We start from the raw sequence: 72,089 nt of genomic DNA, 5'->3' as shown, positions 1-72,089 counted from the left end.
TATGCATAACTACAACAACGCTTATAAAGGAAAATACTTAATTGGGGCTGGCTTACAAGTTCAGACGTTTAGTCCATTATCATCATGCTGGGAAGCATCTTAGTGTGCAGGCAGACATGGAGCTGGTAAAGGAGCAGAGAATTCTACATCTGGGTCAACTAGCAGCAAGCAGGAAGAGAAAAGGATACTGGGCATTTGAACTCTCAAAGGCCACCCCTAATGACCCACTTCCTCTAACAAGCCTACACCTACTCCAACAAAGCCGCCACACCCTGGTGACCAAGCTCAAATCTAGGAGCCTATGGGGACCACTCCTAGTCAAACCACCACATGCTGTATGCCTTTACCCCGAGCTTTACCTTTTAGGCTTCACTTAGCGCAGGAACTTTAATGACCAGCCAGAGGGCCTCAGCAGCTCCCATCTAGGCTGCCATGGTCATAGCAGACAGTAGGTTTCAGTATTCTAACCATGGGAAAATACTGAGCCGTTGTTCTCTGAGTCACTATTAGTAAGGCATACAGTGATAACTTTTCCCCCAATCATTACAACAAATATTTGAAATTACCAACTTAAAAAGAAAAAGACTGTGTTAGCTCACAGTTTCAGCCCATAATCAGCGGTCTTGTTCCTTATACCCGAGGTAAAGCAGCCCATTGCATGGGAGGGCATGGCAGAAGGAAGGTTTCGCTTCCTGGCCAGCCAGAAAAGAAGAGTTTAGAACCCTATAATCCCCTCCAGGGACTCTCCCCTAGTGCTCCAAAGACTCCTCCAGGGACTCTCCCCTAGTGCTCCAAAGACTCCTCTAGGGACCCTCCCCTAGTGCTCCAAAGACTCCTCTAGGCCCAACCTCCTAAAGTTTCCACGCCCTCCTCAGCCCCACCCTGGAGCAGGTCTCAACACACAGATCTTTGGAAGACATTTTGGATCCAGACTATTGCAGATGTGTGGGCATTACCATATTTTTTCAGACCATAAGATTCACTTTTTTTTTACCCCCAAAAGGGTGTGCGTTGTGTGTGTGTGGGGGGGGGGGGAAATAGGGTGTGCCTTATGGTCTGATGGCTGTTTTTACTGTTTTTCTTATTTTACTGCTTTAAAAACTGGGTGTGTCTTATGGTCAGGTATGCCTTATAGTCCAAAAAATATGGTAAGTGTGGCTGGCCTGGTGTAAGACACACAGGATTCAGAGGCTGTATAATTTCTTCATGTCGTTGGATTTTACTTGGTGTCCATCTCTCTACCCCCACCCCCACCCCTGACTTTCTCCCTTTAGGCTCTCTGTTCCTTCTGACTAACACAGTTTTTTATGATAGAAAAAGAAAATTTGTTTTTTCATTCTTCCTAGGCTCATCGCTTGTGGCCCTTAGAACAGAAGACAGGTGAAAACACACTTTTATTTAATTATTTAACTAAAAGAGCCCTATTATATGATCACACCCAAGTCTCAACATTTTCTAAGTTTCATCTGAACAAACTAAAAGGAGATAAATGGATTCTCTGAGACTAGAAAGGTAAGAAAATATATCTCAACTCTCAGGCCTTTAACCTGCAGCTCAAAAGAAGCCCAATCTTCTGAGGGGCCTACAGGGAAGTGAGGGGTCTCATTAGAAGGAGCCACACCAGTACTGCTTATCCTACAATTGCACACTAACTCAGGAGATATCCTAACATGAAAGGCACTGGCTTTCATAAATGACCTTTGTGCAAATAGACTAATATCACAGGGTAGAAAAGAGGAGGAAGAAGGGCAGACATTTCAGAGGGATTTCTTCTCTTAGGGAGCCTTGATTCTGGGCTCTCAGGATTGCTTAGCACTTAACTGTTTGAAATGGCATCTTTTGCGGATACTTTTCTGTTGTTTTATTGTTTGCAGGTCTCTGACCTCTGCTTCCTTCCCTACCCTACACAAATGAGTATTGCTAACTTGAAAGAAAATCAGTGACTACTTCTACAAGAAAGCAGGGTGGGATTCGATATCAAAATGTCACTAATCACTTGTAAGCAGGCCTAGGATAACTGCTTACCTAATGAGCAGATGGCCTGGGTCCTGGCCCAGAGACCCAGACAATCTTTCCATTTCCCTTACAGCCACTGCTGACACAGGCTGCTGAACGTCTGTATTAAAAACATACACGATGGGGCTGGAGACAGGGCTCAGTGGTGAAGAACACTTGCTGCCCTAGCAACGGACCCAGGTTCAGTTCCCAAAACCCACATGGAGACTCACAACCATCTGTAACTCCAATTCCATTGGAATCCAACACCTTTTTTGCCTCTGGGAACACATACGCACATGGAGGAAAATACTCATACACACAAAAAAAGTTTAAATAAATAATGAACTTTAACACAGACAAAGAACATAACTTAGGGCAGTTTAAGACACCAGTCATTGGTCCTGAATATGGGAGATGGCTCAGTCTGTAAGTGCCTGCTGTTCAAACATAAGGACCAGAGTTTGGACCCCAAGCACTCATGAAAAGAAGCCAGGCAGTTTCCTCGTGCACATCTGGCTCCCTATTACAGTCATCCAGGGTAGGTCATTGGAGTTTTCTGGCCATCCATTCTAACAAATCTAGTGAGTCCCTTGTTCAGGGAAGTAGTCTTAAAGATCAGGTGGAAAGGGGTAGAGGAAAAAACAAAACAAAACAAAACAAAACAAGAAACACCCCGAAATTGGCCTGTGGCCTCCACATACACACCCATGAATGTACGTGTGTACATTCACACCCACAGAAATATACAAATAAAACTATAATGGCCATCCAGTGTGTTGATATTTGAAAAACAATTCAAATTAAATGAAAGGAATTCTGTTATCAGAATTCCAGGCTTTGTTCAAAAGGTATTTGGCATAGTGGCACATAACTATAATCCTAGTACTGTAAAGGCTGAGGAGGGAGGATTGCTACCTGGAGGACAGAGACATGGGTCTAACAAAAAGTGAGAAATAGAGGGAAGAAGGAGAGAGACGAATGGGGGTAAGAGTGAGAGAGGAAGGGAGAAAATATGCATGGGTACGTGAGTGAGCATGCGTGAATGCACGCATGTGTTTTGCACAGTGGTATAAATCTTTAAATCATTTCTTGCTCTTCTGATTTCTGTCCACTTGGGGAAACCCAAAGCTTCCAGTATCTTTGGACTTGGGAAGTGAGCCTGGAGCAGAATATAAGGAGTGCCACCCCTCCAGAATTTTCTGCATCTTAAAGTCCTGGGACTGGCTTAAAGGGAAAAAGGCAAGCTTGTGTTGGAGCTGTTCTAACCTCCATATAACTCTGAGGAGGAATGCCATGAAGTGAGGACAGAGTAAACAAACAAACAAACAAACAAACCATTTGACATAAGGAGAGCCCCTTCTGAGGGCTTAGCTCTGGCTAGCACCTAGCTGTATTTTACCCTACATTTAAAAGCCAAGAGCAAGAAAGTTGCAAGTAACTCATTGAACTCTATAAAATGTAAAACTTTACCACACTTCCTCAGCACCACAGCAATGTGAGGTTATTTTAGATATTGGTAAATGTGTAAGTAAGAACCAGTGGTGACACTGTGGGGATATGGCACACTGCCAGATAAGACACGCAAACTGGGGAATGGACATTGGCATATTTTTCCTGCTATTGAAGACTGACCCCAGACCTAACTCATGTGCACACATGTGGAGGCCAGAGGTTGATAGCCAGTTGTCTTTCCTCTGTACTCTCCACCTTATTTTTAGAGACAAGGCTCAAAGCTCACCATTTCAGCTAGACTGGCCATCTGGCAAGCTTCCTGGAACCTTCTGACCCTGCCCAGGAGTGCTAGAGTTACAGGTGTACATCATTTTGCCTGGCCTTTTTCTCAGATCCTTTACCTAAGGAGCCATCTCCTAATCCTTGAAATGGATATTCTTGACTCACCAACAACAAAAAGCAATTCTGAATTAAAGTCCACGAGCTGATCTAAGCTCCTGTGGCACTCTAGACACATAAAAATATGACCATGCAAACAGGGGACCCAGATAGCAAGTTTTAAGGCAGCAAACACATCTCCTGGAAAAAAACTGGAAACCTGACATCATGACCTTACATCTAACATGTAGGTTAAAGGTACCTTCATCCTGTTGGGCTGGATCTACCCCCACTCAGGTATTTGAAGAGCTAAATCATTTGCCTGCATGGAGTGCCTAGCTTCGTTTGGAGTGCCTTTCACTGCCAAGAGCAGAGACGATAGCCTGCTGTTAAGAAGGGAGAACACTTATATCTTTCTCTCTGTTATCCCATAGCCTGAGGTTAGTGTCCTCGGGCTACTCTGGGTGAAGGGATGATGTCAGGCCCACTCACCAATAGTGTCTCAATATGGTGGTCATGGCAGCAAGGAAAAGAAGAGGAGTTAAGGGTTTTTCTTTGAGCACTTAATAGGCACCAAAGATGTGCTGGTTGTGTTACGTGGTTCTCTTTTTTTCTAATTCCCCAGACAACCTTTTAAATATAGTTACTGCTATTTCCAAATACTATATGAATCTCAAGAGATTCCTGCTGTCCCAGCCCTTGCTCTTAAGTGGAGTGTCTTGTCCGCACAGCCGGTCTAGTCTGGATGTTCTGCTCATAGCGCTGGCTCAGTGGCCTCCAAGCATGAACTGAGCTCACCTGGGATCAGCAGAGCCTTGCTGGGAAAGCCAGGACTTTCCCCTGCTGTAACTAGGCAATCAGAGTAAAACCAAGGAAATGTGGTCCTAACATCTTCCACCAGTTCCAGACTCAGTAGAAATAGAACATGAGCTTTGGTTCCTCAGTCGCCATTCAGAGGGAGCAGACAGTAAGTGGTTCCCATGGGATGTTACCTTCTTATTAGAGACACAGCCTGACAATGCCCCTCCCCTTCTCCTCCCAAGGACTCCTTAGGGCTTCTCATCCTCCCTGAAGTCTCATGTGGCAAGGCAGACCCTGCCCACTTACCAGCCCTATCTCCTCAGTGCTCTCTGTGAAGTAATGCTGAAGCAGCCCTGGACACTGCTTCCTGCCTCCCACCTCACCCCACTTGTCCCTCTCCATGTTCTGAGCTTGTACAGTCCCAATGAAGCCTCAGTTTCCTTCAGAACCTAGATTGTTTACACTTGTACCTAGGATTTTACACAGCTATTGTTAATATTTTCTAAGTTCCTGTGGACTAGGTATTTGATGGATTAGGTCTCTGCTCTGAATTTGGCAAGTGTTAGGGCTACATGCTGGATCTGAGGTCCAAATGGAGCCTCTAACATGGTGTCAGTTGTGCTAAAGCTGGGGGCCTGTTACAGTATGAGTTTTGCCTACATGTTATTATATGTACTACATGCATGCAGTGCCTGCAGAGGCCAGAAGAGGTCATCAGATCCCCTGAAACTGGGCTTACAGGTGGTTGAGTCACCATGTGGATGCTGGTGGGACTCGAACTCAGGTCTTCCGTAAGAACAACAAGACTCTTAACCACTGAACCATCTTTCCACCCCTGATTCATATAGTGTGTGTGTGTGTGTGTGTGTGTGTGTGTGTGTGTGTGTGTGTGTGTGTGTGTATTCCTCCAGGTGAACTAGGGAACTCAGGCTAACTTCAGAGAATGCAAGAAGACTTCAGAAAGATTGACAGGCATATACCAATCTTGAAGTTACTCAAGAGTACCTAACTTCAAGACTCAGCCTTTTTTAGCATCACTCCATCATCACTGTAGATATCCTAAGAAAGCTCAGCCTCTCCAGACAATGGCAACTCATTCTTTGATGAGGCACAGGCACAGTCCTCATCTTAAAAGACTGGTACCCCATCCTTCTACCCCGTTTCATCTCCTTCAGTGGGTAACAGTGTCTGTAGGGAGCCTTTCCTCACATACCCCTAGTCTTTCCAGTATTGCTTGCCTCAGCTTGGCTTCATCTCCAAGCTGGCTTGATCTTACAAGAAACAAAATAGTTTCTAGTTGCTTTAGACCTCTAGAGATTTTAACCCACAGAAATGAGTACTTTCTACAGAGCTGGCAAAATGACCAAATATTTCTGCTGGCTCAACTTGTATTACCTCCTTATTCTTCCATAAACAAATCACTGTTCCTTAAAGCCGTACAGATGTTCTATGCCCATCCCAGCTCTGAATAATGACATGGAGACCTGGCTTTCTGATCTTCCCAGCCAGCTCTTATAACCTATGTGTAGTGGATGGAAACATGTTTTTGTTTTGATCCCAAGTATGGGATGGGGAAGAGACTTGTGAGAGAACAGGTGATGTTTATTGACTTAGAAGTGAAACCACCTCGTCTGTGGGGGGTGGGGGGGTGGGGAGGGGGGCCAGGAAGGGGCTTAGTTTTTGCCATCTGAAACACATCTTAGTACAGACTCTGAGAGGAGATACATATAGGAGCCCAAAACAGGAGGCGGGGCTTTTTGGGTCTCCGTGTTGTTTGGCTGTTCATCACTCCACTTTGAGATGCTCCTGGAGAGAACTGCTCCAATGAAGGCTTTGAGGCTCCGGGTTCTGCCTACTGCTCTGGACTTCGGTGGCTGATCCAGGTTCTGGCTGCTGGTCCAGGTTCCAGCAGCAACTTTGGTGGAATTGCTGGTCTGCTGAAAACCTGCCTACCATACCAGGGGAATCGCTCCCAGGAACTGAATTCAACAAGGTCTACTTCTCCTGTTCCCATTAACCTCTTTTCTTTCCCACCTAGGGTAGGTGGGCTGGAAGGGAGGTATAACCATTAAAGGACCTCAAATAAAGTAAACTTGGAAAAGGTGAAGCCCACACACCTATGCTAACCCATTTATATTAATCTATGTTTTGAAGCGTGGTTCTGTACTTCTGAGTTTCATATGCCCGGCTTCCTCTGCTTCTCTTAGGTGAATGCTTTCACCCCTCTTTCTTTTCCCAGACTACCTCTCCACAAATCCTGCCTATTCCCTCCTGCCTTTGCTATAGGCTGTTCAGCTCTTTATCCAACCAATCAGAAGGTGGTGGAGAACAGTGTTTACAAAACATTGAGACAGGTGACGCCTAAAGAAGCCAAAGGCCATCTGTACCATCCCAGCAAGAGAGAAGGATTTTAAAGAGATACATCTATGCTATCAAGACTTAAAAGAATTAAAATTTGCCTAGGTAACTCATGGGCTGAAGCCCTTGTACCAGCCGAAGGACAAACTCACCTCCCCACATAAGATTTTATGTAGTTCTGATAATGCAGTAGATGCCACCAGGATAGAAGCAATCAGAGGTAGCTTAGTAATGAGAGGACCCATATTGTGACCCAGACCCTTAGTTCCCCAGACCTGTGCCCGTTAAACCTACACCCAGATCACAACTGGGAAGATGAGCTGGGTGTGTGGGGAACGTGTCAATGGACCTCTTTATTTGTTGTTCTCAGTGTGGCCACACTAAGTAACCTAGCTCTGCTTTTCCAAATCAGTTGTCTTTTTAATTAGCATCTTGGGAGAGAAGTGAGTCTCCAGAGGCCAAGCTTTGACCCTATAGTCTCCACACTTAGTTCAGGAGCTGTTATGGAGTTTTTTTTCCTTGCTTGCACTCTGACCACCAGCTGGCAAAGCTTCCAGATCAGTTTTCTTCTTAATTTTTTCCAAAAGTCATATCCTTTTTGCCTCTCTCTCTCCTTGTCATTAGCTGCTCAAAATCCAACTACTTTTCTCTTTCTTCTTTTCCTTTGGCCTAGAATTCTTGATGCTGAAATGTTGGAAACTATAGTAAAAGCCATAGGCATGCTGCTGGGCTGAGAATGACAAACGGAAGCTGGCCTCAAGATCAAACCCTGCAGCCAGCGGCTGCTTGTAGAGGATGTGGAATCTGTTGAATTTCAAAGGGCCTGAGAGAGTTACAGGAATATTCTTAGGAAAGTCAATAATTGGGTCCTGTACATTATGAAGACAGTAATCCTTGTTAATTCATCTATTTTTGCCACAGATTTTATTTAAGGGAGATCAAAGTATAGATCAGAAATCAGAAAATAGTGTTTTCTGTTCTCCCTTGTGTTCATCACTACTTGATATATTTTTACTGTCTCTATTATTATTATTAGCCTACTCCTTCCTTTAGAACGCAAACTCTTGGAGAGCAAGGATAATACTGTGTTATTCTTGTATGATCAGGGCGTATCAAGGTGCCTAGTGTATATGAATGGTTAGTAAATATTGCAAAGAAGGTAAGGGCTGTCTGTCTCTCTTCACAGATGGCCGGCAGCCACTCTTTGCTACCTGTGCGGTTTGCCTTGGCTTGGCTGTTTGCCTTTCCCTCAGCACTTGGCAGACTCTCTACCATGTCCCTATACGTTCAGTGGTTCTCATGTCACGGCAGCCCCAAGCCTTGCTCTGTAGTGAAATCTACTTTCCTTGGATTGTATCCAAGACTCTCTCCAAGATTATCTCTTTGTACACTCACGTGAAAACTTCCATTAGTCTCACTGCCACAAAAAGAAAATCAGACGATTTTCTGTTAAAGAGTCATATTGTAAGAGACCATTTAATACAATAATTCTCCAGGGTGTTTGCAGTTTAAAACATGGAGCTGTTAGCCTATAATGGTATTTCAGGATTTAAGTGATGATGGATAGATGGATAGGTAGACAGACAGAAAGACACACAGACAGATTTCCATGGTGGGTGGGTGGGTGCTCCAACCTCTCTTCGTTCTCCAGGCCACATCATAAAGGTGCTTACTTACCTGCCAAGGCCGCGTTTAGGAGATTGAAAGTAACAGCTAAGAGAAACAAGAACCCAGAGGAGCTTAAACACAAAGAATGAAAGCCCTTGCTTTTCCTGCAAGGAAAATAACACAAACCAAACTGTTTAAGAGAGTAGAGACTAATTTATTTAGCTTACAGGACAATGACAAATGATTATTCTTTTAAAGAGAGATGGGTGGAAGACTGCGCGGCCAAGTGAGGTGTCAAATGCTTGTAAGTGCAGCACTCAGGATGCTGCAACAGAAGGACTGAGTCTAAGGCCAAGTGAGGCTATACACCCTGCCTCACAATTGTGAGCTGGAGACGCAGAGCATGTGCCTGGTGTGGAGGCAGCCCTGGGTTATACATTGAACACCACAAAACAAAGCGAAAGGTCGAAGTGTAAAAGACACATTGCTGCAAAACCTAACTAATGATCAGAGCAGGTTACCCTGAGGGTTCCTTTAAATGACCATCTCCTAAAGCACAGTTAGAACCAAAGCAAGCTGCATTTATAAGTAACTTTCTAGAAACCCAGCTATATTATGAAGTACTTTCTTCTGCTGCCTAAAGCACTCAGATACAAATTTCCACTGTATGCCGTGTCACTGGGATTTGTATTTTCTGGCTACTCTGCATTTTGTCATTTCTGTATGTCCCCTCTTCACACTTACCAGGATGATTCTGTTGCTGCTGCTGCTGCTGCTGCAGATGACATACTTCTGTGTCGAAAGAAGCTGACATGGAACAACATCACGTTTGCTGGTCTGTTCTTAGTGAACGCTGTGCTACCACTCAGAAGATCATGCTGAGTGTAACACAAATTCTACAGAGCCAGAATCAGGAGGGCGGGCTCCCCAGTGTCTCTCCAGTCCCCTGTCTGTGGACACAGGAAGTTCAGAGATCCTAAGTCATTCCGGTCCAGTAGGCTTAAAACAAAGCACTTCGTCTACCCAGTTTACTGTCTTGGAAAATCTATCACATTCAGTGTTCTCCTTGGCAGGAGCCCAGTTCTCTGTAAGGTGGCAAACAGAAGAAGCAAACCATTCTTGCAGAACCCTTTCGCGTTGCAAGAGAAAGCCTTCCATATAGTACAACATCAAACTTGAAAACTCTGTAGAAGCCTTTGGGGGCTCTGCTTTCTAGAAACATTAAAATATGGAAGTCTTCTCAATAATGACTTGTGAGACAAATTGTTCAAAACTGCTTTCTACAGTCTTCATATTGACGCTGCTTATCAGTGCAGGTAGCCTGCTAATCTCACCACCCTGGGGTATGATTTGTCTTCATTCTCAAGTCCTGGTTTATTGTCATAAATATTCAACCAATAGTATTGATTGACATACGCAAAACTGGTGTGAAACAAATATCCTCATTATATGGACAATGTAAGCCAAAGAAAATTAAATAGTAATGTTCTGGGAAAGCCTGCACACGTGACAAACCTAGCGGTTTCTGCATTCCCAACTCATGCTTTTGTTGCATGTAACATCATGCTGTTGTTGCTAACATGGCTGTCTGTTCTTGGTCACTGGGGCCTGAGAGCTCGTTACCAACAGGTTTAGAACACACCAGCTGTTGTGCACATACCAACCAAGGGTCTTTCCCCTTTGTGTTTTATACTCCTGCCAGAGTGGTCTTCCAAACTAAGATCCCCCCATGGTACTCAGCTTTGCCAGAGACTAACCTTCTGTCAAGGACTACAGTTCACATCTGTGAGCTGGCATGTATGGCTGGTCCTATACAAATCCTCCCATTCTCTGCCTGCCACATAATGAGGATCTAACCCCATATGGGATGCACCTCCCTTCAGTCACTCTGCTCTATTCCAGCCTGCTACCTAGGGAAGCCCCGCCCTTCTCACTGCTACATCACTTCCTCTGTGACTCCTTTCTTCCCTTTAAGCCTTTATTTCTAGATTGTCAAGATGAGGATCATGATTCTTATCTGGTTCTTTAAACTCAAGGGCCACATGAAATATGATTGAAAGTCCTCTGAAAAGTGTAAAATACTATACAAAGGTTAACTTATATTACTGAAAATGTATTTACACAATAAACCTTTTCTCTTTAGAAACTTAATTTTGTATTTGTGATGGTTATAACATTAACTTCTACAAATTACCCCTCCTTAGTCATCCTTTCAATGTAATCTAAGCTTAAAAGGTGCTGAGAACTCTGCTCAGTTCCAACACAGATACATTAAATAAAACTGGACACACACATAAATGACTAGAATATCTTTGTTCTGTATAATGTTCAGTTGTGAAACTTTTAATTTTCTTTGCTTTCTAAAATCCTAGTCTTGTTTCATATTTTTCATCAATAGGAGAGTCTCCTTAAGTAGCTTTTGGCTCTAACACTAAGTCTTTGTTGCTTTTTGGCTAGCCAACTTGTAGACTGATACACCTCCTCTTCTGGTGACAGTAAAAGGTTACATTTATTCAGTTCTTTTCACAGTACCAGAAACATCATCATCATCATCATCATCATCATCATCAGCAGCAGCAGCAGCAGCAGCAGCAACATTACTATTACTATTATTAGGGGCTCAGGTGCACCGCAATCCATGTATGGAGATCAGAAAATAAGCTATGGGAGTTGTTTTTCTTCTTCAACCATTTGGGTGCCAGAGATCAAACTCAGGCTGTCATCTCACCAGCCTCTCACAAACTCTTTTAAATGATCTCATGATTCTGAATTTCAAATCCTACCACAACTCTCATTTCCTTTCTGCCAAGTAGGGATGAGGATATGAAAACCTCTAAGCCTTCCACTGCAGGGCTCCACTTCGAGGCAGAGTTTAACCGCTGAATTGTTCTGCAGGACCGCAGAAATTTGAATGGCTCCCTATGGACCCACAATTAGCATAAAGATTGGGGAAGGTGCAGAAGGCGGCAAAGCTGTGAGAGCACATGTCAAATTGTGTCATGTGTGTCAAAAAAGATCACAACCACAAAACTGGAACCAAGGCACGGGGGCCCAGAAACGGCAGGTGCCGGGACGTGGAGGCAGGAAGAGGAGCCGCCGGTGGAGGTCAGATGGGGTCAAGGCAGTCTGCCACGCACTGCATTCTTTTGTGCATTTTGTTCTCTTTGTGGCAGAATGGAAAATTGTTTGTCTTACATGCTTCCCCTTACTACTGAACATACCTTTTAAGAAATCTAATAAGACTAAATGTGGCTTCCTGGGTTGGGTCATAGGGCAGTAAGAGAGCATTAGTGGACTACTGATGGCGTTGGACCATTCTTGTAGTTTAGTCAACAGTAATACACCAATATTAAATTTATTTTTAATTAATTGATTTTTGGAGAAAGAATCTTATGTAGTCCAAGCTGATGTTGAACTCCTGATCTTCCTACCTCCATCTCCCAAGTGCTGGATTACAGGTGTGCCACCGTGCTCAACTAATTAAAAAATTTTTTTGCAAATGTATGGTGATTATATTAACATTAGAGAAAACTGGGTAAAATGTATATAGAACTGTATGTATGCCAACTATTATGTTAAAATTGAAATTTTATGTGGCTGGAGAGATGGCTCTGTAGTAAAGAGCACTTATTGCTCTTGCAGAGGGCCTGGGTTTGGTTCCCAACCTCCATACAGTGAGTCACGAGCATCTGTAACTCCAGTTCCAAGAAATAGGACACCATCTTCTGACCTCAAGGACACCAAGCACAAACATAGTGCACATACATTCATCTAGGCAAGACATATAAAATAATTCTAAAAGAAATAAAATTTAAAACATAAATTTTTAAAATGGGTAGTGGCATACACCTTTAATCCCAGCACTCAGGAGGCAGAGGCAGGCAGATCATTGTGAGTTAGAGGCCAGCCAGGTCTACAGAATGAGTCCAGGACAGCTATGGCTACACAGAGAAACCCTGTCTTGAAAAACCAAAAAAATAAAAAATTAAAAAATTAACATTAAAAAAGCAACTTTATTTTCTAAAGGCGTTAATATAAGTACTTTGAGATTTACTAAGGTGTCTCAGTTAGGGTTTCTATTGCTAGGAGAAAACACCATGACCAAAATCAAGTTTGGGAGGAAAAGGTTTATTTGGCTTACAGTTCTACAGTATAGTTCATCACTGAAAGAAGTCAGAGCAGGAACTCAAACAGGGCAGAAAGCAGGAGGTAGCAGTTGGTGCAGAGGCCATGAAGGAGCACTGCTTATTGACCTGCTCCTCATGGGTTGCTCTACTTGCTTTCTTATAAAGCCCAGGACCACGCCCAGGGATGGCCCCACCACAGAAGCACAGTCAAGAAAATGGGAGTCAGGAAGAGTGTAGCACACGCCTTTAATCCCAGACCTTGGGAGGCACAGGCAGGTGGATCTCTGTGAGTTTGAGGCCAGCCTGATCTACATATCAAGTTCCAGAAGAACTGCCAGGACTACACAGAGAGAGCCTGTCTCCCTCCTCGCCCCACGCCCCAAAATGAAAATGCATCACAAGCTTGTCTTCATGGCCAACCTAGGTTCTTAATCGAGGTTCCTTTTCCAAATGACTACAACTTGTGTCAAGTGGACACAAAACTAGGCAGATCACAAGCCTACTCAATCAATGAATTGTACAATTAAAAGTATAGGTTTCCCCCCCAAAATTTATTGTATTTTTTTGTATTGTATTTTATTGTATTCTTTCCAGTAAAGGAAAGAAAAAAGCCCATTTGTATTCATAAACAAAACTCATGTAGATTTTTAACTTGATTTTAAAGTACTCAAACTATTTTTTAGGGAGAAAAATATTAGTTGGGAATTAGTTACAAAGGCTCATTTTGTCAGTAAGGTGTCAGAAATTTTGTATTCTCATCAAGAAAAACAAAAGTATGTTATAGATACCCAATGACATGATATTTGTCTAAATGTAGCATCTTTTTTTGGCCTCTGGAGAGCTCTACATCCCAGTGTCTCAGTCTGGAAGTGTTTTATAAACAGCAAAGAGAGTAGAAGAGTGACAAATTATTTAGCATCTAAACAGATCTATGACATTACTTCAGACAGGGCAACTCGGCACGACAAGCATTAGTTCTATAATTGCCCTCACAAAAGAAATGGGAACAGGACAGGAGAGCTGAGCCAGCAGTGAAGAGCTCTGCTGCTCCTGCAGGGACCTAGCTTAGGTTCTTAGCTCCCATACAGCAGCTCACAGCCCCCTGTGACTCCAGCTCCAGGGGCTCTAACTTTTGACACCCTCAATAGGTCTCCACAGGCTCCTGAACACATGTGGTACACATATGTTCATGCAGGCTCATACACAGACACATGAATGAAAGAAATAAATACATCGTTTTCAAAAATTAAAATGAAGAGAAACAGGGGTTGCCCAGAGTGTCTGGCCCTTTCCTCATATATGAAGAAATGACCACAGTTGTTGCCAATGTTGAGTCACCATCACCTTGATGGTCTTCCCAGAGTTTGAACAGCTATGTTTTCAATGAAATGCTACTGTTCTGGGAGTATTGCACTTGTCATGGGGGCATTAAAAGACTCTAACAACTTTCTTTTTAACCAATCAGACACCATTGGCTCTACCACCACTGTCAACTCCTTCTCAGGTAGCGGTGCCAAACCATTTGTGACTGAAGGCTCAAGCTTCACTGTGGTTCTGTTCAGTCAGATCCTGCAAATGAACCCTGACAAGAGACCGGATGTGGCTCAGCTGATACTAAGTGGCCTCTATATTTAACAACCAATGGCACAGGGCCTGGATGGACACTCTTAAAAGTTTAGGATTGCAGTCTAGCACTGGAGATGTTCTGGGAAGCTGTAATAAGACCTTCCAGTGGTGGGTTTGAACATGCAAGAGAGACAGGAGACAGAAAATAGAAGAGAGGCTATAAAGCACGGCTCCCACATTGGTTAAGAGCCCAGCCTATCTTAATTCCTGACACTACACTAAAGTAAAAAACCTGAAAACTGCAAAGACTGACTTACTAATTCACAAGCACCATTAAAAAAATTAGTCAGGGATAGTGGCACACACATTTAATCCCAGCATTCAAGAGGCAGAGGCAGGTGGATATCTGTGAATTCAAAGCCAACTAAGGCTACATTGTGAGATTCTGTCTCAAGAAGGGATGGAAGGGGAGGGGAGGGGAGGGAAGGGAAGAGAAGGGACTGGAAGGGAAGGGGAGGGGAGGGAAGAGAAGGGACTGGAAGGGAAGGGAAGGGAAGGGGAGGGGAGGGGAGGGGAGGGGAGGGGAGGGGAGGGAAGGGGAGGGGAGGGAAGGAAAGGGGAGGGGAGGGGAGGGGAGGGAAGGGGAGGGAAGGGAAGGGGAGGGGAGGGGAGGGGAGGGGAGGGGAGGGGAGGGAAGGGGAGGAGAGGGGAGGGGAGGAGAGGGGAAGGGAAGGGGAGGGGAGGGAAGGGAAGGAAGAGATTCTAACTACATTGCCCAGGCTGAACTTCAGCTCCTGGACTCGACCTCCTGACCCTCCTTTCTTATCTTCCTGAATAGCTGGGACTAGATACAGGATCCCACCTCTCCCTGGGACACTACCTATACTAATAAGTCCATGAAGTTTATATTTTAAATATTCTTTCTGATGCTCATTTTCCTATAAAGTAGCATAGATATTGATAATGGATCAATTTGGCTACCTTGAGCAAAATAACTGTCTACTAACCAATAGGACTACTCTCATGCCAGCACTTGGACATCCATCCCATGGACACCTTGAGACAAGTATGCAAAGACTGTAGCTGATTGATCTGGTTCGTGTGCCGGCCAGGGCTGTTTGAAACAGTTTATATCAGATTTTTTCTTTTTTATGACCTCAAGCCTCAGTGATCTCTAGATGGTCCTGCAATTATTCCCACCATGGCCAGATAGGGAGGGAGCTCTTCCTTTGGGGGCCTAGAGAAGAGACTACTTGACTGGTGCTAAGAGACAAATCTGTGATTGGCTCAGAGTGATGGGTATGATTTACTTAAAACTAGCAGTTGTTGTCCAATGTTGGTGGACACATTCCCAGACTATGTAAAAAAGATGTTCGGGCTCACTCAGTGCAATGTGTTGACTCCTCTGGTACTGCAGCATTAGGCCCCCCAAAAAACTGTTCTGAAGTGGTCTTGCCTGCTTTCAGTAGTGCCGGATAGAACAGTGACACAGAGAAGAAAGCAGCAGACACTGAAAAGCAGTGACCCAGCAGCAGTAGCAGGTACCCTGTGTTTAAGCTGGCTGAGGTGAACAGCTCCAGTGTGGTCCAGGTTATGACTGAGTTGCTTGCAGAGTTAGGTAGCCAGCTATGGGATGGCTGAAACAGCTGAGCAGTTCAAGAGTTACCAGGCAGAAAGAAGAAAGGCAGTGGAAGTAGAAAAAGAAAAGAGAACGTGGAGAGCCAAGACTGAAAACGTTATATGGAACCAGAGAAGAGCAAGGGCAGGCCCTGTCACCAGAAAAGTTCCAGAGAGTTGGAGAGTTGTTAAGCCTTCAGGGCCAAAGGTCTTACCCTGGGCCAAGAGCTGCTAAGGGTCGAGGAACTCCAGCTTCCTAGACTTACAAACACTGTAGGGTTAAGTTATGAGGACTGCAACGCTAGAGGGTGCCATCCACCACTCACCGCTACTTAGCACTGAGAGAAATGAAGACTGCAAGAGCATAGCTCCTCACCTGCTTCCACCCCGCTCCCCGCTCCCCGCCCCCGCCCCCGCCCCCCCTCACTCCGCACACTTCCCATCCATGCTGGATCCAAGATGGCGGCGCCGATCACACTTTCCCATCTAACTCTGTAGTCAAACAGACCTCAGCCAGCTGACTGGTGACAGGACTAAAGGAATGAAACACAGGGGTATAAATTTGGACCTCTCTGCTCTACACAGTAGCAAGAGGTGCATTATTCCATTCTGTTTGCATCTATCTCATTTTGAAATCACTTTGAATTGTTTTTTTATTTGAAGCAAAAGCGAAATAATCCAGTCGGGGTGCCTATCCAACAGGCCTCAGCAGAAAAGAACCCAAGCAAAACAAGCAAACAAAGAAACAAAACCAAAACAAAAACCCCTCAAAACAACAACAACCTGCTTAAGAGAAATGCTGAGTGGAATACACAGAAATAAGAGGGAGGGAGGGAGGAAGTGTTAGCTTGGTAACAAATGTTCACTAGGTAGTGGTCAGTCCTGATGAAATGACCCAATGTCATTTAGTAAATATAAGTAAGTGTCTGCCTGGAAGCTGCCTCTCGTGGCAAAGATCTTCCTGCCTTTGCTGTTAATGTTGATCATCTAACCACCCACAAAAACGGGCCACTATTCCAGCTCTCCAAAAACTCAAGGTATTGAGGAAGCCAGAGAACCGATAATGACTAGATCGAGCTTCCATTCTGTTAACAGGAGGGAGTATTACATAAGATAACTCATCAAAGAAGAGGTAACTTTACAAAAGCAAAACAAACAAACAAAACCAAACAAACAAAAACAAGCAAACAAAACCAACGCCCCCAAAACGCGCCTCACCATACGGGTATAGAGCTGGATAGATAGATGGGTTGTCCTATCAGACCTGTGGAGCCACGTCTTCAAACGGACGGTCTTCCTCCTACTCTGACTCCCAACAACTTTTTAAAATAATGTCGGCAGAAATGTTTGGTGAACCATACTTTCAAGTACCCTTACACAACGCAGGTTATCTGTGTTCATACTTCATACATTTTTTTCCAAAAGTCGAGAGCACCTGCGAAGAGAAACGGGACAGGAGGGCGTCGTGCAGGCGAACTTTAACAGCCACAAAAGGGCATAGCAACCAGAACGCCGCTAGGGTGGAGGCCCGCGCTGCGCAGGCGCAGGCAGCCCCCTCCCCACAGCCCCCGCGCGCTCGCGAAGACCGGAAGCGAAGTCTGGGGCCTAGGGAGCACGCGTGCGCTGTAGAGAAAGCGAGTACGGACTAGGCTCCCGGCAAGGGGCGCGGCTCACGCATGGCTTCCAATGTCTACTTGGTTCGCCAGCAGTTCAGCCGGCTGAGTCAGGTGCGGCCGGGGGAGGAGCCAGCCCTTCCCAGACTTTTCTTTACGGAATCGCCCGCTCACACTCCTCGGTGCGGCTCAACCGCCGCCCGGCCCCGCCCCATAGGCAGCCCCGCCCCCCTCGGCCCCGCCCCCAGCCCCGCCTTGGAGCCCGCCGGCCCCGCCTTCCCGTTCTCGCAGCCGTGGGGTGCTCCGGTATCGGCCCCGCTCCCCTTCTCTGCCCCGCGCGTCCTGAGTCTTTCCTCTTCTTTCCCTCAGAGGATGTCTGCCTTCCAGATCAACCTCAACCCGCTCAAGGAGCCGCTCGGCTTCATCAAAGTCCTCGAGTGGGTGAGTGCAGCCGGCGACGCCGACCTCGCCCGGCCCAGCACGGGGCGCCCTGCGGCGAGGCGGGGACCGGGTAGTGAGTGAGGCGCCCTCGCGCTCGAAGGCCGCGGGGCGGAGATGGCGGCCGGCGTCGAGTCGCCGGTGTGGGCGGCTTCTCCCGGCCGCCCTTTGCCGCTGAGGCATGGGAACGAGCTCGCTTTTTACTCAGGCTTCACCGCCATCCGCAAAGGAAGACAGGACTTCCTGCTGCGGTCCAACCGAAACCGGCAGCCCGGAGGCCCTCTCCCTCCGCCGGCGAGGCTGGACCTGCGTTGCGCCCTTCGCTGGCCGCGGATACGGGCTCGGGTTAAAAATAGTGTGGGTCAGGGCAGCGGAGGCGAGGCCTTTGCCTACACGCACCCAGGCTGGCCTGCCCACTTAGTACCTCGCCAGGAGTGGACGTCTAGATTGTTTTTAGTTACTTCTAGCAACATCCTGCTTGGAAAGTCAGCTTTCAGCCCTTTCCTGGCAAACAATCATTAACATCAAAGGAGACGTATTAGCTCGACCTTGGGTACTGGAAGTTACTTTATCAAGCACTGCGATTTTCCTTCAAGCTTCGCGGCCCACTGTATCTCGGTGTTGATTTTAAGAATATTAACTTAAGCACTTGACATTTATTTGCACAGTGTGCGGTCAGGTTGTGTTTCTGTAGCCAGTGACGCTTAATTCCTTCACGATTCATTTTGACGATGAAAAATAAGAACTCCGCAGTTTCCTGCACGTGTTTTAACGTAGAACTTAAGGCTGTCCGGTGACTGCTCTGATTTTTGTATTTACACTATATGCCTCCAGCTTTACAAAAACTGAAACGCTGCTGCCCGCTTCTTGCAAGTGGCAAAAGACATGTGACTCTCAGTACAAAAGTTTGTAAGAAACTTAATATTTTAATTCCAAAATTAAAAGTCATGGGAAAGAAATCAAAAGACCCTTACATTTAGTCTCACTGGAGGTCACAATTCAGCTTAATAATTTAGATTTTTCACTTAAATAAGGGCAGCCCATACATTTTTATTTAATATTTTAAATAGTATTTTTTTTATTTTGAAATTATCCTTAAGTTTCTTAAGGAAATATTACTTTCAGCTTGAAAACTTTTTATTGCACAGGCAGTAATTTTGTATTAAGACCATAGTGTTAAGGTGACGTGAATATTTACCTAACAAATATTTGAGTAGGTCTCATATACCAGCACTGTGCTAAACACCAGCATACAGACATGAATAAAGTGGCTTTTTCCTCATGATCATTCAGGAATGGAGTGGAGAATATAAAATTGCCATATGGTAAATTCTCTATTAAAAGTACTTGTAAGGTGTAGTAAAGGAAACAGGAGGGGATCGCTGGGGAAGACTTTGTAGATGGAAGAGCATCCGGAGGAGGAGGAGGACTCGCCCACTGGGTGTGAGTGTGTGAGTGTGTGAGTGCAGTAACACTAAGACATTATTTATTCTAGTATGTTCACACTTGTACTTATTAAGCAAATAGTTGATGGGTAAAACAGCTGGACTATAGTAAAAATCAGCAGTATTACCAAAGTGTATTCATTACCACACTAGCAGTTTACAAATAGAAGGGTTCACTTACAAATATGTTTGACAGCCGGGCAGTGGTGGCGCACACCTGTAATCCCAGCCCTTGGGAGGCAGAGGCAGGTGGAGCTCTGAGTTTGAGGCCAGCCTGGTCTACAAAGGGAGTGCAAGGACAACACAGAGAAACTCTGTCTCAGAAAGCAAAAAACAGACAGACAGACAAAACCAAAGAAAGTGTTTGATGAAGCAAGAAAAGTTAGTTTGTTTAGCAGAAGTGGGAAACACAAAGGTTTTTTGTTGCATGTCAAAATTTAATGGCTACCTCTAGAGAAAGTATTGAAACAAATGAGCTGCAAACTCAAACTAGTTTTTATTTTTCTTTGTAATACCACCAACTCTCTGATGGCCTCAAGTACTGCTCAGCCTTCACTGAATTGTTACCTCTAGACATCCACCCAATTAGCCTACATTAATATGGCTTCTGCTTTCCCTGAGACTGTTCTTGCTAAGGCCATTGGCAGTCTCCTAATTAATAACAACAGCAAGGGCATGCTTTGGCTCTTATTGCATCTAAGTTCTCCATGGCACCAGACATTATTGAGAATTCTTTACTTGAAATTTTAACAGTGGTGTCAAGATGTTTCTCTCCATCTTCCTAACATTCTTTTCTTCTCTACTGGTAGGATTTGATGACTCTCCTGTCTATTCTAGTATCTTATAGGTGTTAGGTCATATATGATACTGCCTATAGGACACTGCCACTTACACTGTGTGAAGAGATCACTAACATCATGTTCTTATTAACAGTCTAAATACTCTTAACTTCCTCTTAACGACTTCTATCTTGAACAATAAAGCCATTGCAAACCCAAGTCAGAAAAATGATAGTCATCATAAAAGTGCTATTTCGATATATAGTCTAATTTCTAGAAATCTCCATCCTCACTACAGTTAATTTTAGGAACATTTAATTTCTAAACCAGCAGGTCTCCTTCCACATTTGGCTGTTTTTGTACTGTTAACAACTAAAAATGATTCACTTGGAGTTTTAGCTTAACTGGACACTAATATACAACCTAATATTCTATATCTTGTACACAAAGGGCCAGCTTTTCAATATTAAGCACAGAAGGAGCAAGGGCTTCCTAGTGAGCGAGTCCTCTTCCGGATGCTCTTGCATCTACAAAGTCTTCCCCAGCGATCCCCTCCTGTTTCGTTTACTACACCTTACAAGTACTTTTAATAGAGAATTTACCATATTCTCCACTCCATTCCTGAATGATCATGAGGAAAAGTTCTCTTTATTCATGTCTGTATGCTGGTGTTTAGCACAGTGCTGGTATATGAGACCTACTCAAATATTTGTTAGGTAAATATTCACCTCACTTTAACACTATGGTCTTAATACAAAATTACTGCCTGTGCAATAGAAAGTTTTCAAGCTGAAAGTAATATTTCCTTAATTTCTAAGTACTATTACAGAATTTTGACCTTTGTGGATTCCTGGGGAGTCTTAGGAACAGGGTCTGCAGGCTGAAATTAATGTTTTGCTATAATCAAAACATTATAGGGGATCCAGAGAGATTGGGAAAATGGCTCAGTGGGTAAAGTGCTTGTTGCAGAAACCTGAGGACCCCAGTTTGGCTCCCCAAAGTCATCTGTAACCTCAGTACTGTCGGAGGGAGACAGGTGGGCCCCTGGGACTCCTTGGTATAGCAGAAATAATAAGTTCCAGGTTCAGTGGGGGGGGGGGGGGGAATGATGGTGAGCAATAGAGGAAGATACCTTACATTTGCCTCTGGCTCCACCATGGGTGTGCACAGGTTAGTGCAGTCTGTGTGTGTGTGTGCGCGCACACACACATGCATGCAGTTAAGGAAAGATAAAACCAGTAAGGCCTGCACCAGTTTTTCTGGTGAGGAAAAAACAAATTGAGCCTGTGTCAAATACTCTGAAACGTGGAGAAAACCAAGTTTTTACTTAAAAACACAACTCAAAATTTATAGGTGGCAACAAATCTTACTACTTCTCCATAATATAACATATTCATGTCAAGCCAGCCGGCCAGATCAACAACAAAGATGCTGTTTTACTCTAGAGATCACGAAAATAATTGAAAAGTCTTTAAATGTTTTCATGAGTATTTATCGTACGTGATCAGAGGATAACTTGTAGGAGTTGTTGTTCTTCTGCCATGTGGGGGCCTGGTGATCCAGTTCCAGTCATGAGGCTTAGTGGCCAGCATCTTAGGAGCTGATCCACTGGCCCTGAAAATGATTTTAAAGTAAAAGTATTTATATTTCTTGGAATGTATAGCTCTGTACTCAACAAAACGTATTTAAGAATAAAGATGACATAAATGCTTTTAGAATAATGATTTCTTATTCATTCTTAATCAGAAAAGACTTCTAGCTATTTCAGCTGTTTCAGGACTCTAAATCCGAAAGGGTTATAGAACTGTTGGCAGAAATGTGTGTGGTAGGTATACTGTAGAAGTGGAGAGTTCCTTGTTCATTTCATGGGAGTAACTTGAAATGTCAGCATTAAATCTTCAGTGTTTGACTCAGGAAAACAGTATATTTCATTTTTATAAGAATATTCACATGCAGTATATTTTGAGATCTATTTCTAAATATTTTGATTGAGTCCTTTCAAAATGAAGTATTAAACATGAAGATACTTACGTAGATAATTTTGGTTTCATGGTGACACTAAATAGCAGTGAGGTCCTACAACTAGAAATGCTTCATTGTAGCACTCATAAATTCATTGAATTCCAGTATTTCCCAGTAGAATTCTGAGAATGAGCAAGGTGTATGAATAGGTAGTGTGACTCTGGCTATAGAATCGATAATTTACTGAAAATACCAGATGTCCCCAAGTTTTTCGTTGTTTTTTTTTCCCCTGCATGAACTTTCATCAGTGTAAAAAAATTTTTTGCATTAAAACCCCTCTATGCATCCTTAATTTGGGTCTTTGTATGTTAGACCCATACAATGTATGGGTTATTGTATGTTAGAGCAAATTGACATTCATATATTTTATTTGATTTAGCTTGATTTTTGAGATAGGGTCTTGCAGCCCAGGCTGGCTTCAGACTTACTTTATATCCAGGGCTGCCCTTAAACTCCTGGTCGTCCTGCTTCCACCTGCTGAGTACTGGATATATATTATCCACACAGCCAGTTCATATTTTAAAATCCTTATTTAAATGATATTGCAGTAAAGTCCCCCCCCTCCAACTTCTAATTTGATAACGTAGAATATGTTTTTATCTTAACAGTGTGGCTTCCAGCTCTCTTTTGTACATGAATGCATTATCAATCTATACATCCTAACAGACATTTTCAGTTCACTGATCATTATGCAAAGGTTAATTTGGTTACAGCTATTTTATTCCATAAACTTGTTGAGACAAGGACACTCACGTTGGAATATATGAACACTAAAAATGAGAAAATAAGTGAGGTTATTGTTCTGTCTGTCCAGGTATAGGATTCAGAATAGCTAGTTTACCTCATTCACAGATGACCTTCTTAATACCCAGGCACAGCGGTAAGGCTTTAATTTATCTAAAACAGAGAGGGAGCCAGTCTGGAAAGTTCCTGCCCTGTTTTTTATTGTCATGTCTGTTCCATCTGATTGTTTCTCTCTGAGAATGTGGTTCTGATATTGCGCTATCTTCAGCTTTCCTGTATAAGCTCAGGAAACCCAGCTTTTAAGTGAGTCTAATGATGAATTTGCATTTTAGAAATAAATGTTGAAAGAATTATACAGATCTAGATATAGGCCATGTTTTACTGATGTGCAGCCAGTATATAACTTTCTGTTTTGATGGGGTCTGGTTGTTGTTGTTGTTACTGCTGCTGCTGCTGTTGTTATTGTTGTTGTCACTTGAAGCATGGTCCCGTTATACAGCACCAGATAGTTTGGAACGTGCTATGTAGATCAGAGTGGTCTCAGACTCAGAAATCTGCCCACTTCTGCATCCCAAGTGCTGGAATTAAAGGTATATGCCACTACTTCCAGCTGGTATGTAACTTCTAATCTTGATCAGACATTATATAGGATAAAAAATAGAGAAATGGTTGTATAGTTACTCTAAAATTAATTTGGGCATTTTAGTTATTATAAATGTTTGTCTGGTGCCTTTTTGGGGGCGGGTAAGATGGATACAAGAATTGCTAGTGTGAGAGCAACACTTGCTAGGAGCGTACAGTGCTCTCTAATTCCTGTATTAAGAAACTAAGGTGGCATTTGTTTTATTACTGTTAATACAGAATGGGTTTGTAGCATTCCAGGAGAATATCAGTTCTACCACAGTGATAAAGCTTTTTTTAAAAAATCAGGAATGGGTGCATTCTCAGTGGAATGTAGATACACAGCTAAGATACAAATACTAGTATGTCTCAGAAACAGTAGAAGTACAATGTGACAATTATTAACACTGCCTGGCAAAGAACATAGTTCAACTAAATCTACAAAGAAAAAGTTGTGGCTATATTAGCCATGCCATTTATGCTAAATTTGAGATGTATTTGTTTTGTTTCTTATAGACCTAAAAAGTATTGGAGGGCTCTCTTTAAGCCAGGGTTACATGATCAGATTGCTATTTCAGCCTAGTGTGACATCATTCTAAAACAGCTTTGTTCAAAAATTAAAACAAAACAAAAATATACAAGTCCCAGAGTAATTTAATGTTGTGTTAACCATAAAGGTAAAATTAATTTTAATATATTTTTCTTAACCCAATATATATCATCCTTTTCCTTTTCTTTTTGTCTCTTGAGACAGTGACCTTAAGGTTCCTGTGTAGCCAAGGCTGACCTTGACCTTCTGATTCCCCCCTTCACCTCCAGAATGCTGGAATAACAGGCGTGCACCACCACATCCAGTTTATGCAGTACTGGGGATTAAACCCAGGATTTAGGGCATGCTGGGCAGTTGCCTAAATTCCCAGCCCCAGTTTATGTATTTTTATTGTAAGTCTTACAAATCCATGGTGTATTTTACACTTACAGCATGTCACAGCTTAGAGGAGAGCACGCACTGCTCAGCAGCCGTCACTAGTAGCTGATGGCTGTTTAGTTGGATTCTGTAGCTTTAGAGCCCACACAATAGAAGATATGTGGTGACTGGAATGAGATTAGAAACAGGGATAGTTTGTTGAGTTAGTCCCAGTGAAAACTGGTTAAGTGCCTAAACAAAGAGAATTGTCAGTGTGGGACAAGCAGCTTTTAGAAAATGGTTCTAGTCTGGGTATGCTGGTGCCAGCCAGAACATAGCCGTGGGGACAGCAAGCCATACAGTTATGTGAGTGGAAGGCCAGCGTCATCTACAGAGTGAGGCTTTATCTTAAACAAACAAAAGCTTTTTCAAAAAAGTTTTCATATTCTATATAATCTTATGCAACATGATTTAAAAAAAACTCAGCATTAGGTTTCTGCAACCCATATTGATGTGGCGAGCTGTAGTTCCTGCATCTCCTCCCCCTCCTCCCCCTCCTCTTCCCCCTCCTCCTCCTCCTCCTCCTCCCCCTCCTCCTCCTCCTCCCCCCTCCTCCTCCTCCCCCTCTTCCCCCTCCTCCCCCTCCTCCCCTTCACCCTCCTCCCCCTCCCCCCTCCTCCTCCTCCTTCTTCAGGGTGAGTGGCTGGCTCAGCTATTTATAAGGGCCACTTGTTCTTGCAAAGGTGCTGGGCTTGATTGCCAGCACCCAGTGGCAACTCACAACCATCCCTAATTCCAGTTCCAGGCCCTCTTCAGAGCTCTGAGGACACCAGGGACTCATGTAGTTTACAAACACATGCAAGAAAAACTTAGACATGTGCACATAAATCTCTTTTTTAATGGTTTGAGTACACTGCAAGAAGGCAGAGAGCCCCGGATAGTAACTAGACTACACCTGCAACCACGTTCCTGTATCTTTTTTTATATGACTCTGAGTTGTGAGACTATACTACTATAGTCAGTTTTCCTATTGCTTTTCCTGCCCCCTCTTCTTTGATATAAGCAGTGTTTGCTGTGAACATTCATATTGTAAGTCTCAGTACTTGAGAAAGGATCTTCCCTTAGATCTTTGGATTAGTGAGGTTTTTTTTTTCTTAATGATTTATTATTTATTTTTGTGTATACAGTGCTCTCCTGCATGCACACTTGCACAACAGAAGAGAGCATCAGATCACGTTATAGATGGTTGTGAGCCACCATGTGGTTGCTGGGAATTGAACTCAGAACCTCTGGAAGAGCAGTCAGTGCTCTTACCTCTGAGCCACCTCTCCATCCGAGATTAGTGAGTCTTTTGTGACATTTTTATTACAAACATTTCACCTCTTTTTGTAGCTTGCTTTATATTCATAAGTTGACTCTTGCTTTTATTTTTTCTGTAGTTGAAATAATAGTACTTTTAAAAGAGAATCTTAAATTCTTCTACAGATTTTCTCTTTTAAAAGCTTTCTCGTTTAAATTTGTAGCTTACCTGACTCATTTATTGTATAACCCTTTACTAGTTACCTATTATTGTATAATAAATTACCCAAGCTTAGCAACTTAAAACAACAGACATTTATTATCTCGTAGTTTCTGTGTGGAAGGAATCTGGGCGTTTGGGTTCAGGGCCTCTCTTGAGGTTACTGTCAGCTATTGGCCAGGGTTCTACTAATCTTATAGCCTCTAGCTTACTCATGCCTGCCTGCAGGCCTCAATGGTTCTGTTTCCAAGCTCAGTCATGTGGTTATAGGCAGTCCTTGGTTTCATGACCTTTAAGTATCTAAAATTTGCCTGAGGGGTTTAAGATATAAAGGTAGAGCACTTGGCATAGCATGCCCAAGTCCTTGGGTTCAGTCCCTAGCATGTGGCATGGGGGACAGGGGAGGCATACATGCTGGATATAGTGGCGTATGCCTGTGCTTCTAGCACTCAAGGAGGATCACCATGAGCTCCAGGCCAACCTCAGCAAGAATAGTGAGACCCTTTCCCAAAAACAAAACCCACAAAAATTGTCTGAATACTCTGAATCTCCTCCCAACATGACAGTGAACTTCGTGAAGTAGTAAGAATGTTCAAGAGAATACAAAAGAGACAGAAATTGGGGTAGCAGGGTTGTTTGCTTGTTTTAGGCAGTCTTGAAGTATCTCAACTCACTGTGTAGCCAGAGGTGCCCTTGAATTTATGATCCTCCTGCCTCCACTTCCCAAGTGCAGGAGTCACAGATATGCCTATTTCATCCGGTCTTGGGGAGCAAGCCCAGGGTTTCTTGCATGATAGGCAAACAAGCTACCAGTTGAGCTTCAGAGGCCAGAAGTAGCAGTTTTATTATAATGCAATCTTTGAAGGAGCCTGTTTCGTTTGCCATATTGGGTGCTCTGTATAGATAAATCTTAAGGGAAATTAAGCTCTTCTTCTTGAGGAAATTGTGCCAAAGTATCTAAGCATGCCTTATGGTCACCACAGTTCTTGCTCAGTGATGTGCAGTGGCAAACTCTGTCAGGTAAAAATGTTCAAGACTCCAGTCTGTTTCTGGTCTCTTTAATTTGGTCTATTGGTTCAATTTGTTTAAGTCATTTTTCTTTTTTCTAACCTTAAATGTGAGTTTATTCCCACGACTTATTTCTTGCTTTTCTCCTATTCTATATATTCATGATTATTCTGAAAGGATATCCAGATCTATCGGTACCAGCGAAATCTTAACAGAAGATCTAAAACTGTATGTAGATATTACTTTAGGCTCTTCATGTCTTACCAGATTCTTATGTATTTCTTACTTGGAGAACCTTTGATTGTTATGATACTGATTATGGCCTATAAGATTCAATACGCTGGAATGAGAAACAGTATCTAGCTTTCCATTATTATAATGAAATAATTGAGAGTAATCACCTAAAACAAGAGAAGGTTTAGATTCACAGTTCCATTGGTTTGGGCCCATGGTTGGCTGGTGTGGTCACTTTTGGGGTTGTGATACGTAGTGCATGGTTCAGCAACTCTCCTTCAGGACAACCCAGAAGCAGAAAGAGACAGATAGGGTCAGGTTCCCAATATTTCTTTGAACTTTCAGTGAAGCTCCACTTCCTAAAGGTTTTACCACTTTCCCATCATGCAGCATATAGTGGCATCTAGGGAGCATGCGTTCAAACTATAGCATCACATATTCAACACTGTAGGCTTTGATAGGGATTGTACATAGAAATTTTTGTGCTGCTTGATGTGTGTAACTTTTAGTAAAGAGACCCCACATCTCTTTAGTTCTGTCTTCTGTGAAGGACAGACAGTAAGTCTTAAATGTGATGAGGAAGAAGTAGGACAGTATACACAGTTAGTAAAGAAGAGCGGTATGTGGAGTGGTAAGGAGGGACCCTCTGCTAAGATTACATTGGCATAGTACGGAGCTGTGAGAGTGAGGGCGTGAGCATGTGTTGCAGCCAGAATGAACAGCCAATGAAGACCCTGAAGGAGTTGTTCAGCGACGAGCCAGCAGATGTGTAATGTAAAGGAAAAGGTAGCATCGTATGTGAGTTAAAGGCATTAGGGAAGTAAAAGACACTCAGGAACTCAGAAGCTATTTAAGGGCTTTGAGCAGAGGGTGTGTATTCTGCCTTATATATGTATTTGAAGTGCACATGCTGTTACATTAGTAGTGCACTGAAGATGAGGCAAAGAGGGAATCAGGAACACTCTCAAGGCTAATAGTGCAGAATCCAGCCAAGAAGTTGTGATGGTCGTTTAGATAAGGGGGTGGTGATAAGTAGATTCCATGAACCTTTGGCATTTACTCAAGTATTGGATTTTCAGATATTATAGCACCCAAAACAAGGTACTTTTTGTTGCAGAAAAATATTTAGAAGACAAAAAGAAGTTAAATTTTGTATTTTAATGACCACTATTAAAATTTTTATGTATAGCTCTTCTTGACTTTATCCCCTTTGTGTATAGGTGTGGATACATCTATGGTGCATTGTATGAACGTATTCTATATAATGAGCATGTATTACTGAATAATCACCAATATTTTAGTAGCTAAATGATTATTTTGTTGTATAAATGAAGTCTAGTTTGTGTGAATCTCTAGCAATACTTAGGATGCTTCTGGGTTTTTTGCTATAAGTAGAATTTAAGGAAGCCTTATTACATTTTTAAGTATGCACCATCAAGAAAGCAGTTTTCCAACTACTTTTTTAAACCTGAAATACATGATTGTGATGTTTCACAAGTTTATGAGGTAGAATCTCTTTCTATATGACCTCTTGTTTTCAACAGTTCACTGGTTACTTGCACTCAAACAAAAACAAAACAAAAGAAAAAACCTTCAGTTTACTCCCATTTAAGATAGAGATAAATGAGTGTTATTTGAATTTCTTTTATTGTTGCTTTGGTTTGGTTTGGTTTGCTTGTTTTGAGACAGGGCCTCTCTTATTCCTGGGTGTTCTGGAACTCTGACTCTATGTAGACCAGGCTGGCCTTGAACTCAAAGCAATCTACCTGTCTCTGCCACCACACCCAGCAAGTCTTCTCTGAAATTCATATTGTATGGGCTAGTCTATATTATACTTGAGGGAAAAAAATCTAATTTGTTGACATTTGCACGTGTTTTAATGTTGCATGCATGGTTAGTAATTTCTAGAATACTTGTTTTTAATGATCAGTGTACTTAAGCTGTAATGACTTTTTTTTTTTTGTCTCATTTTATGTAGTTTGCTTCCATCTTTGCTTTTGCTACCTGTGGCGGGTATAAGGGCAAAACAGAAATGCAAGTGAGTTGTCCTAAAATTGGTGACAATAAGACGGTTACAGCTACTTTTGGTTATCCATTCAGGTGAGTTATTTTGTAATGGTGTAACAGCTGTTTTTAATTTATATTTAGCCATCATTAGTTGTAGGATCTCTAACAACTGATGTGGACTCAGGCAGAGTCCTGTCATTTCAGCAGTGGCAGCACCTGGGAAGCTAATGCAGGAGGAGCGTTCCAAGATGATGTGGGGTGGCAAGACCCTGCCTCACAGGCGTGGGCCTAGAAAGTTTCCCAAACGTAGTCACTGAAGGCGGTAGAGTGTTTTGGACTTGCATGCTTGTTTATGATATTTACTCAGACTATGGTACAGACCAATGCCTATCTGCAAACTTTTCCTGGTCTCTGATGAAGTAAATATGCAAAGGGGAGGTGTATTCATTACTTTCTTGTTGCTGACCAAATATCTGACAGAAATAAGAGGGAAGAATTGTTTTTGCTCACAGTTTCAGAGGCTGTACCATGCTAAGTTGGCCCTGTGCACTTGGGCAGAAAATGATAACAGTGAGACTGTGACAAAGAGTTATTCATCTCATGGGGAAGCAAGCATGCTTCCAAGTGCCCTACTTCTTTTAGGAAGCCCATGCTACGTGCCGTAATAGTGTCACCAGACATCCAAGCATTCTTCACATGAGCCTATGTGAGAAATTTCATATTAAAATCATGGCAGAGAGGCCAGCAATGATGGCACATGCCTTTAATTCCAGCACTCAAGAGGCAGAAGCAGGTGGTCTCAATGAGTTTGAGGATTGCCTGGGTCTATGTAAGAAGTTCCAGGACAAGGGTGGCTACATTTAAGTTTTTTTTAATTTTAAAAGATAAATAAATTATCATCATCATCATCATCATTATTATTATTATTATACCACCAAATGATAGCAGACAGAAAGCATTTAGAAAGTTATAGTTCCATGACATTGTCTTGACATTTTGTCATAACACAGTAGATCAGAGTTAGGGAAAAATAGTGACTCCTCTGTTAGTGAAATAGTCGGCTACCAAGAAGCAGACATAGTTCATGAAGATAGACATCTCTCATGTTTCTGCATTTACTGAACTAATAGTGTTTTTATGTCATTTTAAGACGTACATAAGGAATACCTATGTTTCTCAAGTATAAAACCATATTTATTTTACTTTTAAAGAAAAATAAAATGTAGCAACTAACTTCTGTGTGACTTCGGTGTTCACTGAAAAGCTTATTGTAAATATGTGTCTAAAGTGTGAATCTTCTGCTTGGCTTGCTTTATTTGACCTCCCAAAGACTTGATTTTCTGTCCAATAAATTGGAAATATAATATTTTAAGAATTTTTTGATAAGTAAGGTTTTAGGGTTTCACTATTCAGCCATGTTTGGTCAGGAACTTGCTTTGTAGACCAGTTGGCCCAGGAACTCATAGAGTACCTCTGCTTCCTGAGTGCTAGGACGAAAGGCCTCTCTGCAAATAAAAGAGTACATTAAAGATCTGTATGTCCGGAGAACTTACCAATCATCAAAGAGTGTCCATCTCTTATCCGTTCATTTTGTTACAGTAACCATCATCTCTAATGACCATTGGTTTTATAATTTATAAATGGGGAAAATGTAAGGCACTGTGAATTTTCATTTAGCCGCTAATTAATCAAGGGTTAAAATATGAATGACTCAGCAGTTAAGAGCACTGGCTGCTCTTTAGAAGGACCTAGGTTCAAATCCCAGCACCCACATATGGCTCACTATTGTCTGAACTTTAGTTCCAGAGGATCTGATGCCCTCCTCTGGCCTCTGCAACCATGAAGCACACAGGGGGTACACAGACACACATGCTGGCAAAACATCCACATATATAAAACTAAAATTAAAACTGGGTCTCCAGGTAGGTACAAAGTACCTTTTTTTAAAAAAGAAAAATATCACCATAATTGGTTCTCCTAGAACTAATGACACAAACCTCTGCCTCCTGGAATAGAAATGTGGGTTGTAAAATATTTTTATAATTACTTCTAATGTGATAAATTTTTATTACAGGAAGATAGTACCTAAATGTTAAAACTGTTTAATTCTATTTATATTCAACCTGTCATAAACCTATTACTGAATAAGTTTATGGGTATATGAAGTATGAAATTTTTGGTTTAGTTAAATATTTAAATCTTCCTTTTTTAAATAGAAAATGCTTTTAGTGTATTTGGAGAATACATTTTGAAATGTCAACATTCTGCTTAAGTATTTCACTCTTAGGAGAACCCAGTGGTTCATGTATTTATTTGAGGTTTTTTTTTAATAGGTTGAATCAGGCATCATTTCATAATTCTCAAAAAGACAATGTGTGTAATACGACCTGGAGCGGCCAGTTCCTCATAGGTGACTACTCTTCTTCTGCACAGTTCTATGTGACATTTGCAGTCTTTGTGTTCTTGTACTGCATCGCTGCCCTTCTGCTCTATGTTGGTTACACAAACCTCTACCGGGAGAGTCGTAAACTTCCCATGATTGTAAGTCACCGTGTTATATCTATACAAAATAATGTGTACACATATAAGTTACATTGCAAAGCAAATATAGGTTCTTACTAGAAATCCAAATTATTGACTTGTGTGTGAATCACATGAGGAGAGCTTTCGTCAGTTATTAAGTTTAATCCAATTTTCATAGCATGTTTATGCTTCAGAGAATTGCTCTTTTTTTTTAACCTGGAAACCCCTCAAATATTTGATAAACCATTAAGTTTTAAGTAGCAAAAGGTTAAGAAATATCTTTAATTTGAAGAATTGCAGCTTGCACTTCTACTTCTCCCCCCTTTTCTCTTTCCTCCAAACTCTCTTTACGCCACTACCGTTTCTTAGGGAGCTGAATTGTCTTTATCAGCAGAGTGTGGCCCAAAGATCACATCTGACTGTTTTTAAATAGAATGTTCTTTAGAATGTGGCTGTACCTGACCCTTTATATTATGCATTGTGTATGGCTGCTTTTATGCTAAACTCTGACCCAGGTGATTTTTATATTCATTATCACTGGTATTAGTAAGTTACATTAGAACCTTTACATTTGAATGTAGCAAAGGATTTGGATTTGAAGTCCTGATAGTTTTCTAAGAGCTTCAGCGTCTACTGAGCTAGAAATAAAATAATCTCTGAGATTAAGGGAATAGATTGTCCCGGCTTATCAATGGCAAGTCCAGAGGTAAGCCACGGTTTCTGGTAGACCTCCACTGTAAAGGAATGGCTTTAAGGTCAGTGGTGCTATGAAGATTTCTGTGATAGTAGGCATTTGTGTCTATGAAAAAAGTGCTGGAGTCTTCAAAGAAGTTGTGAATTTACCTTAAATAGAAGGCTATTTTAATATAAAGGGATTATTGAGATAAGATATATTTACAAACTTATTTTTCATTTTTGCTGCTTGGATCATAATGTAATTGGTAAGTAAAGAACAAAATAGTTCTTTATCTTGCAGGTTTCCTATTATGCCTGGAAAAATATAAGAAAGCTAGATGTTTTTATGACATATTTCTTGGCTATTAATTACTTTTTGAAAGTTTATTCATTACAAATTAGGAATCTATAGATTTGGACATTTCAGGCTTTGCTTAAAAAGTGACTAGATTGGTCACATAATATTTTTTAAATTCTATATTATTAAATTTTTGCATTTTGTCATTATACCAGTAAATTACTTTTTACTAAATAAAAATGAACCCTTTCTTTCATTTTATGTAATAATTTTTAAAGTATTACACTTAAGTATTAAGATCTAATTTGCAGAGAGCTTTCTATGTGATGAAAACAATCTAGTTGTATATCATTCAGCGAGTTGCAAGTAATTTTCTGTATTAGAGTGATGTTATTAGTCACATAGATAGTCCAGAGTTAATCTCATCAGTGGTTTTTTGCTAATATAATATAGGAGGAGTTTATTTTTTTTTCTTTTGTGTTTTGAGACACAGCCTCACGTAGCTTAGGGTAGCCTGCTAAGTAGTCAAAGATGACCTTGAACCTCTTGATCCTTCTGCTTCTGTGCTTCAGTTAAGAATATAGGTCTGCACTACCATACCCAGCGAAAGGGACGCTTCTTATTTTAAAAAGTAAAATTCAGGAGCTGGAGAGATGGTTTAAGAGCACACACTGTTCTTCTAGAGGAACTGAGTTCAGTTCCCAACACCCATGTTAGGAGGCTCACCACTGTCTATAACTCCAGCTCCAAGGGGATCTGTACTTTCTAATGGCCTCCCCTCCACTCCCTAGACAAACAGACAGACAGACAGACAGACAGACAGACAGACACACACACACACACACACACACACACACACACACACACGCACACACACACGGAGCGGGGGTGGGGGGAATTTAAAATAATAAAAGTAAATTTTTAAAGTAAAATTAAATTTTGAGTTATTTAAATTTAATCATAAATAGAAAAAGGAATTGTATATTTTAAATTTAACACTGACTTTTAGATACTGTTGATGAACAAAGATAAGTTTGTTGTTGATTTTTAGCATTAGTCTCAATTCTATACTAAAGTATTTTAAATCAGGAATATCAGAAATGAAACAGCAAAAAGGAATTTCCAAATTCTAAAATCTTTTACAAATCATATTTTAACTTACTAGTTGGAACCCAGAAGCTCCAGGTGGCTGCACTGTAGGCCTCTAGGGAGACCCATTCACTTAGACTGCTGTGTGACTAGTGTCTAGGAGAACAACTATAATTTCTGGAGACCACAAGAATCCTTCACTTTTCATCCATCAGAGGTTTATTTTGTGAACTATGTTTAGAAAAGTTCCTACTTTTGAAATATGTGGTTGTTGTGCCTTAATCTAATAATGATCAGCATTAGATTTAAAGAGCATAACCAGTGGGCTGGGAAGATGCCTCGGTTACTAAAGTTCTCGCTCCGCAAGCATTGAGGATCTGAGTTCACATAGAAATACAAATTGTAACCCCGCGCTACAGGGGTGTGGAGACAGGTGGATCACTAGAGCTCACTGACAGGCAGTTTAGCCAAATCAGCTCCAGGCTCAGGGAGAAACCCTGCCTCAAAAAGTAGAGATCAGCTCTTCATTCAGTTCATTCAGTTCTCACCAAATTGACATTCAGTTCTGGCCTCTACACATATGTGTTACACAAAGGCATTTCTATACACATAAACAAAAATAAGCATAACCAGGAAAAACACCAAACATGTTTTAGCCAAGAATTCAAAAGGAGGAAAATACCTAAAAATTAAGAAATTTGACATATTTTTGTCAAAGCTATAAATTTAGCATTGAGGAAATATGTCTACTCTGACATTTATTGGGTTTCCAAGACAGGATGTACTTAGGAAATGTCTGTTTGGAGTGAAAGTAGATCAGAATATAGGAGTGAAGAGGGAAGGGTTCCTATAATTCAGAGAACATTGGCTACAATATTTCTTTTCTCTGATCTATACCTTCTAAAAGGACCAGAGCTAATGGAGAGCTCAAATGCAAATACCCTGTTTGTATAATTAGTCCTTGGTTTTGTCCTCTAAGCACAAATGGTTATTCACTGTATGACTAAAAGGTGGCTGGTAAGATAATTAAAATCTTTAAAAATTTTTTTTAACATTTCTCTTTGTGTGTTTGTGTGTGTGTGTGCCCACACATGCAATGGAGCACATGTGGCAGTCAGAGGACAACTTGCAGGAGTTTGTTCTCTCCTCCTGCTTTTCGGGTTTCATGATCCTAACTCAGCCTTCGTGACAAGTGCCTTTATCTGTTGAGCCATCTCACTGTTCCAAGATAACTGAAGTTTAATTCCACTGTTTTTTGGTTTTTGTTTTGTTTTGTTTTGTTTTTTAATTCTTTGATGATAATCCCTAGAACTCCTTTCTGGATTTGGATTACCTTTGGTTTTGGACTGACTGGGTTTGAGTTGACTTTGCTGTTAACATACACAAGCTCATGCTTTGATGTGCCCCATGTTTGGAGGAACATCAAAGCCATGAGCTAGGTGTCATTCCCATTTTGTTCATTAATTCATAGGATGGCCAAGCAAGGTGGGCTTAAACTTCATATAACACAGATTCATAGTCAGAGTATTTAGGTCTTTGTAACCAGTTTAGTGAACAATTCTTTAGCTCCCCAGCAGAAAAGATTGGGTAAGGAGAGTTTTGTTTTTGTTGTTGTTGTTGTTGTTGTTGTTTTTGTTTTATCTTGTTATTTTTATAATTTCCAATATTAAATATTAAAACTTTTATTTATATTTTTAGGTAACAATTAAATAACAATTCAGTAGAAAACATCTGAAGTTTGGAGGTTACTGTTTCATCTTTTTATTAATACAATGAACATTCTTTTTAATTTTTTTTTATTTTTTGAAATTATAATTACATCATTTCCCCTCTTCCCTTTCCTAACTCCAACCTTTCCCATGTATCCAGCCCTTCCTCTCTCTCAAATTCATGGCCTCTTTTTCTTTGGTTTTTATTTAGTTTTTAATATATAAATAGGACCTGCTCAGTTCATAGAATGTTGCTTGTATGTAGTTGATTTCAGGACTGACCACTTAGTATTGGTGATGGAATGAAGTATGTCTCTCATGAGTAGTATATGGCTAAGATTATGGTGACAATTTATAAAACTTTACCATTTTACACAAAAAGTGGGCTTTGGGGCTAGAGAGATGCTTCAGTGGATAAAGAGCAAGAGGATCTGAGTTCAGATCTCCAGCACTCACGTAAAATTTGTACATGGTCATGTGTGCCTCTAATTTCAGCGTTGGGTGCGTAGGTAGATGGATCCTAGAGGCTAGCTGCCGAGACAGCCTGTTCAGATGGTGAATGCTAGGTCCAGTAAGAGAGCCTGTCTCAAAAAATAAGGTTGGAAACAGTAGAGGAAGACAGTTGACTTACTCCTCTATTCTCCGTATGTGTACATTTAGGCCTGCACATTCACACACTAAAATAAAAGTAAAAACAAACACCCAGCCATTCTCACATGGAGGCAAGAGGATTGCTGTGAGTTTAAGGCTAACAAAACCTTGTCTCAAAAATAACAAAAATTTAAGTTATGGCCCTCTGAGGTCTTGTGTCTCTGGCATGGCCCTAGAAACAGTAAACACCAATGGTGATTAGACTGAATGTGACCTTGTATACAAAGTATATCATGAAGACCATTTCTATCATGGGATTAAGCTAATCCTGATTTCTTTATTGCTGATATGAAATGTACTACTTTTAAATTGATTGCTTACTAACCACTCATTTTTGCCCTAGGACTTTATTGTTACTGTTGTTGCCACTTTTTTGTGGTTGGTGAGTGCCTCTGCCTGGGCTAAAGCTCTTACAGATATTAAAATAGCTACCGGACACAGTATTATTAAGGAACTTGATCCTTGTCAGAGCCCAGGAGTAACATGTCAGTTTGTCTCTGTGACGAGTATGGGATCCCTAAATGTATCTGTGGTAAGTATCTGACACTTGCACGGTTTGCTTCATTTACCAGAGCAACATTTAAGAAAACAGTAACTTTCAATAATCTCTGGTTAACTCAATTGATTCTTATTTTACTGAGCTATTTGGGTTCTAATTAAGATTAGATAGATAGAAGATAGATAGATAGATAGATAGATAGATAGATAGATAGATAGATAGATAGATAGATATAGACAGACGGATATTAACTATTTATCAAAAATACGACCTGTAACCAAGATTTAAAGACTAAACGGCAGTAATAATGATGCGCTGTATTATCTGAAGTTGCTCAGCTCTTCTGAGAGGAACATGAAAGGCTGGAGTGTTGGCTTCATCACACAGCTGAGAAAGTGTGTGTAGCTCGTGCCTTATATTCCTCTGAGGAGACACAACTTTGGAACCAGATCTGACTTTGAGCCTGTTCTCTTAAGTTCAGTTTACTTAGAGAACATAAGACTAATACTTTTAAAGTTTTCTTAAATCTGTAAAGTCTAATGTATATAATTCATTAGATATTTTTCCATTGTTCCATCAAACTGAAGTTTATTATCAGTAATGTTGAGTATATTCTATTTTGAAAGGCTTTTTCCAGAAAATAATTTTACATAAGGGGAAGTCAGTACTGTCTTATAAAACAGTTTACCCACATTCTTGTTTTTCCATTAATTTATTTACTTATTTACTTTACATCTCAGTCGCAGCTTCCCCTCCCGCCAACCCTCCTAGTCCCGCTCTGTCTCCTTATCCACATTCTTGTTTATAACCCTGTAATGTAAAAGTCAGTACTTGGAGCTTATATTGACAGAGGGCTTTGAGTGGAACAGTTTCAGAAAAACTTTGTGTGCACTTACACAAAGAAATGTAAAGCATTTGCTTTTGGATACTCTTACTTCCTAACTCACATCAGGGACTGATGGGAGGATTTTGTTAAATAAAGTAAGTAGATTCAGTCTGTTCATCTCTGACACTATGTGTTTGTGGTAAGAAAATTCATGTGTGTTGATCAGTGCAAATTTAGCAGTTTAGCATGTTATTCATTACACATCCAAAATTTATACAATGGACTGTATGTATAGTCTTTGGGGATTTTTAAAATTCTACTTTGTAGGGTGAAAGCAGGAGGGAGGAACGGGAGAATACAAGTGATGGCAATTGAGTTGTAATCTGGATAAATTAATAAAATTTAAAAAAATAAATTCTACTTTGAATGTAGATTTGTATGTACATTACACTTTTGTATTTGTTTTCTTCTTTCATAGATCTTTGGCTTTCTGAATATGATACTTTGGGGAGGAAATGCTTGGTTTGTGTACAAGGAGACCAGCTTACATAGTCCATCAAATACATCAGCTTCCCACAGCCAAGGAGGTGCCCCACCCCCTTCTGGAATATAACTAAAGGAGAACACACTGTATGACATGTGTGCTGTACTACACCTTGTTGCCAACACCTTGAGAAGCATTGTTGTTTCTAATAAAAAGTAATGGCTTTTTCAGTAAATTGGTGGGTTTAAAAATTTGCTGCTTTTCTACATAAAACGTGCCTTTTCTAGAAATTTAAGATGTAAATGTATTTTACATGTAAGTTTGAAAATTCAGGAGCCTGTTATGAGATGATACTTATTTTTAAGTGAATAGTAATTTCACTAAGTTGCCTTCTAAAGTGTTTACACCGTCAACTTTAACACAAGCCTTCATTCAGAGAACAGTTATGTCATATCATAATATAGGAAAAATGTGTTTTGAAGTATACACTACTGTTAGTTAGTACACATCATATCCCTTAGGCTTGGCTTGTTTAAGAAAACCTTGATTGCAGAAATCACATTTAGGGAAAAAATTAGTGCAATTTTATATCTGAATATTGTTCATGTTAAAAATTTTTGAATTGCAAAAACTGGGTATGTATTTTTCCTTTTTCTAAATGACCTGCTGTACTATTAGGTGTACTAAAATTAGAAGCAAGGACTTGAAAATCGTAACATGTGCAGAGTTTACTTTGCACCTGTCACATGAGGTGTGTTTATTATTTCTCGTAGCTTCGTAGGCTGGTAAAGAGTGTGGGTTCCCATGATGGTTTTATAGACGTGGGCACTCTCAATGATACTGGTTTGCTATCCTTTGTTCATGCCAAGAGAGAAAAATCTACTTTTTTTTTCAGACCCTATTTAGAGGGTTACTAAAAATTAAGGTTGCCTTTTACTTTTGAAATATTTGACATTTAGTCAGTGGAGTTGCTTCTCCTGAGTTTAACATTGACATTGTGAAAACAAATGCAGTTCAGATTTCTTATTTCTTAATATTCATCCTTATTTCATAAAAGGATGATTAAGGAATTATGCTCAAAAAGGAACCCAAGTAAGCTGTGTTGTGTGTGTGTGCTGTCTTCACACGCACATTTGGGTGTGTTCAGAATGCAGTGCTTTCTATTCCTCAGCTTTGTGTTGTACAGGGATCTAAACTTTCTATTCTTAGAAGATGATGTTTGTATGTAAAGCACATCTTGTATATTGCCTTATTTTTGTTTCTTTATTCATAGCAAAGTGTCTGTGTGAGAATGTACGTTTAATACAGCAAACAATAAAGAAGTTAAAATAAAGAATGCACCGGTTGTTATATTACAGTGAATGCTTCATCCTAAAGATATGATCATTGCAAAATGGAACTGCCTTTCAAAGCAGGAGATAGAACTTCAATAGTATTTTTAAGTGCCAATAGAGCAGACTAAAATGCTTCAGACATTTTATTCTCATTTGAAAATTATTTATAACTCTTAGATTGTTTTCCTGGTAAACATTTTCTAATTGGTCACTCAGATAACACAGATTACTGGTTGAGAAGACAGAAATTCCAGGGCTGGTTCTGTAGCTCAGTTGGTGGACTGCTTGTCTAGCGTACACAAGGCCCTGGGGTCACTCCCAGCACTGCGTAAGCCAGCTGGTGCAGCTCATGTCTCTGACCTCAGCACTCCAAGGTCATCCTTGTTTACTTGGGGACTTCAAGGCCAGCCTGGGATAAATGAGTCAGGTGCACTCTTTCCCTTTCTTCTCCCTCTTTGCCTCCCCCGCCCCTCCCCCTCTTTCCTCCTCCTCTTCCTTCTCACCTTCCCACCCTGCATGGATTTGAACGTGGCCTAGGCCAGTTCAGTAGCTGGCTGACACGGTGAGGCTTCCATTTGTATCTGAAAACACAGAAATAAGAGTACTGACATTGGGCTGGAGAGATATTGGTAATGTTTATGAAAAAAAAGTCTTGAAATTAGAGTAAACTTAGAAAGGACTCCTATTACCTCCCCACTCTGCTGCACTTTAGTGAACATTATACAATTTTTTCTAGGGCAAAAGCTTTAACTTCCCAGAAGATAGGCTGCAGAGAGCTATTTAGAAACATTCATTATTAATTTTTTTTAAAAAACAGCTTATGTGGATGTTTTCAACCTATAAAAGGTAAGGATGACATTAAATGACATTTGTGTTTGGGGGCATAATTATGAGTTTTTATGTATGTATAAAATCATTTCAGAGGAGTTGCTTTATATACACCTGATTTTTAAAAGAAAATATAAAAGAACAGCTTTTTCCTTGCTGAGATACAGTTGATACAGATAGCTCAGAAGTGAATATTATCAATACTTGATACTCTGGGGTCTGAGTTTGAAGTATTGTCTGTTTTTGTTTGTTTGGTTGGTTGGTTTGGTTTGGTTTGGTTGGTTTTTCTCTATGATAGCCTTGGCTGTCCTGGACGCTTTGTATTGTCTGTTTTTAAGTCTGCTGGTTGCTGTTGAGGTTGGCCACCCTCTCCTGTAGCTTCTTGTTTCTCCTCCTGTCTTCCCTTTTCATACTGTTAGCTGAGTTTTCTTTTGTGAAGTGGTTTCCCGTGGGTATAAGGAGTCCCCTGCACCACCTTAGTAGTAAGGATCCCCTTGGCATTTGCATCGTTGCAGTTTTCTTCTTCCCATCTATGGCTTTTTTTTTTTTAACTGAATTTTGTCATATAACTTTGCTCATTTCAATGGTCTGTAACTATCTTCCTCGTGGTTTTTAGTTTTCCATGGTGGTTTTGGCTATGATGTGGTCATGTAGTCTTTTATACATTTTATGATCCTCTTGTCAAGTTTCTAAAGACTTTTGTGAGGTTTCATTTGTAAAGAATTGCATTGAATTTATAGATCAATTAATTTATGGAGAATTGTCACATAGTGCCACAATTTTATATTTAGAAATATGGTATATGTATATATATATATATATATATATATATATATATATATATATATATATATATATGCTTTCTAATAAAGTTTTATAATTTTCCACATACAGATTAAGCTGCATGTGGTGGCGCACATCTTTAATCCCAGCACTCAGGGAGGTAGAGGCAGGCAGATTTCCGAGTTTGAGGCCAGTCTGGTCTACAAAGAGTACAGGACAGCCAAGACTACACAGAGAAACCCTGTCTCAAAACATACACACACACACACACACACACACACACACACACACACACACACACAGATATACTTAGCCTCAAGAGTTTTCATACTGTTTACAGAGTTACATTAGATTATATTTTTAATTCAGTTGTAATTGTTTATTTCAATTACAAACATCACATATGTGGATTTTTACCTACTGACATTAATAGAAGTTGACAGGTTTTCAAACCTTGAACTTTTAATATGTAAATTATTCTGGTATTTAATGTGTGTCATCTACAAAAATGGATGGGTTTTATTATGTTTGGAAGTTAGACTAAACTTTCTAATTATTCACTTATATGTAATTGTCAAGAAAATATTTTAAAAGTAGAAAATATATATTTCCTTGACACTGGTAACTGCTGCAGTACAGCACTTCTAACCACAGACTTGCACTGTTGTGTATTGGTGGCTATAGTAGCATTAACCTCTGGGCAGTCTCAAGTGTCCCTTTGTACAGTTGACTTCTCTGTGGGAAATACTAGTTGAATTAAACTGATGACAGTAAGAATGGCCGTATGTGTAAAAGTAACTTGTATTTGCCTCAGGTCATTGTTATCTGGGAGGCTTACTGCCTCTGTCTGATAATCTAGGCCTAGTCTTGGAAGCTTCTAGCCTCCAGACAATCAAATCTAGGCCTATAATGCTTTCAGCCTCTGAGACTTACTGCTGAATGAGCTCACCCTCTCTAGTTCTTTCTTAGCTCTGACTAGCTGGTTCAGTTCAGCTGTTCTGGGTCAAACACCTCCCCCAGCTCACTGATTCAATCTGGATTCTCCCAGCTTCTGACTGAATTGCTCTGCTTGGTCTCAAACTAACTGTAGCAATCTGTTCAAATCTTCTGGCTCCTTATCCTCTGGCTCATTCTGTCTTTACCTGTGTCTGGCTTGTTCTCACTTCAACCTGTCTCTATAACTCTCCCAGTAAAACTGCCTCTGAATTCCACAAACCTGAAATGCCACAAACTCAACTCCATTGCACTGCCTCTCAACTCACTGACTCATCCGAAATGCCTAAAAAGAACTCAGAGGTCTTCATGCCTCTGTCTCCTAGGTCCTGGGATTAAAGGCATGTCTGTGTTCCAGCTAACTCATACAGACCTAGGATGGCTTTGGATGTGATATCTTGCCAGAGCAGCCATGCTACTAGATTGAAATTTCTCTACATCTTGCTCCTTTTTGAGTTGCAATTTGTTTGAGTTTGCTTGAAAAGAATGGCCTTTAGAGCTGGGTGGTGGTGGCAACACTGGGGAGCCAAAGGCATGTCCGAGAGTTCTATGTCTGGTTTACAGAGCGAGTCCAGGACAGCCAGGGCTACACAGAGAAACCCTGTCTTGAAAAACTTTTCTTTTTTTAAATGTAGAATCAAAGGAGTGTGGTTGGATCCTTTAAGCTAGTTTTATTTAGGTATAGTTGACATAAGTCACATGTGGGTTATACAATTTAATATTGAAATGCATCTGGTGAAGCTCACCACATCTAGAAAATGGGGATAATATCAGTTACTGCCCAGAGTGTCCTCTACCCCTATGACCTACTCACTACAGCAACTACTGTCACTGGTTATTTTCTAGAATTTTATATAAATGAGTTCATAACTATAATTTTTTTCTGAGTGTTCTCTGGGTGAATTACCACAATTTGCTTATATATTCCTCAGTAGGTAAATAAGCTGCTTGGAGCTTTGGGCTAGTAACAGTTTATGAACACTCACAAGTCCTTATGCTGGGTGCAGTGGTACACACCTACAATCTCAGTACTTGGGAAGCTGAGGCAAAAGGATTTTGAGTTTGAAGAAAGGCTGAACTATATATTGAAACCCTATATCAAAGGGGATTGGAACCCAAAAATGACACACACACACACACACACACACACACACACACACACACACACACAAAAGTGTTAGTCCTGGCACACACCTGTAGACTCCACACTCAGGAGGCAGAGGTAAGCAGATCTCGCAGAATCCAAGGCCAGCCTGGTCTACACAGGGAGTTCAAGATCAACCACGGTAACATAGTGTGCTAGCTAGTTTTACATCAACTTGACACAAGCTAGAGTCATCAGGAGGAAGCCTCAGTTGAGAAAATGCCTAGATAATATGGGGCTGAGTTAGTGAACCCACTGTGGGTGGTGCCACCCCATGGCTGGTGGTCCTGGGTCCTATAAGAAAGCAGGCTGAGCAAGCCAGTGAGCAGCACTCCTCCGTGGCCTCTGCATCAGCTCCTGCCTCCAGGATCCTACCCTGCTTGAGTTCCTGTCCTGACTTCCTTCAATGATCAGTTATATGGAAGTTTAAGCCAAATAAACCCTCTCCTCTCCAAGTTGTTTTTGGTCATGGAGTTTTATAGCAATACAAACCGTTACAGTGAGACCCTCACTCAACAATTAAAAAAAAATGTGCACATACTATTAAAGTAAATACCTGGCCATGGTGTATGCCTGTCATTCTATGACTTGAAAGGTAGAGGTAAGAGGAGCAGGGCTTCAAAGGCCAGCCACAGTTAGAAGGATACCACCCTCCCCGTCATACACACAGAAGCTGGGCTGGAGAGGTGACTCAGCAGTATGAACACTTGTTTTCAGTGTCTGTGTCAGCCATCCAGCTCCTGCTTCAGGGATCCAATGCCTGGTCTGCCCATGGGCAATATGCATATGCATGTGGACACATACATACCCGTCAAGGTTTTGTCTACATATTTTAAAGGGAAGCACTACTAGTAGAAAGCTGGATTAGATGGCAGTAATATTTTAACTCAAGAAGCTGCCATAGTAGTGGTGTACCAACAGTGCATGAGACTCCAGCTTCTTTTCATCTTCATCAATAGGTAGCATGGTCAGAATTTGGAATTAAGCTGTTTGGGGCTGCGTAGTAGTGCCACTGTGTTTCTAATTCTAAAAATAAACCTGCTATTGTAATTTTAGTCATTTTGTCTTTCAAAGACAAATGTTTTGTGCTGGAGATTTTTAATTTGATTGTATTTTCTCTTACGCGTTTACTTTTTTGATGTGTCTAAAAATAATAATAATAAAAATAAAAAATAAAAAATAAACTTTTTATAATAATCCAAGCTCCCAAATGTCTTTTGGAGTTCCCTAAGTTGATGTTTCATGGTTTGAGATTTACATCCAAGGATCTGCATTTTAACATGTTCCACAGGCAGTTTGTATGCTTTCAAACTTGAGAATCAGCAGTGCCTGTTGACAGAAGGTACCGTGTAGCTCCTTTCCTTTGAGGAGTACCTTAAAAGTTAGCATGCTCTCTATTACGTAACCAAAAGAAATCTTAAGCTGCTTGGCATGTAAACAACCTCAAGGCATTCTGAACATTTTTACACTGCTTTCTGAAGTAATTTAATTGCCTCCACTTAAGTCATGTTGCTGTGCAGTGCAGTGACTATCAGAACTGGAAAGGAGGCTCTCTGACCTTAAGATCTCAAGACATGGTGAGCATCTTAACCACAGTACAGGTCTCTCGACCTGGGTAGTCCCTATGTTACCCTTCATTTGCCCACTTCTAGACTGCTTTACCCAACTGCTGCTGAATTTTTTTTCAGCTGATGTTTCCCAGTGCGACCATTCCTTGGTTGTTGTTGATTTCCTTACATCCTCTCCGCCTCTCGTAGTCCTCTCTACCCGGGAGATACGTGAGAAAGCTGGGCAGAATGCCATGCCTATCTGGCAAAAGCCCAGCCATCCACCACTCTACCAGCTCTGCTCTACGTTTAGGCTGCTGAGCGCTGCTGTGCGGTTGGTGCACCTACAGGTGTCTGTGACTCTGCTGGGCCTGCTTAGAAGTCCTTTGACAGCTCTTACCCATTCTTCACCATGGGCAGTAGTTTCCTGAACCTGCTGGAACAACTTACAAACCGAAGCCAAGAAAGGAGTGTATGTTTCCCTCTGAATTCACAGTCCCTACAGAGAGTTAGAGAGCAGTCCATGCTCTCTTTCAGGAGTACTGGCTTCCAAGGCTAGCATCTACTCCACCCTATTCTCTGCCACTCCTCACATCACCTTATGTATCTGTATAAAATCACCTTTTTTTCGTCATGGGCTTTGGGGGGGTTGTTGGGACAAGGTCTACCTATATCGACCAGGCTGGCCTGAAATTTACTGTGTAGGTCGGGCTGGCTTTCAGCGTGCTATTCCTTGGGTGCTGAGATTATAGGCCCAGTATACTATGACCAGCTTACCTTGGCCTTTTTCTTTCTTCTTCTTCTTCTTTTTTTTTAACTAACATAATGATGTCATTTTCCTCTGTTCCCTTTCTTTTAAAGGGCTGGAGAGATGGCTCAGAAGTTAAAGGCACCATCTGCTCCTGCAGAGGTTCTGAGTTCAATTCCCAGCAACCACATGGTGACTCACAACCATCTATAATGTGATTGGATGCCCTCTTCTGGCCCGCAGGTGTACATGCAGGCAGAGCACTGTAGATGTTATAATAAATAAATATTAAAAAAAAATAAAGGCACTTGTGATGACATCACAGACTATTGTATAATCCAGAATAAGATCAGAGTTCTTCATCACAGCTGCAGAGTTTATTTCCACCTAAGACAGATTTGAAAGTCTCGCGGTAAATATTTGGTATTTCAGGGGCAACCAAGTGTCCTAACTGTACTATTCAAAATAATTTTGTTTCAGAGTATCTATGAGAATGTATGATGGGGATGCAGAGGACTCAGCCTTAAGAGTCTCGCTGCTCTTACAGAGGACCCAGCTCCAGGGGATTCAACACCCTCCCCCGGCCTCTTGGGCACACACACATGTAGATAAGATCTTTAAAAATGTATGAAAACACACGTGTGTAGTTCTCAGACTGGCATTGCCAGTGCCTGAAGTGGGTGTCAGTTCTGAATGGTTTGTCACGTCTTCCCTTGTAGTTTTCACTGCCTTAGCACATGAGTGACTGTTGGCTTCTGAAGTTTATCCTTAAAAAATCATTTTATTTGCTACTTTTAAAACTGTGTGTTGGTGGATTTAGCTGTGTTGTTGTTCCTCACAGATGGTGTTTCATTATAAATATGTTGTCATTCATAGATCTATCCGATTGACGATGTCTGAGTTGTTGCCATGAGCAACATGAAGCAATACAGTGGATTTCTGCGCTGTAGAAACTGGGGGCTGCCAAACAGGTGCCAAGAATAGTTATGCCAGGGCGCTCCCCTTGCTTGGATGAGGGGAGTCATTATTTCCTGGTTTAATTTTTGCTAACTTGGTGAATATGAAATTTCACACTAGTTTTAATTTTCTTGATTATGAGTGAGTGAATGAGCTTAAACATTTCTCGCCTACTCCGTTTTCTTTTCCAGGCTGGAGTTTGAGCACAGGGTTTTTTGCATGCTAGGGAACTGATCTGTCACCTCCTGCACCCCTGCCTTACACATCATGTTCATATTCTTTCTGTAGAATCACTGATTTTGTTGGTTTCCTGTGTAAGTGGGCAGTGAATTCAGTAAGTAGTTCTTCCAGAACACTCTGGATGCTGTTCCTTTGTATCTCTGATATCTGCCCCCAGGCCCATGCCATGAGCCAAGAAGTGCTTGCTCTTTCTTATCACTCTGGGATAATTTGTTTATGATTGGGATGTTTTTGTTCCTTGTTCCTAATGGGATTTGCTAGTCTTCTATTGCCGCCTTACCTTAAATTCTAGCTGTAGGAAAGTTCCTTCTGGGTTACTGATTCAGTCTTGCTTGTGATTGTACGACTGTTCATATTTTTATTCTTAAGCCAAACTTTCCAGAATTTTCCACATCATGAGTATTAAAATTATTAGCATGAAGGTCTTGCCTCTCAGTTATATTCTAATATCTGCAACTATGTTCTTTTTAATTTCTATCATTTTGAGCCCTTTTTTATGAAATTTTTTTCAGAGGTTTGCCAGTCTTGACCCTTTTCTTTAATTCCTATTGTCATCTTCATAGTTTTTTCTGGTATAGTAATTGCTTTTTTTCCTCCCCCTGATTTGAAATGATACCTCATGAATTTTCAGTCTATATATACATATATATATATATATATATAAATTATATATATATATATAATTTTTACATTCCACAGTTCAAGTTGATCCCATGAGTTTAGTACAGTGTCTTATCATAGTTAACCATTGTTAACCATGTGAGTGCTGGAAGCTGACCCCATCTCTTCTGTGAAAGCAGCAAGTGTTCTAAACTACTGAGCCAACTCTCAGCCACACATCTCTTATCACAGTTCCATCCAATGTTTCCAAACATATGCATATATATATATATATATATATATATATATATATATATATATATATATATAAAATCTGCAGTAACACTGTTGTAATCTCTGCAATGTCCAGTCTCCTGAAATTCCCTGAGTTGGCCTAGTTGTGTTATGCCAAAAATTTCGAGAGACTGCCCGAACAGACCACCCAAGAGCCGAGCCCAAATGCAACGGTAAGCAAGTCTTTAATGCAGGTTCAATCCGGGCCACCCTCCAGTACACTGACACAGCAGATGCAGGGAAGCAGCCTTGAAGTTCAATTGAAAGGGGTTTTTATAGGTTTCAGACAAAGAAATGGGTCTTACAGTATATGACTGGATGACATTTGGACAGAAAAGCTGCAAGCAGGGAGTCACAAGCCTTAGCGTTTTATGGTTGGGTAATAGGTGTAGGGGCAAGTTGGCCTATAGAAAAGATTGGTTGAAGCAGTCATGGAGGCATTAGGAACTTTGTCCTGGCTTCTCCTAATTGGTTGTTGCTATGTGCCAGACCACCTGCTGGTCAGCTTGACCAGCAGAGAGTATATTTCAACTTTCCCAAGGTGAGCTGATTGTGTTGCTAGGGAGTATTTTTCTGTTTAGACTAGTTTGTGTTTTTTCTGGAATCTGGGTTCAGCCCTTGGCTAGGTTTAACCCAAAGTGGAGTTTCTTTTTCAAAATGGAATTTGTCTGGTCCTTTCAGTTGTGCGCCAGAAGTTTAACCACCATTACAGTCCATATGACATAACCACCAACCAATAACAGAGCACACATAAGACAGACCATGGTCTAGGTGCACATACACAATCCAGGTTTGTGTATCTTCTGATGTTTGCATACTAAGGAGATTGCCTTCCAGTGCATTCCTCCGACTGTATCCCTGGTACTCAGTGACTCATGCCTTGGATTTCATGTGATTGAATGAGAATGTTCAAGATGAGATTTTCGAGGCTTGGACACTTCTCAACCTCACTCTTGCTCCAGACCGGCTCTCTTAGTCACACGCTTTTCAGCCCTGCAAGCTTGCTATCTGACTGGTTTGCCAGGCTAACCAGAGAATTCTGCCATCAGAAGCACTGTGTCATCCCCCCTTGCGTTTTTTCCTTTTGTTTGAGGTCACCCTGGCCTGTAGTGTGGTGAGTGATGTGGTTTGTAGCCTAAGCATTTTGAGTAGTATATTGAGGTTCCTGATTTTGCACCTTGCTTCAGTAAGCTTCCTCTGAGTCCACTCCTCCAGGTGGAGGAAGAGGCACAGCCTGGCACAGCCAGAAGTGTCAGGTGTGCATATGGCCTCCACCCATGTGAGTCAGTAAGTGCAGGGTTTCTTTACGGCATATGGCTGGGATAGATGAGCTTGCAAGGTCGTCCCTGCCCTCGTCCTCTGCTAGGAAGAGTCCACTTTAGAAGAGGAGGATTGACGGCTTCTGCAACTTCAATTTGAAATTTATGAGACTAAAGAAAATTCAGACGTCATTTCCCAAGATCCCTAGCCAGGTGTGGTACTTTAAATGAGATGAGCCCCATAGACTCATATACTTGAATGTCTGGTCCCCAGTTAGTGCAACAGTTTGGGGAAGAATGAAGAGGTGGCCTTGTCGAAGGGGGGGTGTCACTTGGTGGGTGGGCTTTGAGGTTTCAAAAGCCCATGCCAGGCCCAGTCGCTTGTCTCTGTTTTCAGTTTGTGGATCAGGGTGTAAGCTCTTAGCTACTGCTCTAGCACCGCATGCCTGCTGACTTGTTCCTGATCATAATGGTCACAGACTCACCCTGAAATGGTAAACAAGCCCCCACGTAAGTGTTTGTTTTCTAAGCTGCCTTAATCATTGTATCTCTTCACAGTTTGAGATCCCCAGGAAAAGACCACAACTTCACTCAGGGTTTCTCTCCATCACTCCACCTTCAGAGATTTCTTGTATTCATATACAATGACTTTCCTCCCTTTTTAAAAGATAGTTTATGTATTTGCATTGGTGTTGTAGCTGCATGTATGTCTCTGAGATGCGGTCAGATCCTCTGGAATTGGAGTTAAGACAGTTGTGAGCTGCCATGTGGGTGCCGGGAATTGAACTCAGGACCTCTGGTAGAGCAGCCAGTGCTAACCACTCAGCCATCTCTCCGGCCCCCGCTTTCCCCCTTTTATGGCAGAAGATGAAAGGAAAAGTGTAGCTTCTCCAAATTTTGGGAACAGAAGTCCTCTCATTTTCTTCCTTCCTTCCTTTCTTTTTCTTCTCTCTCTCTCTCTCTCTCTCTCTCTCTCTCTCTCTCTCTCTCTCTCCCTCTCTCTTTCTCTCTCTCTCTTTTTTTTTTTTTTAGACAGGGTTCTCTGTATAGCTTGGCAGGCCTGGACTTGCTTGTAGACAAGGCTGGCCTTGAACTCACAGCAATCCAGAGTGCTGGGATTACAAGCTTGAACCATCAACCCCGGCTTCCTCTCATTTTCTTAGTTGCGGAGCTGTATCTACTCAGCAAGTAGATGGAAGACTGGCTAAGGACCATGTCTACTCTTAGTCTTTGTTTTCTTCCTACTTAACACAAAGTTACTATGAAGACTGTCCAAGTGTGGAAATAGTGTTGACACAAAATTTCCTTTTTCCAGGATTTCAAATCGCAAACTAAAGTCTATATGTAGTTTCACTTAGAATAAAAGTTGTCTTCTTGCACCTAGTTTTATGGAATACCTGAGAAGAAATAAGTGGAAATCAAAGGGCAGAATGTTAATGTTGAAATATTCAGTGCCCTTACTATGGATAGGATCTATAGTAAGCTTGAGAGAGAGCAACATCACAGTATTTCCAAAACAGATGTACACTGCACTCCCAACCCGGCATATTTAGGCCAGATGGCACATGCTGAGTCAGCACAACATGCCTCTCTCTACAGCTATCTCTGGGACAGAGAGCTTGAAGAAGCCGGCTGTGCAAGGACTTGATGGCTCTCAATGATGAGACCTAGCTCCTCCGTCCTCTTTGTTAAACATCCTATGCTGAGCTAATTCATGTAGAACTTCCTGCTACCCCCAAAATTTATAAAAAGTCAGACCTTCTGTGGAACCATAGTGGCTCAGGATTACCAAAGGAAAGGTTGAAGGAGCCTCAACCCAGGATATCTCAAACATGAGGATGGCAGGAGTTGGCTACCTCCCCACTCCCAGCCTGAGGCCATGAAGTCAGCTTCCCCCCACCTCAACCCTAATAAGAATTTATTACCCTGACAATTATCAGGCTTGGCTCCTTGTTTGACCTTAAAAGCTCCTCCCCTCCCTCACCTTGTTGACCAAGATCCTGCATTGCACTCAGTAGCTATCACCCAACTAAGCTCCCTCCCTCCAGTCTAACCCAGAAGTGCATGGGGCTTGGCCACCACAGGGGGAAAGTGGAAATGGGGGCAGCAACCTTTCCGTTGGGTCAGAGACTCCTGAGTCGGGACACAGGGGAATGTCCTCTGAAGAGGCTCCGTGCCCTACCCTATCCTGTCCTTCTCATGCCCTCTTTATCTTCGCATCTCTCACCCTCTGAATGAAGAATCTCTCCTGGTTTTAAAGGGAAGCCACTACCTCCCTTCAAGGCCCCATTGAGTTTAGATCTCCTGATATAGTATCTTGCTCTCCCTGCCAGCTCGAGGCCCAGTCCTGGCCTTGAGCCTTTTCATACCAATGAACTTCATTGAAGGGAACTGTGCTGGACTCCTTTGCAAGTCAGCAGCCGCCACTTTACTTTTGTTATATTTAACAATCCCCCTCCACACACATATACACCACATTCCCCTATAAACTTTTAAATTAGCAAGGAAGGCTTTTTTTAAAAACCAATAACAGAAAGATCCTCTTGTGATTTAGACAGCACTTAATTGTATCATGTTAGCCAAATGCCTTACTGTCTTTAAAAATATAAATGAAGAAGTCCACCCAGGCATTAATACCCTCTACACATATGCCCAGAGGGCAACTCCATCCTCTGCTGCTGAGAGGGTATTAATAGGATTAGGGACGAGAGCCATTGGCTCTGTTTGACAATGTGTTGGTTATTATCCTTAGCAAGGGCAATTTCAATGGAATTTTAGGGACAATGGCCTAATTAGAGTAGTACACAAGAGAGTAATTTGGGGTGATAGGATGAAAATGAGCAAATGCGGGTGGTTCTTTTGAGGTGCTTTGCTGTAAAGGGAAGCAGGGAACCGGAATAGAGGATTTTAATTTTTAAGCGGAAAAAAAGTTGATTCTTTTTAGGAATTGGAAAAACTTGCTGATAAGGGAAAGAAAGGAAGGATGATTGCAGGGCCAGAGAGAGGAGGAAAGGCGGGGATCCAGTATCTGAGCAAAGGCTGGTCTTGGTGAAAGAACACAACGGTCATTATGTTAGGAGAGAAGAGTGTGTCTATGCACATGTGTGCTACTGTACGTGAGTGTGTGTGTGTGTGTGTGTGTGTGAGAGAGAGAGAGAGAGAGAGAGAGAGAGAGAGAGAGAGAGAGAAAGAGAGAGAGAGAGAGAGATCCTATGTGGAGGCCAGATGGTCCATGTCTGTGTGTCTTCCTTAGTAACTCTCCACACTGAATCTAAAGTTTACTGATTCTTTGAGGCAGACAGAAAGCCCCAAAGGCCCTTCCAGCCTCTGCCTCCCCCATGCTGGCATTACACACATACTCTACTGCACTCAGTTTTTTCACATGCATATTGGGGATTGAGCCAAGATCCTCATGCCCAACAAGCCATCTCCCATCCCTGCCCAGAATTTTTAAATAAGTTGCTTAGGTTTAGTGACATATAATGTTCTCTTTAGTTGCAACTGTGTTCTGAAAATAAGCAAGATTATCACCTGAGACTACGTAGGAAGGCAACATACAGTATCGGTGAGCAGGAGGTCAAAAGATGAGGGATGCTTAGATTAAAAGGCATTGATAGGCGTGGTGGACACTTGTAATCCCAACATGTGGGAAGGGGAGGCGAGATGGTCTGAAGTCCAAGGCCAATAGGCTACAGAGAGGACCTAGCTCAAAAAACTAAGAACTGGGACGGAGCTTGCTTAGTCCATAGTACTGAAAACATTTTAAGAAGATTGTACTAAGGATTGTAGCCAACACAATAGCACAAGAAAAGAAAATATCCAAAAGAAGAAACTAAGCTATTACTATTAATAGATAATAAGTGTCCAGGGAGGAGACCCAAGATGAGCGTCAACCACTGGAAGTAGCTTAGAGTGATAGTGGGATGGAAGATAAATATACCAAAACCACACAAGCAATTATCATAAGAGATTCCAAGTAAGGTTGTGGACTAGAAGCTGCCACTCTGTAAGCTAGCAAAGAAGTCAAAATAAGAAAAAAGTAGACTACCCCAAGGGGAGAAAGAAAGGAAGAACTTTGGAAATGGAAAGTTAACAATAAAACAGCTAAATTGCAAAAGTAAACCACTACTGAAAATCAAGCCAAGTGCAGGGCATGGTGGCACATGCCTATAATCCCAGCACTCTGGGAGGCAGAAGCAGGCAGATCTCTGTGAGTTTGAGGCTAGCCTGGTTTACAAAGTGAGTCCAGGATAGCCAAAGGCTTCACAGAGAAACCCTGTCTCGAAAAACAAACCAAACAAAACAGAAAACCAAAATTAAGCCAAGTTAAACACAATCCCAATCATGCAGCTCCCTGGCAGGGGGAGGGGATGCAGAAGCCCCATCCGAAAGTTGCAGGGTTTGGTGAGATCATAATTCCTTTAGACGTGAAGAGCGATCCCATATTACCTCTCTATATGACTCAAAGAACCGTATCCGGGCACCATAAAAACAAAAACAAAAACAAAACAAACAAACAAACAAACAAACAAAAACCCAACTACTGTGTAGGTTCCTTGGGGAACAAATAATAGGGAACAACCACAAGTCAGGGAGGCTGAACTTACTGTGCTGGAGCCCCAGACTGAGAGGCATGTGTAGAATGGGAGGGCAGGAGGCTTGCAGATGCTGAAAAACTAAAAAATGTAGGCAGCAGGAGGCTCTGTTCAGGCAGCGAAGTGCACAGGGAAAGGAAGGAGCCTCCGCAGCAGAGAAATGTTAAACTAAGTTTATCCCTGGAAGCCCATTTGAGACACAGAGTCCAAAGTTGATGCAAAAGCAGAGGAGTTTATAAGCCAACGCGTCAGGGTCCACCAAACTCCGTAGAGATGGGAGACCCCGTTCTGTAATGGCGGAGGGTTTAAATATCCTTAAAGAAGCAGAACTTAGTACGAACATGATTGGTTAGTTGACCTTTAAACTGATTGGCTAAGTAATGGCGCGGGCAGGAGAGAAGGGTGCAGGCCCGAGAAAGGGCGTGGTTTTCTGAGCGCGCTAACAATAGTTGGGGACTTTTTTAACTGGGAGGGTAGGCACATTCCTGAGGTAATGGAAATTTAAACACAAGCAGGCCGTCCTTAGATCAGGCTGCAGGTTGGACTCTTCAGTAGCGGCTAGTGGAGAATCTTTAACTCGGTCTCCTCAGTTTGTTCCTGTTATCAGCCTGCAATTCACCTTGTTTGCTCAGCTGGCAAACGCTAGGTCCGAGACCCTGGAATCTTATATTTCTTTAGTTAATATCACTTCTGAGCCCAGGCCATCTAGCTAATATTGTCACCTCTGAACTCAGGCCGTGTAGAATCTCACAGGAATAATTAGAGTCTGAAAGCCCAAAGCCTGAGAGATAAGTGAGGCAACCAAGATGCCATTCACTGTTGCGGAGTCTGAGCTCTGAAAGCTCCACTGCAGTGAATCACCCACAGCCATAAATGCGTCTTTATAGCAGGAGATACAGTCTCCAACACCCAGGAGGCTTTCAAAATGACAGAGCAGGTCTTCCACCCACACAGATTCCAGTGCTGTGGCTGCTTCCCCGTGTCCAGTGTACTAGGAAGCCATCTCCCTCCATATGGCACATTGGCCACAAATGTCTGATCTGAGGAGTCTCAGGATGGTGGGTGTCTTAATCGATGCTCAGTTGTGGTGAAGAGACACTTACAAGGCAACTCTTATAAGAGAAAGCTTTTCACTGGAGCGGGGGGGACTTGCTTACAATGTCAGAGGTTTAGTCTATTTTGCCACGGCAGGGAGCATGGCATCATACAGGCAGACATGGTGCTGGAGAAGTGGCTGAGAGCTGCACCCTGATCAGGCAGCAGGAAGAGAGCCACAGCGCCTGGCCTGCGCTTTGGAAACCTAACAGCTCATCCTCAGTGACACACTTCCTCCATTAAGGCCACACCTACTCCAACAAGGCCACACCTCCTAATCCTTCTCAATTAGTGCCACTCCCCTATGACTAAGCATTCAAATATATGCATCTGTCTATAGGGGCCATTCTTACTCAAAGCACCACAGTGGGATAACCTGCCCAGCCCACAGGCCACACAGCTAGGTATGGCCAAGAGAGTACTCGGATACCGAAGAGAAGCAACTACTAAAGATGGTTCTGACGGACAGTGAACACTTGCCCCATACAGGCTCAACATCAGCATAAATCACAGGAAAGACACTTAGCAGCTTAAAGTAGTCTGTTAGGAAATTTTTATGTGTATGTATTTATATAGTAGTCATATATGCAGACATGTAAATGTGTAATATATATAATGTTGAGACTCACAATTTCATAAAACAAACATTAATGGCATAAAAGATCATGTGGGTCCTGACACAACGGTAGTAGGAGACTTGAATACCCTAACGATATACCACAAGGTCTCAAACGCAAAAGCAGGCAGCAAAAATAACAACATCCAGAGCAGAGGGGCTGGGGAGATGGCTCAGTGGTTAAGAGTATAAGTTGCTCTTCCTGAGGACCCAAGTTTGAATCCAAACACTCACATGGTAGCCTGCAACCGTCTATAACGCCAGTCCCAGGGGATTCGATATCCTTGTCTAGTCTCTGAGGGGCACATACTTGGTGCACAGATATAGATTTAGGCATAACACTCATACACATAAAAGAAATTACAGCAGATTCCAGTGAAACCCAGAGGACCACTAGAGAGTATTTTAAAAACATATTTCAAAAGCATCAAAAATCTAGAAGAAATGGGTAAATACACATGACCTAACAAAATTAGATCAGGATAATAACAACTTCATTAACAAACAGCAAGATTGAAGCAGGGACTAAAAAAAAAAAAAAAAAAAAGTCTCTCAATGAAGAATAATCCAGGACCAGATAGATCTGTTGTCAAATGCTATTAAACATTTTTAAGAAAACTCCTCAAACTGCCTCACAAAGAAGAAAGGGAAGGACATGGCCACTCACTCTGCAAAGCCAGCATTCTCCTGGTACCAAAACCAAGAAGGACACAACAAATAAAATTGTTGATCAACTTCCTTGGTAAACACAGACACAAAAACTCTTGAAACCTGAATTCAAGTAAGCATTAAGAAAATCATGTTACAGCGGAGTAGTTTTCATTTCAGAGAAGCCCAGATGGTTCAAAATATGTAAATCAATACTTGTGATACAGTACAGAAATAGACTGGAGGGCAGAAACCACATGATCATCTCAATAGTTTTAGAAAAGATCTTAATGGCATTTAATAAAAGCCCTGAAGAGGCTAGGAAGAACAGAAAAAATATATCTCAAACTTATAAACATGTATACACAAAGCTATAGCTGACATTATACTAAATAGGATAAAACAAAGCATTTCCTCTGTGCAGGAATGAGACATACTTATTCAGTGTAGTGCTCGAAGTTTAGCTAGAGTAATAAGAGAAAGAAATAAAAGGGATCTAATATATAACGAAGAAATCAAACCACCCCTATTTGAAGATCCTATATTTAAAAGACCCTAAAGGCTCTATAACAAAACTTTAAAGGCCTAATAGACACCTTCAAGAAAGTAGCAAAATAAAAATTGGTGTATTAAAATCATTAGCTTTGCTGGGAAATGATCAAGGAAAAAAATTCATTCACACTAGCTTTTAAAAAAAATGAGCCAGGCGTGATGGCACACTCCTGTAATCCCAGTACTCTGGGAGGCAGAGGCAGGTGGATCACTGTGAGTTCCAGGCCAGCCTCATCTACAAAGTGAGTCCAGGACAGCCAAGACTACACAGAGAAACTCTGTCTCAAAACAAAACAGCTGGGCATAGTGGCGCACACCTTTAATCATAGCACTTGGGAGGCAGAGGCAGGCGGATCGCTGTGAGTTCGAGGCCAGCCTGGTCTACAAAGCGAGTCCAGGACAGCCAAGGCTAACACACAGAGACTCTGTCTCGAAAACAAAACAAAACAAAACAAAATAAAATCTAACAACACCCCTGGCCGTGGGCAAAGAGACAACTTATTGATGGTATTCTTCTATCAGTCAGTTAGCAGTCCTTTGTTCGTCTTAGCTTGTTGATGCCTGGCTTGGTGGTCAAAGTTGTTTTATGCCTAGGACACATAAAAATCAAGTCAAATCCAGACTGTGCAGTGGAAGAGGAGGAAAACAGAGACCTGCATTCTGGCAGGGGAAGATGACCACAGACCTGTCCTCCACCCCATGACCTGGGCCATAGACACACAGAGGCCCGCCTACCACCTCCAACAGATTGTGTTGGGGAAACTGGATCACAGAAATCAATTTAAAATGGATCATTCATCTTAAAATAAGACTTGAGATGCTGAAACTGCCAGAAGAAAACACAAGTAAAACAGTTCAAGATGTCGGCAGAGGGAAGGACATTTTTAAAGAATCCAGCAGTGTAGGAAATAATCTCAAGAACTAACAAATGAGATTTATGAAATTAAGAACCCACGGCATAGGGAACAATCAGAGGCGCAAGAAGACGGTTTATAGAGAAGAAGAAAGTCTAGCCAACCAAACATCTTGTGAGATTAATTTCTGCATTTTATAAAGAAGTCTAAAAATAAATATTACCCTCCAATGCAAATTACCCAGCTTAAATGAGCTAACAAACTGAATAGACAGTTATCAAAGGAAGAAAAACAAATGGCCAGTAGATGTTTGAAAAAATATCTAGCATCTTTAGCCATCATTGAGATGCAAATTTAAAACTGCTACATCATTACTCTCAGTATAGTCTGAACCGATGTGGTCAAGAAAAGCAATGACAGGGATGGACAGAGATGGCTCAGAGGTTAAGAGCGCTAGCTGCTCTTCCAGAGGACCCCGGTTCAATTCCCAGCACCCACATGACAGCTCACAACTGTCTGTACCTCCAGTTCCTGGCGATCCAACACCCTCACACAGACGTACATGTAGGCAAAACACCAATGTACATAATAAATAAAAAGGAATTATCAAATTATCTTAAAGAATTAAAAAGAGAAAAAGAAAGCCAATGACAACAAATGTTGGTGAGGAAGTGGAATGGAAAGAAATGCTATAGACAGCTGGTCCAGCTGCAGCCACTGTGGAAGTCCTTATAGATGCTCTGGGAAAAACGGGACTTCTGTTCATATAAAGAGTTGAACTAAAGCACCTGGGAGGCAGAGGCAAGCAGATCTCTGTGAGTTCGAGTCCAGCCTGGTCTACAAAGAGCATCCAGGACAGCCAGGGCTCTGTGTAAGAGAGAAACTCTGTCTCGAAAAGAGGGTGGGGGGAGGGGCTGAGAACTAAAGTTCGTCTACACAGGAAATAGTGGACCTCCATGAAGCCCTAGGTTGCCATATAAAAAGACCAGTGCTAGGCGTGGGACACCTCTCTTTGAGTTGTTGGTTAGAGGTATCCTGGAGACCCAAAACCAATACAGACTATTTCTCCATTGCTTTTGGAGTTGTGTAGGCTGCTGTGAGGGAACGTCATCAGCAGTCTTAGCCAGCTGTGAAGCCTGGGAGCCACTACGACAGGTATTAAAACATGTGCCACGGGTGCAATGGTGCTGAGTGTTATACGTGTAAACAACTGCTTTCTAGTTGGATTTGAGGACCACAGCACAGGAGGACACTCGTGCCTAAATCTCATTCCTTCAAAGATACGTGCTTGGGGAGTTCAAAGGCCTCAGGGCGAACCTACTATGATTTGTTGTAGAACAATGGTTATTAAATATGTACTGTTTATTAATCCATAGATTGTTACAGCAGTTATTATTTAACCCTCTATTATATCAATAAAAGACACAGACACCCGTTAGATTTTTAATATGCTGGGGCTGGGTGTATATAAACCCCCTACCTTGTAATGTCCTAGCCCGACATCCCATGCCACTCACTTTTATTTCTGTCTGGGCTTCTTCCCAGCCATAATTCACCGAAGTTTCTTTGTGTGGTGGAAATTGGGTAATGAGGAAACTCAGAACTGATCAAAGCGCAGAGAGTAAGTGTCAATGGAGTGCTCAGCCTCTGTATCTCAGGGACCTCAGCATCTCCTCTCCCGCAGCTCAGGGACCATCTTCGAAAAAGGATGGACTGATTTCAAGAGCCAGAGGTCAAGGAGGACCAGAATGAAAACAGTGTCTTCTGGACATGGCAGGGCCATGGCAGTCATGAACTCAGCAGCTGTGTTTGCCCACATAAGACCCACACAAGGGGCTGTGTTCCCTTATCCAAAATGCCTGGAACCAAGTGGTTTGGATTTCAAGTATTTTGATTAGAAGGTCTTTGAAAAGGTGAACACCTGAAGAGAGGACAGGGGTGTTTGATCTTGCACTGGTCTAAAAGGGGAGTGTCTTGGCAGAGGGAAGGGCAAGGCAAAGATGCTGAGGTGAGAGCAGGTGCTTCAGAGATCATTCGGGGGGAGCACCATAGGAGTGCTCCATATGGCATTTATTTAGAAGCCATGGTGGGAAACCAATGGAAGAGTCAGTGCCTCTGCCTTGAGTGAGATCCCGAAGCCCTAGTAGACCAGCAGGCCCAACAGTCTGGAGACAAAGCTGAACATGCAGCAGGAGAGCTAAAAACTAGAGGAAAAACTGGACTCTGTGAAATCAAGTTAGAACCTAGGAGAGCGTAGATGACACCTTAGAACCATGCCCGTCCCTGTGCTTCCCCCTCAATCACACAGGAGAAACGTGCATGCCGTTCTTTGTCTTGGGCTCAGGATGCAGGGAGGCTGAGGGCAATCCGACAGCAGCTGCACATCCACAAAGCAACCAGCAGGTCGAGAATGTTTGCTAATGCTTCTACACACGTCAGTGCATTTTTTTTTTTTTTTAAAGCATATGTCCGTAAGAACTGTAAAAGAATTTTCCCTTTAGTCCCACTACCCAGAGCAGCAAACAGCTCTTCAAATGTCTCAGCTGATGACCTGGACCACGCTTTCATGGCTTTCAAATGAAGTGTGAAGTGTTGCAGTTCTCTTCAACCAACTGCCAAGCAGAGTCCCGTGACTCTCTCAGCAGTTAAGGTGGGTGTGGAGGTGGGGGCGGAGGTGGGGGCGGAGGTGGGGGCGGGGGCGGGGGCGGGAGATTCAGAAACAACAGCAACAAAAATGTTGCGCAAGCCCCTTTAGGGGTGGGGTTCCATGCCTTTATTTTAAAATCCAGCTCCAAAATGTTCATCTAGATTTTAGGGGTAGAAAGCATCGCAGAGTAAATGTTTAAGTGCTAACATCTGTTTTAGATCACGTTCACACTGTCATACGCTTTATAGTTTTCCTCAGCAAAGGTTTTCCTTATAATATTAGATAACCTTCGTTTTCCATAAAGCAACATGGAAAGCAGATATAGCTCAGAAAGAGTAAAATAAATAAATAAATAAATAAATAAATAAATAAATAAATGGTTTTGTTTTGTTTGGGGTTCTTGTTTAAGACAGTCTCCATTTTTAGCCCAGACTGTCCCAGAACTAAAGATCCTCCTGCCTCAGACTCTCAAGTGTGACCCCACGGTTCATGGAGGTGCTTTAAAAGCAACATCACTGGACAAGCTTATAAACAGGGCTCTCTGCCTCATGGGCGGAGCCTTATAGGTAGTCACTGCATACTGTGAAATGTAAGTGACCATATATAAAATCCCCCCCACCACCACCACCACAAAAGCCCATTTGTCCTAGCTTCTCCTCTGCTCCCAACTATCTGAATTTGGGACTGAGCCCCTCCTTCTGTCCCCAGGGCTAGTATAAGGCATCAGCTGGCTTGAGGAGCAACAGGAGGCCACCAGGTGCACACAGCCTCCCTCTGCACTCTGAGTAGCTCTCGCAACGGAATGTGGGCACACTGTAAAGAGCACAAGGTTCTGATGGAAAACAGCCAATCAAATCTCATGTGTCTAATGACAACTCCCCAATCTGGAATGCAAGCAACTCCAGATGTGAAAGTTAGTTCTCACGATTAAAAGAAAAATACAAAATCTTTTTTTTTTTTCTTCCAGAAACCTATTTTAGGCTGATTTGGTTTCTGTCTAGGGGTTAAAAATGAGAGTATTTGCACTCACCTTGCTAAGCCTCTTAAGCAACAAGGAAAGCTTAACTGCCAGGAATGGAAGTTGGTGTGGAGTTTCACCTCACTGGAGATTGGCACTGTCACACTTCAGGCAAATGATGGGGTTCTGTATGTAAAGGGAAAAGGATCCGCTCTAAGCAGCCCTTGGCCTGCTACTTATTACAACATTTACTAGAAAAGTCTCATGGTAATGACTGAGGCTGACCAGTCACTGAAATATTAATTACCTAGTCAGCGAAGAAGAGCCGTAGATGTTTTCTGAAATGGCTGATGAACTGGTGCTTGTCCCAATTACTTCACATTATCATTTCAAAGGCTCCTCATATTTCTTTCTGGTTGATCACCCTCTCAGCCTGCCACTCCCCAAATGTCATCTTGATTCTTTCTGCTTTACAGCTGCTCTGAGGAGTAAGTTAATGATGTGTCAACAAATCCTTAAATGCCTCAGGAGCCCTATTAGAATTCCGAATCGCAAAGAGCCCTAGTGAGTGGGCTGGCTGATCCCATGCCTGGAGCTCAGGAAGGCAGGAAGGCCCTGAAATCCAGCTCCAGCCTCTCCTTGAGGCCCCTCTGGTTGTCTCCCATGAGGCAGGGAAGAAGTGTCTCTGAAAATCTTGTATTGTTATTGTTGTTTTCAGAAGTAGAAGGAAGAGCTGAAATAAGCCTGGCAATTTGATCAGGGTTGGCTGTCTCTATCTGCAATCTGTAAAATGTGTTTTTTCCAAGGATAAAAAGTTTGGGTCTTAGGCCACAAGAAGATACATGATCTCCATGCCTGCCCCTCACACCCCTGTGTTTACCTTCCTGCTTAAACAGGAACCAATGCCTGCCACAGGCCTAGGGCTGATTGCAGCAAATCCTTTTCCCTTTACATTCAGAAGGCTGTCCTGTGGCTGAGAGTGACAGTGCCAATTTCCAGTGAAGTGAAACTCCACACCAACTTCCATTTCTGCCAGCTAAGCTTTCCTTGTTGCCTAAGAGGCTTAGCAAAGTGAGTGCAAATACTCTTGTTGTTTGTTTTTTTTTTTTTAACACCTACACAGGCAGTTCCCAAAGAGGTCAGAAGAACTTGTGCACGCCTCCGGGGTACCTATGGCTGCTAAAGCATCTCTGGGCAAGATCTCTTGGGTAGAACATAGTAGTTGTTTGCTATGCAAAACTTCATCCTCAAATACCAGCTCACTGAGCTACTCAGAATGTCCTCACGGGGATGTCTGACGCACCATGCTTCCTGTTTTCTGTAGAATTTGCACAGTGTGCTCAAAGCGTTAAGGCATGAAAGGGGACGTGCTGGCATCAGGGCTAGTGGCTTTGCCTCTGTCTACCCTCATGTCTCTTCCTCCGTCTCCTAGGAGATTGATGTTCGCAGGTCACTAAGCCTGTGATCCTAACTCCTTCCTTAACAGTGTAAGAGAAATGCTCAGGGGAAGCTGGGATGAGCCTCTGCTTGTCCACATGACACATGAAGGTCCCGCTAAAATAGAGACAGAGAGATAAGTCACACTGAGGTCTATATGTTTGGGAGGGACAGCAAGAGTCGGGTGAGCCTAAGAAAAGGGACTACGGAAGAAAAACAGCCAAACCTTCTTAGTTTCCCCAGGTTTAAATGAAATGCTTAGTTTGTTTGTTTGTTTGTTTGTTTTCACTTTAAGTGTAAGTTAAGCAGTCCTGTTGCCACTTAGACAAGCCTTCCTTTTCTGACACTGGACACCAGCCATTCCCTGCAGGCTGGACATGTTCATCTTTGTCTCTGGTTCCACCCATGTGTGTGGAGCTCCTGCTGCCTGGCAGATGTGAAAGACATGGCTCCCTCCTGGGGAGCTCTCAGTTCAAGCTAGGAGGAACAAGGCAACCTTTGATGTGACAGGCTCACCAGGGACTGCTGAGGGACCCCAGAGAAAAAGATCCCTGAGCTGGTGGGGGAGGCCGGTGAGAGGCAGTAGAGCAGTGAACTGGGTAAGGAAGGTACTCACGCTCGCTCGTAGCCCTGGTGTGACCTGGCCACATTCTTATGTGTCCAGCCTCCAGTCACCACTGCTTCCCTGCAAGATTTAGAGAGGCTGCGCCAAGCCAAGCCCGTGCTCTGCTGTCTGGGGCTGCAAGCACCATCTCCTTCTGCAACCTGATTTTCCCAAGCTCAGCCTTGGGACATGCCCTACCATGGGCTGGAATTGAGTAATGGCATGCTCATCATGACTCCAGGAACTTCAGACAGATACCGCTGGCCCCCAGGCTTCAGAAATTGCTTTGTGAGCCAGGAATAGAGAGTTGATCAGTAAGCTGGCAGCCTATGGTCTGGAATGCTACCCATCGGGTGTGGCGAGCAGGCCAGGTGAGACCCAGAATGGATACTGGTCGTTGCTTCTTGGTGTTTTTCTAGGATGGTGAGCACCCCAGCCAGCCTCATCTCAGGAAACGCTCCCCAGCATCCCACCCTGACGCCCTCCCGTCTCTTCCATTGCTACACAATGCCTGACAGGATGTATCCTCTTCCCAGCTCCGCAGTAGGTACGTCTCTTCTCCCTCTCCCGTCCATGAGACATTGTTGTGTGAAGTTCAGATCTTAAGAGGCTTCCCCTCGTGCCCCTGTCTGACCCTCTCACGATGCTGTATCCGTTCCAAGACCACTATTTGTTTTTCTAACAAAAACCTTGAAGCTTGCTGGCCTTCTCCTTCCTGGGCTCCCATATTCTTTTGCCCCTCTGCCACAATTTAAGAATTCAGCCATGCCGGGTGTGGTGGCACATGCCTTAATCCCAGCCCTAGGGAAGCAGAGGCAGGTGGATCACTGTGAGTTCAAGGCTAGCCTGGTCTACAAAGTAAGCCCAGGACAACCAAGATAACACAAAGAAACTCTGTCTCATAATAATAATAATAATAATAATAATAATAATAATAATAATAATAATAATAATAATAATAACAGCAACAACAATAATAACTCAGCCATGCAATCCATTTGTGGACTTCTCTGTCTCCTTCACCCGGCCCTGAGCAGATTCTATAGGGTGGGGCTTGCTTCTGTTGATATGAAGACTCCAGCCAACCCCAGAAAGCTGTAGATGTCATTTGGACCTTCTCACCCATATTTAATCTGTGTGGTCTCAAGCCTCTTATATACCATCTATCTATCTGTCTGTCTATCTGTCTATCTATTTATCATTGTTATTTTTGGCAACTGGCTTTTACATTGTAGTTCTGGGTGGCTTAGATTTTGATATATAGACTCAGCTGGCTTCAAATTCACAAAGATCTTACCCACCACTGCCTAGGAAGAACTGGGATTAAAGGTGTATGGTCTCAAATAGCTTATTTATATTTCATCTTTCTTCTTGAGTTCTAGTGTTGGGTAACCTGGGCTCAGAAAACAGTATTGAACTGTCATCATCCAGCTTCTATTATTTCTTCTCACTCAGGAATCTCAGTCTCTGGGAAACAGCCATAAGAGTATAGACTGACTTATTCGCCTGCAGTCATGTAAACCCTGATACTTCCCAGGGTGGCATGGTACAGTGCGAGCAGAGGAAGTAGAGCAGGAATTGTCAGGAGGGCTGAATGGCTGCAGCACACGCTTGGCCTGGCATGTAGCAAACAATTTTATATTCATTAGATTGTTCTCCCTTAACCATGCCAGGTAACGAAGCAACCTTGTGTCACTTCTGTGCTTTTCTCTTGTATTACATGTGATTTCATATGATTGTTGTCTGTTGTCTACATTTCCCCGCCGGATGGCTAACTCTATGAGACTGCTGCAACTCTCTACATAGAGCAGCGCCCAGGGAAGCAGAAGAGGCCATCAGGACAGACAGCAGAGGTTCGCACCAGGCCGCAGAGCATGTCAGGCCCTGCCTGGCGCTTGGCCCAATCCTGGAAAGTACGGGGATCCTTGTGGGCCCTAAAAGATCAACCATGTTAATGGTGGGTGAGTGGATCACGGGAGTGTGGCAGAAAGGGGAGGGGGCTGGGGCAATCAGGAAAAAGTGATCTAGTGGGTCATTAGAGCAGAAGTGAATTCACGTTAAAGCCACTGAGAATGTTGGGAGAGCTGGCCAGATGGCTCATCAGGTAAGCGGGCTTAGTGCCAAACCTGAATACTTGAGTTCATTCCCTGGATGATTCCCTGGAAATCAATGGTTTAAAGAAGAGAATTGATTCCCATGAGTGGATCTGACATCTACATATCCACATAAATTATTTATACAACAAATATACTTAAACATATACTTATAGGTATGTGTATAAGTAGATATGGTATGTAAGTATATATGTATGTATGTATGTATATATGTGGATGCTTACTGACAGATCCTGATAATTGATGTGATGTGGAACACACTGAAAAGGGGTCACAGATGCTTCTTGGTTGACCAACAGAAAATAGGAACATGGTCAAAGGCACGACGTTTAATAAGCTCAATACTATCTGTAAAAGCATGAAGGCCATCCTCCTCCCCTTTTTTGGATTTTCGAGATGGGGTTTCTCTGTGTAGCCCTAGCTGTCCTGGACTCATTTTGTAGACCAGGCTGGCCTCAAACTCATGAAAATCAACCTGCTTCTGCCTTGCCAGTGCTGGAATTAAAGGCGTGCACCACCATGCCTGGCTAAGTCATTCTCTTATAAGCATTACTTGACACAAATCCAAGGAAAAGTGATCTTTTGCTGGTGCTAGGGCCTGAGTGTGCATCACCAGAAGTGTGTGCAGCTCACAAAGCCCCAAAAAGACAGTTATGGGGCTCTGGCTGTCATCTCTGTGGTCCGCTGCAGGTTGGAGAGGCTCCATTTCACTCAGTTTTACATTTCCCTTTTAAAATATTTTTCTTCTTCTTCTTTTTTTTTTTTCTGTTAGTTTATTAGTCCTAGCTGGTCTTAAACTCACAGAGATCTGCCTGTTTCGGTCTCCTGAGTGCTGGAAATAAAGGTGTGCTCTACCATGCACAGCCTCTTTTTAAAATATTTTTATATTGTAAACTTTTATGCAGTATAATGTGCATTTTTTGAGCATGTGTCTCTGTGGATACTTATGCATACAGCCACACCAACACCATCCAAATCCAGCCACGCACTGGTGCTTGTGAAGCCAGAGGATAAGAGGACAGCCTCAGGTGTTGCTCCTTCTCACCTAGGGCTCGCTGCCGATTAGGCTAGACTCTCTTGAGCCACCTGTCTCTGCCTCCTTTGCATTGTGATTATAAGAACTCCCCTGGCTTTGTAAGTGGACACTGAGGTTCAAACTTCACCAACTGGGCTGTTTCTCCAGTTTCTGCCACTCACTTTTGACCATTGCATTTTATTTTAAAATTTAACATCATCATCATTTGTGTGTGTGTGTGTGTGTGTGTGTGTGTGTGTGTGTGTGTGTGTGTAGTATATGTGCCACAGGGCACATGTGGAGGTCAGAGGGTAGCTTTGTAGAGTCAGTTCTGTACTTCCAACTTTACGTGGGTTTCTGGGACTGACTCAGGCACCAGGCTTGCATGGCAAGCACCTTTGCTCACTGAGTTGTCTTACTGCCCATGTGAATGTCATTAAGGGGAAGCCTTGACAAACCCTAGTGCTGTAACTGGTCTTGGCCTGCTTCCATCCTTGTCAAAGGGAGTGCTACGTGTCTCTCTTTTCATATGACACTGTTTTTCTTTTTCCATTTTGAGACAGAATTCCACATTATAGCCTAGGCTGGCCTCAAACTCATAGCAATCCTCCTGCCTCACCCTTGTGTGCTGGGATGATGGATGGATGCCACAGCTTTGAGCTATCACTTTCATAGGAGTTTGTACTCCTGTCTGCCTGCCTGCCTGCCTGCCTTTCTTCTTCTTCTTCTTCTTCTTCTTCTTCTTCTTCTTCTTCTTCTTCTTCTTCTTCTTTTCTCTCTCTCTCTCTCTCTCTCTCTCTCTCTCTCTCTCTCTCTCTCTCTCTCTCTCTCTCAACAGGGCCTCTCTACATAGCCCTGGCTATCCTGGAACTGTCCAGGCTGGCCTCCAACTCTATGGCTCAGGAGTTTGCATTCTTAACAAAGACCAAGAATAAGATGAGATATGATGTTAATACAGGAAACCAGAAATGTCCTTGGGAAATGACATTGAGCCAGCTACAACATGCAACCCCAAGTGAAGGAAACAAGTTTCCCACATCATATGTGGAAACGATTTCACTTCCATGTGATCATTACTCATACTTTAAAGCATCATTTCCAAGAATTGAAATGAAAGAGGGATGATTTCAATTTCTGCAAAGAACTTCTATTCTGTGTTTCCCTTTTTAGTCTTTCCCCAAGTGATTCTCATCTCCATGGCAACGCGGCTGGTAAATATTCAGTTTCCCAATACTAGACTCCTTCTCAGGCATTGCAGGCTTCAGCTGATCGAATTATCATTGATTAAGAAACTGCTATTGTGGGCACTACATGAGGCAGCTTACAGTCCCCTTTAACTTCACCGATACACGGGGTCACAAGCTTTATTTATTCCCCTTTGGCAAACAAAGAAACAGAAGCACAAAGAGGTGGGTAACCCACCCAAAGACACAGAGCAGAGCCAGGACATAAGCACATATACTTTTGGCTCGTTGGCCTAGAACCGCTGCCTATGGGGAGGGCTAAAGAGCATGGCCCCAGCCTGGCTGGAGCAGCAGGGTTTGGAGACAGCAAGCACATCCTCTGCAAGCTGTATTCAGCCCCCATCCCCTCCTCAAGATGTACCCGGCCTCCGATGGCAGCCCTGGCATGATTTCAGGCATTCTGACTTTGGAGGACAACCGATCAGTCTCCCTGTATTAAGAGGAGCTCGTTTGGAGAAAAGCCTCCAAAGAAACAGTCACAGAGAATCATTCAGGGAAAACAAGAGGTGCATGCCAATAATCCCCGCACTCCACAGGCTGAGGCAGAAGGATCCTGAGATTGAGTCCGGCCTGGGCTATACAGAGAATCCTTATCTCATAGAAAGAAAAAGAAACAATAAGTGTGTAAATGAATATTTTCAGCATTACATGGAACAATCTGCAGTCAGCACGGGGCAGGGTGAGGCTGGGAGAAGGACTTCAGAGGAAAGAACAGGCATTCCAAGGTCTTTCCAGAAAGAAATTCCACTCATTCTAAAGACTGGATTCCAACCATTAAGAGGAAGCCTTGAGGCAAGGAAAGGGTCTGGGGACAAAGGTAAAAGATGTCCCTCTGCTGGTGTCAAATTCAGCATTTAGACCCAAGTGGAAGCTGTGTTCAAGCCATTGTTGGAGTGTTCTCATCGTAAGTGAGTTCAAGGCCCTTTCCTGGAACCCCAACATTTAGCTCTGAATCCTTGGGGCTGTTAGGTGTGGTGTGATCTAGGATGCAGGAAATGACTTTGCTTTCTCTGCCAATTAAAGAATTAAAAGGCAGAAAAGAGTTTGAAAGTCAAGCAAAGCCAGCATTGTTTCAAAGTGAAGTAACAAGCGCAGAAGGCAAACAACTCCTTGTGAAAGTTAAAAACAGGTGAGCAAACAAAAGCCAAGAGACAGAGTAAAGAAAAAGAAAAGGTAAGCAGACACGACAAACGGCATGGCTGACCAGTAGGGACTATTCTAATGAGAGGGAATTCTGGGAAAGAAAGTACAGCATCTCATTAACTGCTCCACCTAGCCATTTAGCATGGCTTAAAGTGGGCTTGCTTTCCTAGGGGCAGCCCCTTGGCCACGGAATCCGCCTTTTTCTGTCTTGAATAGCTTGGAATGTTGGGTCTCCACTAAGGCCAGTGGTTTCATCCTCTTGAGCAGAATAAACTTCGTTTTCCCTTATTGTTATGTCAGACAGACAGGAAGTTGCTCTGGTTGGAGGGTCAAGGGTCCTAGTGGATGCTAACTGAAGGGAAGGAGTGCAGGAGAGCTGGACTGGGAGGCTCAGTATGAATGGCCACAGTGTCAGGGGGCTCCCAGGAGGACATGCCTTCCGGTCCAGTGAACAGTGGAGACACATCCAGTAAACTCCTAGCTAGCTTGTGGGGGACGGGGGGGGGGGGGGGGGCTGGGTAGTGTTCTCCTTCACAGAAAGGAAAAGAAGGAAAAGGGTTCTGAGTGCTGGCCTGCTGCACACTGCAAGCTTCAGGGAGAATGGAAGCAGCTGCTGGCTGAGCCAATGGGCTTGGCATGCATGTACCACACAGATGCTAGCGGAAGAGGGGCAGGCCAGACTCTGAGGCCTGAGGTCTGTCCCTCAGCTGGCCAGAACCACGAGCCCCGCCCTTCAAGCCTCACCTCATGCCTGATGGTAGGGGTAGAAAGAGCCCTGGGCTGAGGAGTCAAGCCTTGACTGAGCTGAATAGCCCCTTCAACATGAGCATGACTCAATAGGACCCCCTGACCACCGAGGAGTTGGACTGAGGTGACTCAACAGTCCTTCTGGTCAAACTAAACTGACCTTTTCAGCCAGAGTGGCTGTCAGGCCATCAAAACGCTCAAGGCTGTTACTCCAGACTCCCCAGTGGCATTAGAGTGTGAAGGGAGGAATAAAGCACCAGCCATGGACTTTGCTGGTCATCTGCTCTCTGAATTTGCCCCAACTCCACAAACCCAGGGCCTGACTTCCGGCCTTCTCATTCTCTCATTCCCCCAGCAATATAGGCCCAAGATATCCACTTAGGGAGTATTGATGGCGGGCTCAGTAACGAGCCTTGTCAGAGCCTGGGATCTGGAGTGCAACAAATCCAAGTTCCAATTTAAGCTGTGCTGCTGCCTGCTGTCTGTGAGGCCAAGATAGATGCTGGGTCTCTCTAAGGCTCAGCTTTCTTGTGTATAAAAATATGGCTAATTCTTCATGGAGCTGATGAGGGGATTAAACACAGTAGCATATGGTGAGCAGGAGGGGGCCCAACAAATGAGAGTTTCCTTTATCTAAGCAAGTGAAATCCCTCATCACTCCTCCAGGAGAGGAAGAGAAGCCAACGGAGCCTGTCAGGGAGGGACCCTGTTGGTTTCAAGGCCACGTCTGTCACTGTGGAGGGTGAATGACATAGCTGCTGTGTTCCACACTTATCCCAGGGAGAGGCCTTATGCTACGACTGTTGCCCCAGCGCCCCACGAAGTGCTGTTTGCTCTGTCTGAGCACAGCATGGCATGAGCCCAGTCCTGATGACACTTGTCTTCTCCACACTGGCTCTCCAGCTCCTCCTGGACCCTCTGCCTCTCTGCCAGAGGAGGAAGGGAAGAACTAGGTGGGCTAGTCGCTACAGGAACATTTCAAGGAAACATATTAATCTTTAAATAGTTATTTGCATGTGATAATTGTGTGTAGTGGGGAGTGGGTGTGCAAGCCATGGTGTGTGTGTGTGTGTGTGTGTGTGTGTGTGTGTGTGTGAGACAGGTCAACATTGTAGAATCAGTTCTCTCCTGTCACTTTACAGGATTCTAGAGCTTTAACTCAGACCCCTGGGTTTGTACAGCGGACACCTTCAGCCATCAAGCCATTTTACAGGCCTTGCATTGATCTTAAGAGTGTTTCTCACTCAAAGCAGAAACGCTTTTACTGTGTTCGACTTGTTCTGATGAGCTGGAGTTTCAGCCTGACCTTGCACTCACCTGAGCGAGCTCTGTGGTGTCCTACTCTGGCGGGATGTGAGTATTTGGTCACTGCAAGGTCACTGCACATGTGGGAGTCACAATAGGGTTTACAGGACATGCCCGAGCCTTAATTTCTTAGGATGCTCTCTAAAACATCAGAGGCAGGAAAGGAGTTCTTAGCTTGATTTTATAGGCAAAGACATCAAGCCTCAGAGAGGTTGGGCAACTCACCCAAGGTCACACAGCTTACTGGGGTCTTGGTATTTTTCTACTGCAAGCCAGGAAGAAGCAAGCACCATTGTTTGCATGCTTTAGCAGTGCAATGTGTTCTGCACACGTGTAAGCCATCTGTTTCTCTCCTGTCGCTATTGGCACAAAAGGGACATGAAAATACCACCCTTGGACCATGCTGTAGACTCTACTTTGGGGAAGCAGTATGCAAGGGCTGCTGGGGTGGGGAACCCCTCTGTACCTCCAAGATATTTGGTCTCTCCTAGTACATACACACTGCATCAGCAACGTCAAGAGTTTGCCTTGAGCCCTGATGCTGAGAGTCCTGGACCAGAAGCCTCCAGACATTTCTCTGACCCTGTGCTATATGTCAGGCCAAGCATTCTTTCCAGGGTATCCTTGGGCCTCTATGACCCTCACACCTAGCAGGGGTGTAACAAGTCTAAAAAGCTACTATGAGGCAGCTCTTGATAGGTCAGGTCACATGGATGTATCCAGGACAGACAAAGCCTCTGCAGAGAAGGGGCCAGTAGCGTGATCACTTCAGGCCCACTAAAAGACTCATTCCATCAGGACCAGGACCATCTTGTCCTGGTCACTGTTCTACCACTGTGAAGAGACCCCATGACCATGGCAACTCTTACAAAACAAAGCATTTGATTGGGACTCACAGTTTCAGAGGCTTAGTCCATCGTTAGCATGGGAGGGAGCATGGGAGCATGGGGGTAACATGGTGCTAGAGAAGTAGCCATGAGTTCTATACCAGGAGTTCAAATAGTGCCACTCCCTGGTGACTAAACATTAGACTATCTGAGCCTCTGAGGGCCATTCGTGTTCAAACCACCACACTTCTAATACTCTAAAATAGTGATTAAACTTTAAGATGAGTTTTGGTGAGGACACTCAAAGTATAGTACATAGAGACTAAGCATGAAGCTTCCAGAGTCCCCTGGTTTTGCATTCAATCTAATTCCATTTCTTAGGAGACAGGTGATAGTGGGAAGTCACCGTGTCTTCTGGAACCTCATAAGAACAGCACAGTGCAGTTTGAACGAGTTTCCACATGGTTGCTCCATGAGTGTCCATGATTACTAAGTGGCAGTAAAGGGTGCTATGTTCACAGCTATGGCCATGCAGACACTTAGGAGTTCTTCTCAAGACTGTGTATTGCTCTTAACGTGCTGTCGATATCATTACTTTTGTTACATACACACACATGTATGTTTGCATGCATGCACGCATGCCAAGCCATAAAGGAGAGGGACCCAACAATAAGAAGAAGTTGTATTCTGTGAGGGGAAGCAGGAAAAGAAAGTAAGGGGGATGGTGAATAGGACTGAAACGTGTTATATGCATGTGTGAAATTGTCAATTAATTAATTAAAATAAGAGAAAAGAAACTCCCAACCTCAGCCAGGGATGGGCAGACCCTAAACATGCCAGTTGTTGCCCCTGATGAGAGGAGGATGACAGAAGGGCTGTATGCAACTGTGGGGACCCTGTTCTTGTTAGCTGGAATAAGTTTCCACTATAGGCTGGCTTCAAGCCACTGCTCCAAGCAACCATCA

General features: G+C 42.6%; 1 protein-coding gene and 1 long non-coding RNA gene across 2 annotated transcripts; one reads left to right on the top strand and one right to left on the bottom strand.

The window, feature by feature from the left end:
* The first annotated feature begins 17,499 nt into the window (after positions 1 to 17,499).
* Positions 17,500 to 39,332, top strand: SYPL1 (synaptophysin like 1). The gene is made up of 6 exons (XM_084792382.1): positions 17,500 to 17,632; positions 17,888 to 17,959; positions 29,214 to 29,335; positions 31,576 to 31,783; positions 36,531 to 36,719; positions 37,991 to 39,332. Exons 1-6 carry the CDS (start codon positions 17,582 to 17,584, stop codon positions 38,123 to 38,125), a joined length of 777 nt encoding a protein of 258 aa, XP_084648508.1. The 5' UTR covers positions 17,500 to 17,581; the 3' UTR covers positions 38,126 to 39,332.
* On the bottom strand, positions 39,066 to 54,273 carry LOC311603342. The gene is made up of 2 exons (XR_014781060.1): positions 53,331 to 54,273; positions 39,066 to 39,911 (listed from the first exon to the last, which is right to left on the bottom strand). It is a non-coding gene; the product is annotated as an uncharacterized lncRNA (long non-coding RNA).
* Between the last annotated feature and the right edge of the window lie 17,816 nt (positions 54,274 to 72,089).

The sequence above is a fragment of the Acomys minous genome, assembly GCF_964271855.1.
Source record: "Acomys minous genome assembly, chromosome: 8".
Taxonomy (NCBI): Eukaryota; Metazoa; Chordata; class Mammalia; order Rodentia; family Muridae; genus Acomys; species Acomys minous.
Note: the sequence above shows the minus strand (reverse complement) of the source record. Positions and strands in the feature narration are given on the sequence as shown.

Excerpts from the sequence above, each read along its gene's own strand:
- SYPL1 (XM_084792382.1), top strand. The coding sequence starts at position 17,582 with ATGGCTTCCAATGTCTACTTGGTTCGCCAGCAGTTCAGCCGGCTGAGT. Across the intron at positions 17,960-29,213 it reads TCATCAAAGTCCTCGAGTGG|TTTGCTTCCATCTTTGCTTT; the intron begins GTGAGTGCAGCC and ends CATTTTATGTAG. Across the intron at positions 29,336-31,575 it reads ACTTTTGGTTATCCATTCAG|GTTGAATCAGGCATCATTTC; the intron begins GTGAGTTATTTT and ends TTTTTTTAATAG.